The 64,426-nt window shown below is 44.0% G+C and overlaps 1 protein-coding gene across 1 annotated transcript; it reads left to right on the forward strand.

Moving 5' to 3' along the window:
* Positions 1–28,546: 28,546 nt before the first annotated feature.
* LOC306960549 (NACHT, LRR and PYD domains-containing protein 12-like) lies at positions 28,547–60,569 on the forward strand (the record flags this gene model as incomplete). Its single annotated transcript, XM_079552982.1, has 19 exons — positions 28,547–28,599; positions 28,690–28,775; positions 28,868–29,364; positions 29,957–31,278; positions 31,355–31,528; positions 39,935–40,108; positions 51,053–51,126; positions 51,184–51,865; positions 51,942–52,115; positions 52,149–52,182; positions 52,343–52,389; positions 52,461–52,637; positions 54,078–54,251; positions 57,295–57,471; positions 57,892–58,065; positions 58,489–58,665; positions 59,072–59,248; positions 60,089–60,262; positions 60,563–60,569. The coding sequence occupies 19 exons, from the start codon at positions 28,547–28,549 to the stop codon at positions 60,567–60,569; spliced, it is 4,554 nt and encodes a 1,517-aa protein (XP_079409108.1).
* Between the last annotated feature and the right edge of the window lie 3,857 nt (positions 60,570–64,426).

Consider the following 64,426-nt stretch of genomic DNA (forward strand, 5'->3'; position numbering starts at 1 on the left):
CGTTTGGCCTGCACCGTGGTGTAAGGCAGGGCGACTGTCTCTCACCTCTGGTTTATGTACTGTGTATAGAGCCTTTAGCAGAGAGCATAAGACAAAATAGGAACATACGTGGGATTAGTCTGGGGGGTTATGAATACAAGTTAGCGATGTATGCAGACGATGTGATGGTGACAATGTCGGAGGTTGGGAAATCCTTGGATAACCTAATGGAAGAAATACAAAAGTCAACACTCGGGTATAAGCTAAACACACATAAAACAGAGGCTATGATGAAAGGAGAGGTGGATAACGAAATCAAGAGTCAATTTAATTTTAGATGGGACTGTGAGCATGTGAGGTACCTGGGGGTAAATATACCAAAAAGCATGGGAAAACTTTTTGAAATGAATTATGATAAATTAATCAATCAGGTTAAAACAGAGTTTAGTAGATGGAAGATTTTGCATTTATCAATGCTTGAGAAAATTCAGTCTATCAAAATGATTACTTTACCCAGATTTTTATTTATGTTTCAAACTTTGCCGAGCAACAAACCACCCAGGTACTTTAAAGAATGGGACAACCTGATGAGAACATTTATCTGGGACGACAAAAAACAACGGGTGAAACTTAAAAATGTAAAACTGCCAAAATCAGGGGGAGGGTTAGCATTACCAGATCTAGAGACATATTTCAAAGTAGCCCAGGTAAAGTCAATAATAACCTGGATGAGTGACTCTAATAATCCAAGATGGAAAGAAATGGAGACACACAAGGTACATTTAATCAAATCTGCTACATTCCTAACTAAAGATAAAGAACTCAAAGAAGAAATAAAGAATAACTACTGTATAGAGAACACCATTAGTGTGGAAAAGAATCATTAGATGTATGAAGACAAAAGATGAAGAAATGGTTTATCTGAGGAAAATATCTAGAGATCCTGAATTTAAGGCAAATACAACGGATTATTTATTCAATAACTGGGCAGAAAATGGACTAAGATTCCATCAACTGTTTAAAAATGGCGAAATGAAATCTTTTTGAAATGTGTCCAAACAAAATAACATACCAAGAACCGTATTTTCTAAATATTTACAAGTCAGAAGCTATTTTAATAGTACATTGGGAAAGATTAAATATGACCTAAACCCCCTGATAATCTATATGGCAAATAATTGTAATAGGAAACAAAGAAATGCTATGAGCTATACCAAATTTTACTGCCGCAAAAAGAGAAAATAGCAACCAATGTTAAAGTGAAATGGGAAGAAGAGTTTCATATACAAATAACTGAAAATGAATGGGAACAGATTTGTGCAGGTCCATAAAACTGTGGGTTCCTTATTTTGGAGAGACTTCGCTTGGAAAATAATTTTGAGATACTTCTTGACTCCAGAAAGTATGAGCAAATATAAAGGGACAAATTGTAAATGTTGGAGGAATTGTGGAGAGGAAAAGGCAAACTACACACAGATTTTCTATACTTGTAAAATGATACAACCTTACTGGAAAGAAGTATTTCAAATTATTGAGGCGATACTGGGAAAGAAACTTGACTTAAAGGTCCTATATCATGCAAAATCGACTTTTTAGAGCTTTTAGCCATGTTGTTTTGCTATTTCCTCATCAAAAACACCCCCAGAGTGGTTTGTGGCTCCATTCACACAGCTCTCAGTAATCCTCCTGAATCCTGCTCTCTGAGGCTCCGCCCTCTCCTGGTGAACGACTGACCTGCTCAGTTGTGTCGTAACAGCGGAACTGAAGTGCTCGACGTCTGTAATGTAATGTCTTACAGCCTGATTTTAATTTGTAAAACAGCTTTTTCATTATTTCTGTCGTAAGAGAGATGAAAGAGAAAAAAAAAGGACAAAAAAAGAAAAAAAAGGATGTGCCCGAGGTGCTTCCAGGTCAGCTGAGGCCAAAACAAACACATCCCCTGAGCGTCAGAACAGATCAGTCATGTTTGCGCTGCAGCTGAAGATGGAGCTCGTTCTAACTGGACACACCTGTTCTTTATTCTTAACTAACGATCATGTCACGGAGAAAAAGAAGCGCGTTTGGCTACGAGGACGAGGAGTTTATTCAACCTTTTTCAGGAAGAGGCCACTCAGCTGTTTTTTTCTCCGGGATTCAGCGACTTTCACCAAAATATTGTTTTTCTGTGACTGTCTCTGATGGATGTTTGTGAACCTTCACCAGAACCAAAGTGGATGTAAACAGTGATGGACCAGAGGGTGAGTCAGTCCAAATGCGTGTTGGCATATTAGCATGTGTGTTAGCATATTAGCATGTGTGTTAGCATATTAGCATGTGTGTTAGCTGTTTATGAAGCTGTGTTGCAGATGTCAACTCCGTATAACTGCATCGTGAAGTAACTTCACTTATTGCTGTTTATTTATATTACGGTAAAGTATGTGCGGAGAGAGGGGGCGGAGTTAACTGAATCGAAGCGCTGTGTCTTCCAGAAAACACTTATATTTATCACAAAAATGAGTGCTCCATAGTGGTAGATGTACAATATATCATATACGTCCCTATACTTAACTTTGGAATGGCTAAAGTTGTAAGTTCTAATGTCGTTGAGTCAGAAGAAGATCTTTATTTATACAACGCCTTTCACAGACATAGTCACAAAGCGCTTTACATGAGACAATTGTACATTCACTCCATACTCAGTGTAAACTACGTTTGTAGCTTCAGTTTCCCCTGGGGGAGACTGTCAGAGGCGCTTTCGCGACTACACACGTCTGCGCCAAGTGCCGACCTTCTAGCTGTGAAGCGAGAGCACTAACCGCTGCGCTACCGTGCCGCCCAGGAAGGAAGGAACAGACGAGTCAGTCTGTATCTTTAGTTACGTTTCGTAATGAAGTGGACCTGCTGCAGTGTGTCTGCAGTGAACTGATTTTATAATGAACTGATTTTACTATGTACATTGCTGGGCAAATGTATTGGAACGTATGAGCAAGCCAAAGACACATTTCTGCCATCATTGTGCATGGTGGACAATAAAGTTTTTCTATTCTATTCTATTCTATTCTATTCTATTCTAAAATAGCAGGATATAGATCCTTTAAAATCAGAAAATATTATATTAGGCAAAATCCCAATTAATATTGACCCAGATGAAAAATATCTTCCAAATTCTATGAATTGCGGCTCTAAAGATCAAAACAAAGGAGTGGGAAAAAAGTAATCAACTAGATATTAAAACATTGATTAATATTATTCAAGAAGTAAAACTGAATGAGAAGATAACTCACAAAATTAGGAACATGGGCCATGAGTTGGACAAACAATGGTTTATAAAAGAAATGGAAAGTACATGAAGACTGTGGATTGGCCTTGATTATGCGGCGGAGGTTGAAATTATTATTATTATTTTTTTTTTAATTAAAAATAAATAAGTAAGAAGAAGAGTAATAACCAAAATTGCTTTTTTATACAAGTGTACTACTTAAAGGATGCCTAAAAATAATCATTTAGTGTCCGGTGTAGTAAGTTTACATGCACGGGTTGCGTGCGTGTGTAGGCATGTGCCGTCCCAAATACAATAAACAAACATAATACGCCGCAAAATCAACGCTGACTGATGATTTATATTATATTGTTTATATCATGTACATTCTGCAAAAACAGCAAATGTAAACAACTGTATACAAGACAAACTAAACTCTCCCCTCCTCGTCATATATTTTATTATTGTTTTTTTTTTTTTTTTTTCCTCATTTTTGTACATTTGTTTGTCTCTTTTACATTTGTGTGTATGTTTTTTATATATTAGTTACAGTATATGGTTTATATTTCTTTTGGAAAAAAAATAAAGTAATAAAAAAAGAGTTCTATCAGTGATGTTCAGCAGAAGTTTCCTTGATGTCTCTGAATGTAATAGTTTCCCCGGTGCCTTAAGGGTTAACTGTGTGGCTGCGTGACAGAGGGCGGGGCCGGTCCTCAGGTATAGAGCGTGTGTTTCCACCGCAGTGTCACAAATGTGCAGCTGAAGGAGAGATTACAGGACGGTCCCGTAATATCCAAAGCAAACAGAAACCAGGGAGAGTCGGACAGAGGAGACGCTTCAGAGCCCACACTCAGGTGAGGCTTTGGAATCAGACAGAGCCACAGTTTACAGACTCTCATCACTTCATTATACAGGATCACACACACAAGAGCACATCTGGCCTTAGTCAGCGTTCAGTGGATCATAATGAGAGCATTATTAGTGCTGTATCAGTGTAACGTGTGTAAATGCTTATTTTAAACCGTCAGAGGAAATACGTGTCTGAACCTGTGAGGAGTCAAAGTGTGTGTGAAGGAGTGCGGTGAGGAATGCAGTCGAGCTGAGCCGCTCCCACTGTTTCCTGTTCGTCCAGTCACAGCTACAAATAAACACAGCGTTCACATGAGGAGGTTTATCTCTGTGTTTAACGGCTCTGACTCTCCCCCAGGACGAGACTCGGGGGAAATGGCAGATGGAAAAACAAAGCCTCCAGAGGGCAGCACTGAGCCACAGCTCTGTGGGACAAAGTGAGTTCAGTCGTTTCTTATCAACTTTAACCTCCTTCAAAGACACATGTGTTTTTAGACAAATGTATTATTTATTATTCTTCTCTCCACTAACAGATCCACAGCCTCAGTGTCGGGTCTGTCCATGAAGAGCGACATGTCTAAAGACACACCTCCATGTTTCAGTCCTGAACCTGCTCCAGACTCACGGTGAGAAACAAGCCTAATGTGGAGTGATCTCCTTATAAGTGACTTAGGGTTTTTTCCACAGTCTCATAGTGGATAAGGGCTTAAAGTGCAGACTCAGCTTTAATTTGTGGATATTCACATCCAAATGTTTAGCATTTTAGTGCCGCACTCTGAGTAACTGTAGTTTTCCTAAATGTGCCGTGAAGTGAAGTCGAAATGATTTGACAGAGCAGCATCAGTGGCGCAGATGGTAGAGCGGGTCATCTCATGACCGGAAGGTCGGGGGTTTGAATCCCACCTCCTGAAAGTGCACATTGTCGTTGTGTCCTTGGGCAAGACACTTCACCCACATTGCCCCCAGTGTCTGCGTACATTGGTGTATGAATGAGAGCATGAATGGGTGAGTGGATCCTTTCTGTAAAGCGCTTTGAGAGCCTAATGTAGGTGGAAAAGCGCTATATAAGTTGAGACCATTTACCAACCTCATGGATGTCATGGAACATGGAACGTCACTTCGCTGGGGGGGAAGGAGCCTGAGCTTGTGCGGGAGGTTGAGAGATACCGGCTAGATATAGTCGGACTCACCTCCACGCAAAGCTTGGGTTCCGGATCCCAACTCCTGGAGAGAGGCTGGACTCTCCATGTTTCTGGAGTTGCCCGCGGGGAGAGGCGGCGGGCTGGGGTGGGTTTGCTCATATCCCCCCAGCTCAGCCGTCACGTGTTGGAGTTCACCCCGGTGGACGAGAGGGTCGCGTCCCTACGCCTTCGGGTCGGGGACAGGTCTCTCACCGTTGTTTCGGCCTACGGGCCCAACATCGGTGCAGAGTACCCGGCCTTCTTGGAGTCCCTGGGAGGGGTACTAGATAGTGCTCCAACTGGGGACTCCATTGTTCTGCTGGGGGACTTCAACGCCCACGTGGGTAACGACAGTGAGACCTGGGAGGGAGTGATTCGGAGGAACGGCCTCCCCGATCTGAACCCGAGTGGTGTTCTGTTATTGGACTTCTGTGCTAGTCGCAGTTTGTCCATAACGAACACCATGTTCGAGCACAAGGGTGTCCATAAGTGCACGTGGCACCAGGACGCCCTAGGCAGGAGGTCGATGATCGACTTTGTAGTTGTGTCGTCTGACCTCCGGCCGCGTGTCTCGGACACTCGGGTGAAGAGAGGGGCGGAGCTGTCAACCGATCACCACCTGGTGGTGAGCTGGATCCACTGGCAGGGGAGGAAGCCGGTCAGACCTGGCAGGCCCAAGTGTGTTGTGAGGGTCTGCTGGGAACGTCTGGCGGATCCCTCTGTCAGTGGGGTCTTCAACTCCCACCTCCGGAAGAGCTTCACCCAGATTCCGGGGGAGGCGGGGGACATGGAGTCCGAGGGGACCATGTTCTCCTCCTCCATTGTCGATGCGGCTGCTCGTAGTTGTGGCCGTAAGGTCTCTGGTGCCTGTCGCGGCGGCAATCCCCGAACCCGGTGGTGGCGCCCGGAAGTAAGGGATGCCGTCAAGCTGAAGAAGGAGTCCTACCTGGCCTTGTTGGCTTGTGGGACTCCTGAGGCAGCTGAGAGGTACCGGCAGGCCAAGCGTGCTGCAGCTCATGCGGTCGCGGAGGCTAAAACTCGGGTCTGGGAGGAGTTCGGAGAAGCCATGGAGGAGGACGATCGGTCTGCCTCGAGGAGATTCTGGCAAACCATCCGGCGCCTCAGGAGGGGGAAGCAGTGCTTCACCAACACTGTTTACAGTGCGGGTGGGGGGCTGCTGACCTCGACTGGGGATGTCGTCGGGCGGTGGAAGGAGTACTTCGAGGACCTCCTCAATCCCGTCGTCACGTCTTCCGATGGGGAAGCAGAGGCTGAGGACTCGGAGGTGGGCTCGCCCATCACCGGGGCTGAAGTCACCGAGGTGGTGAGAAAGCTCCTCGGTGGCAAGGCTCCGGGGGTGGATGAGATTCGCCCTGAGAACCTTAAGTCTCTGGATGTTGTAGGACTGTCTTGGCTGACACGTCTCTGCAACATCGCGTGGCAGTCGGGGACAGCGCCCCTGGATTGGCAGACCGGGGTGGTGGTCCCTGTCTTTAAGAAGGGGGATCGGAGGGTGTGTTCCAATTACAGAGGAGTCACCCTCCTTAGCCTCCCCGGTAAGGTCTACTCCAGGGTGCTGGAGAGGAGGATCCGGCCGATAGTTGAACCTCGGATCCAGGAGGAACAATGCGGTTTTTGTCCTGGTCGTGGCACACTGGACCAGCTCTATACCCTCCGTCGGGTGCTCGAGGGTTCATGGGAGTTCGCCCAACCAGTCCACATGTGTTTTGTGGACCTGGAGAAGGCGTTCGACCGCGTCCCTCGTGGTGCCCTGTGGGGGGGTGCTCCGGGAGTATGGGGTCCGGGGCCCTCTGTTAAGGGCTGTCCGTTCCCTGTATGACCGCAGCAGGAGCTTGGTTCATTGCCGGCAGTAAGTCAGACGTGTTCCCGGTGCGTGTTGGTCTCCGCCAGGGCTGCCCTTTGTCACCGGTTCTGTTCATTACTTTTATGGACAGAATTTCAAGGCGCAGCCAGGGGCCAGAGGGCGTCCGGTTTGGGAGCCTCAGGATCTCGTCTCTGCTGTTTGCAGATGATGTTGTTCTGTTGGACCTTCAGCTGCTCTGGTTTGCAGCCGAGTGTGTAGCGGCCGGAATGAGGATCAGCTCCTCCAAATCTGAGGCCATGGTTCTCCTTCCCCTCTACAGGTCGGTGGGGAGTCCTTGCCTCAAGTGGAGGAGGTCAAGTATCTCGGGGTCTTGTTCACAAGTGAGGGACGGATGGAGCGTGAGATGGACAGACGGATCGGTGCAGCATCAGCAGTGATGCGGTCTGTCGTGGTGAAGAGGGAGCTGAGTCGGGGCAAAGCTCTCGATTTACCGATCGATCTACGTTCCCACCCTCACCTATGGTCATGAGATTTGGGTCATGACCGAAAGGACGAGATCGTGAATACAAGCGGTCGAAATTACTTTCCTTCGCAGGGTGGCTGGGCGCACCCTCCGAGATCGGGTGAGGAGCTCAGTTACCCGGGAGGAGCTCGGAGTAGAGTCGCTGCTCCTTCACGTCGAAAGGAGCTCGGGCATCTGTTCCGGATGCCTCCTGGTCGCCTCCCGCGGGAGGTGTTCCAGGCATGTCCTAGTGGGACAAGGCCTCGTGGAAGGCCCAGGACACGGTGGTGGGACTATGTCTCCGAGCTGGCCTGGTGTCGCCTCGGGGTCCCATAAAATGTTTGTTCAGTGACTCTCGTCTGCAGCCCGTGGTCTGCTCCTCAGAGCTGCTGGGCCAGGTCTTCACTGTCGTTCTACCTGATCTCTGTGGAACATTTAAAACTACAGCTGACTAAAGCTCAGCTCACCCTGTGAGATTTTTCATGCCCCATTTTGCTCTAATTCTCAGTTGCTCGACTGGGACTGGCTCTAAAACATATGAATTCAGGCATAAGTGTTGCTTGTTTCAGACGTCAGTAAAAGAATGTTGGTCTCTCGCTCTGCTCTTTGATCAGCCTCAGACGTCTCCATCACCTGCATCACACACGAGCTGCTGATACTTTGTTCTGACTCAGGCTCCTGAAGCTCAGTGTAGATCCAGCTTCACTTCTCAGGATGAAAAACCCGATCTTCTCTCCACAGAAGCAGATCTACAGCCTCAGTGTCGGCTCTGTCCATGAAGAGCGACAGGTCTAAATATCTCCCACTAAACTTCAGTGGTGAACCTGCTCCAGACTCACAGTAAGACCTGACCTAAACTGTGCTTTATATTTGTGATTGTAACTTGTGAGATGTTAAAGACGTGCTCAGTGCTGTGTGTTTGTGTCACAGAGAAACAGAGTCAGAGCAGGACGCCTGGCCTCAGTGTGGAGACACAGGCAACAGTCCTGATCAGGGGGTTCAAGGCCCTGCACCAGGTGAGTCTGCTCAGTCTGAGACTCATCAACTACAGCAGGGAATAAGAGACCTGTTCATCAACATTAACAGGTGTCTCCTCCTCTGTGTCCAGGTGAAGGTCTCCACAAGGTTCTGAAGGACCATAAGCAGAGCCTGAGCAGCAGATGTGAGAGTGTGACAGAGGGAAGTGAAGAATCAGGAGATAGAACTCTTCTGAACAGCATCTTCACTGAGCTGTACATCACAGAGGGCCTCAGTGAAGAGGCCAGAGCCCAACCTGAAGAGAGGAGTCTGGAGACACAGTCCAAGAAGAAGGAGGTCCAGGAGATCACCATCAGGTGCCAGGACATCTTTAAAGCTCTGCCCCATGAGCAGCAGCAGGGGGCGCTGCAGCAGGGCTCCATCAGAGCCGTGCTGACTGTGGGCGTGGCTGGAGTGGGGAAGACCTTCTCAGTCCTGAAGTTCTGTCTGGACTGGGCCCAGGGCTCAGAGAACCAGGAGCTGCAGCTGGTGGTGCCACTGTCCTTCAGAGAGATGAACCTGGTCAGAAGGGGGCGCTACAGTCTGATGGAGCTGATCCAAGTGTTCCATCCAGCGCTGGATCCACAGGTCACTCTCATTTATAGAAAGCTTTACCTTTCACATCATATATTTCAAAGTCTCAAACACTTTTGAAATGACTCCTGGCTCTCAGGGCGTTTGTTAGTTCAGTCTGTGTTCACATTCACTGCACCAAACGCTTCAAACTATTGTTCATGGTCAAAGCAGCGGCTCACACGCGCTTCCTAGAGCTAATCCTCTCACTCTCTTGTGGCCAAAAAGGAAGCAGGTGAAAGAAATGCACTTGATTAAACAGATGGAGATGAAAGCTTTACAGCACAGACTGAGGCAGAGACACATCGCGGTTATAAAGATGAACATCCATCAGACCAATGTTCCAAACGCCCAGCGCCGTGTATTCAGTAGGAAATGCTCCAGTCCTTTCTTCACTTCAAAATGAAACATGACACTGAAAGTGGGCCATCAGCCTTCACACCCGTCAGGAGACTGACGCCACAAACCCGTTAGAGAAATGCTAAATCCATTGTAAACCCTGCAGTCCCTCACACTGGAGCTCCACCACTCACTGGTTTAAAGTGAGGGTTGAAGGAAAGTGGTGTAAAGTCATGGATGTTAAATGTTGTGTTTCTCTGCCCCACAGACGCTCACAGCCCACACTCTGTCCGTCTGCAAACTCCTGTTCATCTTTGACGGCCTCGACGAGAGCAGACTGTCTCTGGACTTCAGCTGTGAGCTCATCTCTGAGGTCACACAGAGGTCAGAGGTGGGCGTACTGTTGGTGAACCTCATCAGAGGCGCTCTGCCTCCTCACGCCCTTATATGGATCACCTCCCGCCCAGCGGCGGCCCATCAGATCCCAGCGCGGTGGGTGCACAGGGTCACGGAGGTCAGGGGCTTCATCACTGACCCACAGAAGGAGCAGTACTTCAGGAAGAGGTTCTCAGATGAAGAGCAGCTTCAAACAGTCCTGTCCCACCTCAGAACCTCCCGCAGCCTCCACAACATGAGCCAGATCCCAGTCTTCTGCTGGATCAGCTCCACAGTCCTGGACCACGTGTTGAGAAGCCATCAGAGCGGACCACTGCCCCAGACCCTCACAGACATGTACGCACACTTCCTGTTGGTGCAGACGCACAGGAAGAGGAAGTACAAACAGACACAAACAGAGGTCAGGTCTGAGACCTGGGGGCTGATAGAGGCCGACACAGAGCTGCTCCTGAAGCTGGGGAGACTGGCCTTTGAGCATCTGCAGACAGGAAACATCATGTTCTACATAGAAGACCTGGAGCAGGTGGGTCTGGACCTGAGCGAGGCCTCGGTCTACTCCGGACTCTGCACTGAGATCTTCAAACGAGAGAGTGTCTTCAACCAGTCAGTCTACTGCTTCATCCACCTGAGCGTGCAGGAGTTTCTGGCAGCCGTTTACCTTCACCACTGCTTTAAGAACAACCAGGAGGTGGTCACGGAGTTTCTTTATGGAAGAGAAGGAACCGTCTCAGGGTTAAGTCCAAATGAGTTCCTCAGTAAAGCTCTTGAAAAGTCCCTGCAGAGTCCAAACGGCCACCTGGACCTGTTTGTGCGGTTCCTTCATGGCCTCAGTCTGGAGTCCAACCACAGACTTTTAGGAGCTCTGCTGAGTCCAATAAAGGAATCAGAAATCACAGAAGTCATAAAAAACCTTAAAGAGGTGAACACATGGGAAGTCTCTCCCGACAGAAGCATCAACATCTTCCAGTGTCTGATGGAGCTGAAGGACCAGTCTGTGCAGCAGCAGATCCAGGACTTCCTGAAGTCTGGAGGTGGATCTGCACTGTCTGAGATCCAGTGCTCGGCTCTGGCCTACATGCTGCAGATGTCAGAGCAGGTCCTGGAGGAGCTGAATCTATTCAAGTACAGCACATCTCCTCAGGGTAAACAGAGACTGGTTCCAGCGGTGAGGAACTGCAGGAAGGCTGTGTGAGTCCTCAGTCACAGACAGAAGCTTCAGAGACATGCTAGAATCACTCACATGTCGCTCTAACATCTGTTACAGGTTTTTAGGCTGTGGACTCTCAAAAGTTCACTGTGAAGTGGTGGCGTCAGCGCTGATCTCCAGCCATTCCCATCTCAGAGAGTTGAATCTGAGTTCTAATAAACTGAGTGACTCCTCAGTGTCTGTGCTGTGTGACGCTCTGAAGAGTCCTCACTGTCAGCTCTCCTCTCTCAGGTCAGTGCAGGTTTGAGGACATCAGTGCAGGTCTGTGACGGCTCTCGCTCGTCCACTCTCCTCATCCTTTAATCACTGAGTGATGGGACGTAACCGTTCTCTGACAGTGAAGTAAAGTGTAGGAGATGAAAAACTGCAGCATTTACCCCTGACCTCTGAGTCCTGCTCCAAACCAGAGCCTCAGATGTTCAGCTGTAGCTACAGAAACTCCTCTGACTTTACTCTGGACTTAATCACTTCATTTATTCTTTATTCAGATTGAGTGGCTGTGGTTTGTCAGAGATCAGCTGTTCCTCTCTGGCCTCAGCTCTGAAGTCCAACCCCTCACATCTCACTGAGCTGGACCTGGATCATAACACAAACATGTCTGACTCAGGAGTGTCTCATCTTTGTGGTTTTCTGCAATTAATAGACTGTCGCTTGAAGACTCTCAGGTCAGTTCATTGTCTCTTTGTCAGGGCTCAAGTTTTAACATAAGCTATGAACAAAACAGTTATAGTGATTTGTTTTGTTCATGACAAAAATAAATTAATTTCCAGAAGGATTAAAGTCTAAAAGTCTTATCCTCCAGACTTTTTGAACACTGTAAATGTTTTAATAAGAGACACAACAAAATGAATGAATGTGTTTATTTATTCATGCTTTTTATACATTAAGATTTCCATATGGTTCAAACTATACTTTATAAAGTTTTAGGAAAGAATTAAACTTAAAGCCTTTTTTTTCACTTTGTTTTTATTTGTATTATCAACTATTCAATTTGAACTATTTTTTTTTTCATCAATCAAAATTTCTGTCGTTGTGCTTGTTTTGTCTGTATTAACTCTGGACTTTAGTCACTTTGTTTATTCTTCATTCAGATTGAGTGGATGTGGTTTGTCAGGGATCAGTTGTTCCTCTCTGATCTCAGCTCTGAAGTCCAACCCCTCACATCTCACTGAGCTGAGCCTGTATCTGAATAGTCTCTTTGACTCAGGAGTGTCTCATCTGTGTGGTTTTCTTCAAATAACAGACTGTCGCCTGCAGATTCTCAGGTCAGTTCACTGTCTCTGTGTCAGGGCTCAGGTTTTAACACAAACTATGAACATAACCGTTTCAGTGATTTGTTTTTGTTGTGTTCTGTTTTGCACAAATAAATTAAAAATTAAAAACTCTTCCTCACCCTCCGCGGGCGGTCTCTTCTTCCTCCTGCTCGGGTCCTTTACCAAAGGCCTGGGAGCTTGAAGGTTCTGCGCAGCATCTTTGCTGTTCCTAGAACTGCACTTTTCTGGACCGAGATGTCTGATGTATTTCCTGGGATCTGCTGGAGCCACTCCTCCAGTTTGGGGGTCACTGCCCCGAGTGCCCCAACGACCACGGGCACCACTGATGCCTTCACCCTCCAGGTTTTCTCCAGCTCTTCTCTGAGCCCCTGGTATTTCTCTAGTTTCTCATGTTCCTTTTTCCTGATGTTGAAGTCGTTGCTATGTTTCCTCTGCTCTTTGTCCACCACCACAATGTCCGGTTGGTTCATTACCATCTGTCCGTCTGTATCTGGAAGTCCCACAGGATCTTGGCTCGGTCATTCTCCACCACCTTTGGAGGTGTTTCCCACTTTGACCTTGGGGTTTCCAGCCCATACTCTGCACAGATGTTCCTGTACACGATACCAGCCACTTGGTTATGGCGCTCCATGTAAGCTTTCCCTGCAGCATCTTACACCCTGCAGTTATGTTCTTACACCCTGCAGTTATGTTCTTACACCCTGCAGTTATGTTCTTACACCTGCAGTTATGTTCTTACACCTGCAGTTATGTTCTTACACCTGCAGTTATGTTCTTACACCCTGCAGTTATGTTCTTACACCTTGCAGCATCTTACACCCTGCAGTTATGTTCTTACACCTGCAGTTATGTTCTTACACCCTGCAGTTCTGTAAAGCTGGATTGTCTCATTGGCCTCTTTGCACAGTCTACACCTGGGGTCTTGTCTGGTGTGGTAGATCTGGGCCTCTATTGCTCTGGTGCTCAAGGCTCCTGTGCAGCCATGATGAGCCTCTGTGCTGTCCTTTAGTCCGGCCCTGTCCAGCCATTGGTAGGATTTCTGTATATCCGCCACTTCAGTTATGTTTGGGTGGTACATCCCATGTAGGGGCTTGTCCTCCCATGACGGGACCTCCAGCACTTCATCTTCTGTTCCCCATTGTCTGAGACCTACCTTTCTCTGAGTCATCATCCGACCACACTTCTCTAGTCCCAATGACATCCCAATGTCTGCACTGTATATCCGGGTGGTATAGATCAGTGAGTCGATGTCTCGCTCATTCTTAGCTACAGCTTGATGTCATCCATGTATAGGAGGTGACTGATGGTGGCCCCGTTCCTGAGTCGGTATCCATAGCCAGTCTTGTTGATTATTTGGCTGAGGGGGTTCAGACCTATGCAGAACAGCATTGGGGACAGGGCGTCTCCTTGGAATATGCCACATTTGATGGAGACTTGTCCAAGTGGCCAAGTTGTCCTTGAAGCCAATGGCAAGCCACTGGCTTCAAGGGTGGTTTTCCACAACTTCATCGAGTTTGCAATGAAGGCTCTTAGAGTCCTGTTGATGTTGTATAGCTCCAGGCATTCAATGATCCAAGTATGTGGCATTGAGTCGTAGGCTTTCTTGTAATCAATCCAGGCAGTGCTCAGGTTAGGGTGTCGGGTTCTGCAGTCTCGAGCGACTGTTGTGTCTACCAGGAGCTGGTGTTTGGCAACTTTTGGTATATATATATATATATATATATATATATATATATATATATATTTATATATATATATATATATGAAGACATAACATTTATTTATTTATCTGTTTTAGCTTGTTATACTTTAAGATTTGTATATATATAAGATGTTATATATGTTCAAACTATTTCACCCTGATGAAGGTGCAAGCCAACATGAGTTGGTGTGCTTTTTAATGTTTCTGGCCTATTCATAAAGCCTTTTCTACTTTTGCTAAATATGCAAGTGCCTTGACCTGATCTTTCTCTGCACATCCCATTGCCTCCTTCCATGAGCACCATTTTTGCTGGACCAGAAGCTCCTTGTTCTAATTTCTGTTATTGTTTAAACTATATTAAAACAATGAAACTTTAAACAGTTTGTGGAAAATTCTATTTTTTTAGTTATTTACTAATTTTTGTTCTCTGTCTTTGTGCTTTTTTTCTGTATTAACTCTGGACTTTAATCACTTTATTTATTCTTTATTCAGATTGGGGACCTGTAATTTGTCAAAGATCAGCTGTTCCTCTCTGGCCTCAGCTCTGAAGTCCAACCCCTCACATCTCACTGAGCTGGACCTGGGGTTTAACATAAACTTGTCTGACTCAGGAGTGTCTCATCTGTGTGGTTTTCTGCAAAGCACAGACTGTCGCCTGCAAATTCTCCGGTCAGTTCACTGTCTCTGTGTCAGGGCTCAGGTTTTAACACAAACGGTGAACAAAACAGTTTTAGTGATTTGTTTTTGTTTTTTCCAAACAAAAATAAATACATTTATATTTGCAGAAGAATGATACTCTAGAGGTTTCATCCTACAGATTTTTTTTAACTCTTTATGAAGAGATATAACAACATGTATGTATTTATTCATTTATTATTTTTATACATTAAGATTTATTCATTATTAAAACTATATTTTATAAAGTTTAAGGAAACAATTCGACTCTAAACAGTTAGTGGAAAATTATATTGTTTTAGTTACTCACTAATTTATTTATCTGTCTTTGTGCTTTTTTCTACATCAACTCTGAACTTTAATCACTTAATTTATTCTTTATTCAGATTGAGTGGCTGTGGTTTGTCAGAGATCAGCTCGCTGGCCTCAGCTCTGAAGTCCAACCCCTCACATCTCACTGAGCTGGACTTGAGTAGTAACGAAGACCTGTCTGACTCAGGAGTGTCTGATCTTTGTGGTTTTCTGCAAAACACAGACTGTCGCCTGCAGACTCTCAGGTCAGTTCACTGTCTCTGTGTCAGGGCTCAGGTTTCAACACAAACTGTGAACAAAAAAGTTTTAGTGATTTGTTTGTGTTTTGTTCCTGACAAAAGCTCCTCCCCTCTATTACCAGCTACTCTCACCTGTGACTTAAAGCGTCTTCAACGACCTGCTGACCCCAGAGTTTTAAGTTTTGGTCTGCACTAACATAATCTACGATGTTCACTGCTAATTACCTGCCTATTGATCTGTCGTTGGCTGAGAGGCTGCATTAGCATAGCCCAAGCCCTGTCTGCTGGCTGCAAATGAGATTAGCATAAAGTGGAGAAAGACTAAATCTGAGTCCACTATTCTAATTCAAGGAAGGATTTTCTTTCTTTCTTTTTTTTGGCTTTTTATTTTTTAATTACTAAAGGAATTTCTTTCTTGACAAAAATTGCTTCTTTGACTCCTCTTTCAAACCAGTGTTTTTCTTTAGCTAAAATGTTAACCTCTCTGTCCTTAAGGGACTGGTTGGTGGATTTAGGTGCAGGTGAGCACAAGACTGAAGGCCGCTTGTGCTTCTTCGTAGGTGTTGATTAAACCTCTTTTGTAAAAATCGTTTAGTTTCTCCAAAATAATGATCTTTGCATCAAATAGAATAAACCACATTTCTTTGTTGGTGGTTCAGGGTTTTGTCTTTGGGATGAACTCATTTTTGTGTCAGTGTGTTCATTGGTTTGTTGTAAACTGGAATCCTGTGTTGTCTAAACTAGGGTAGGGCGATGTCCTCTTTTTTGGCCGTTGACAATGTTTACAGTGAACAAAGAATTTTTAAAGACATTTACATACCCATTTATATGCTGCATATTATTCATGTTAGGATAAATGTGAGATTGCAGGATAAATGGATCTAAACTGAACATGATCTGAACAGAGTCATGGAAACAGTTTTGCAAAACACAAGTTTTGCAAAAAAAATGTGTTAAAACTCGTGCGTAAAGTCTGGGAGGAGAACGACTTATTCAACTCCTCCTCAATACCCCTGGTCTTTTCACACTAATACAAATGTAAATCGGAACTTATTATTTGCATTTGCTCAGTATTAACGTAATGTTTATGAAACAGTGGGTGAACGGGACAATATTTACAAGTTTGCGTCATAGCGTATACGTTTTTGAAGCAAGAATGCAATTTATCTTTTGTGCTAATTCCAGCATATTTACATGGAAGCCGTTGGCCAACACATTGAATAATATGTACGGCCCAAATTCAAATAACACAGCTCCCTGTGGTCTTTGTCTGGGCTGTAGGCTGAGCTAAAAAGTTAGTTGGCTGACGAAGCCTTTTGGATGAAGAGGCAAAACGTTCAACACTCCTATTACAGAGAACAGAGGATGACTCAAGAACCTTTATCGGAAATGTATAAATCTATTTATGATTTTTATACATTAAGATTTGTATAATGTTCAAACAATATTTGAAAACGTTTTAGGAAAGAATTCCAATTAACCGGTTTGTGGATAATTCTATATATATATATTTTTTTTTTATGTTTATCTGTTCAGTTTGAATTTGTGTTGTTTGTTAATCACAGTTTTTTCTGACTTTACTCTGGACTTTAATCATTTCATTTATACTTTATTCAGATTGAGTCGCTGTGGTTTGTCAGAGATCCGCTGTTCCTCTCTGGCCTCAGCTCTGAAGTCCAACCCCTCACATCTCACTGAGCTGGACCTGGGATATAACAAAGACCTGTCTGACTCAGGAGTTTCTCATCTGTGTGGTTTTCTGCAAAATATAGACTGTCGCCTGAAGACTCTCAGGTCAGTGTCTCTGTGTCTCTGGGCCAGATCTTGTGAGCGGCGCAGTCCGTGTGCAACTCTAAACACAACGTGGTGCACGTGCGATTTTGCATGTGGCGCAGGTTTTGCGCTAAAGGCTGCACAGCTAGGGAGAGGGAGTTATTTTAAAAAAAAGAGGCCGACTGAGGCGTGGTTCATTACAAGCAGCACTCACGCTACTCTTCTATGGCAACTTTCACATTATGTTCCTCTTTAAACGCGCTGCCTTGTCTTCCTTAGAATCGACGTCAAATTGAAAACAAAAGCAAAATTGCCTTGACAAGTCTGTTTGAGTGTCGGTTACGCACGGGTTTACTTTGATACAGTAGATCAACATGCACACCCCCAACACCAAAACAACAACAGTTTTCCATAAAAAGGCAAGGCAAGGCAAGTTTATTTGTAGAGCACAATTCATACACAAGGCAATTCAAAGTGCTTCACAGTTGCATAAATATAAGAAAACAAATACAATCAATAAAAACATCAACATTTAACTAATTCAACAATTAATTACCACACATGCATTCAAGTGCCACAACACCAGGTCTGATCTGAGTTTTAAGGAGACATTTCCATCGTGTGTCAGTCTTTACCTCCTGATGATTCTCCTTGTGGAGCCACAGCTCAGTCCAAAAGAAAGAAGCCGCTCCAAGAATCCTGCAGCTGTAGCGCAAATGTTCCAATACGCTACAGTTTTCTTGCAACTGCTGCATAACTCTGTAACTCCTCCGCAACCGATCTGACAGTTTCTGATCAGTTAAATCCTGTACATTTCGTAACTTTGTGCATTCGAGCGGTGTCCAGGCGAGGCTGCCTCTCTGTCCCGCCCGCTCATCCTGGATCTGCAGCGAGTGGCTGCAGCAGCGGAGGGACAGTTTTATTTTTTTTAAATATTTATTAAACATTGAGCAGTCGTCTGCTCTACAGTCTGCGCTAAGAACCACAAGATCTGGCCCTCTGTGTCAGGGCTCAAGTTTAAACACACACTAGGAACAAAACAGTTTTAGTGATCTGCTTTTGTTTTGTTTACGACAAAAAATAATATACATATATTTGCAGAAGAATGAAAGTCTAGAAGTCTTATCCTACAGAATTTTTTGAATGGTTAATAAAGAGACATAACAAAATTAATGTGATGGAGTGGGACACCCTGGGGGGGATTATAGTGGTCTGAGAGTTTCCTTTAAAAGGGCTCTGGTCTGAGAGAAGGGCATGGAGAGGTTACAGTTGGGAAGTTGGGTACAGGCAGGGATGATGGTGTGGGTACAAATGTTGTGTGTTTGTGGTCTATAAAAGAAAATAATATATGACACGTCATGGATTCCAGGGACACAAGTCCGCAGCCCAAGTTTTGAGAAAAACGCAAAAGAAGTTTTTTTTTAGAAACTGGTTTACATACTGGGTAAACACTGCGGAGGAGGAGGCGCCGATGCTTTGGTTTGCGTTGTTGACACATGCTTTAGCAAACAAATACCAGCAAAAATGGCAGTTTTACACATACACCTATTGTCGATCAGTTTTTGAGGTTGAAAAAGTCCTGTTTTGTTGCACACGCCCTGGAGGTGGGTCATTGTGCACGTGTGGCTTCATGACTACACTTCCCCGGCTGTCTCACGAAGGCCGGCTGCTGTTGCTAACGCTCTGCATAGCCGCTGGAATACTACGACATGGAATACTGCGACATGGAGTACTGCGACATGGAATACTACGACATGGAATACTACGACATGGAATACTGCGACATGGAATACTACTACATGGAATACTACGACATGGAATACTATGACATGGAATACTACGACATGGAATACTACGACATGGAATACTGCGACATGGAATACTACGACATGGAATACTACGACATGGAATACTACGACATGGAATACTACGACATGGAATACTACGACATGGAATACTACGACATGGAATACTACGACATGGAATACTACGACATGGAATACTACGACATGGAATACTATGACATGGAATACTACGACATGGAATACTACGACATGGAATACCACGACATGGAATACTATGACATGGAATATTACGACATGGAATACTATGACATGGAATACTACTACATGGAATACTACGACATGGAATACTACGACTTATACCATGATCTGGGTGAATACTCGATTCTGATTGGCTGGTGCATTATTTTGGTATAACCCCACACGTAGTCCGGTAGTTAAATCACTGGGATATCACTCCGCTGTGGCGTCGCCATAGCAACGCCTGACACAGCTGAATCAGATAAAGGCGTAATTAGTGACTGACAGGAACGTATGAGATGGATTTAGTGTTTGCTAAATGTTTGTAGAGGAGAGTGAGCAGCTAGGTTAGCTACTGTTAATAACATATGAGCTTTACATTTCTATAGAAAACGGTTAAGGCTATTCATCATTTTCAGGCATACATAAAATGATCCTGCATTTAAACATATTTGTCTGGATTAGTAAAGTCAAACATAAAAGTTTCAGTTGGGGGGCCCAGGTGTGAGCGACTCCACCGCAGCTGTTTCCATAAACAGTTGAGCTGGTTGAGCTAGCTAGCTAGCTTCAGGTTAAACAGCGTAAAAGTGAAATAACTCCTGCCCACGAGTGCCGCACATCGGTGTTTACTTCCACGGAAAAGTGCCGGGTTAGTCCTGTTGTGTTGTGATTCTGGCGATGCAGCGTGTGCTGTTTGGTTGAGCCAGACTGAGATCCTCGTAATAGCTGCGGAGAATGACTCGCTCTGAGACGAGCCTTCAGTGACCGACTAATAACCCACATATTAGTGGACGCTGCGCGTCGTGGTGTTCTTGACTCCGCGTCGTGCATTATAACTGTCTAATGCACGGCTCCTCGTTGTTTAATCCTTACATATTAATAATAAATAATAATTTAACAGGTCTGATAGACATATTTACAGCTTAAAGCAAAACAAGACTTACTTTCACTTAGTTACGCACATGAGGAGACAATGAGGATGGGATGCACTCAGAAAGGAAATGACTTCACTACAGACTAGGGATGGGACAAAAAAACGATTTGCATCAATACACGGATTTGCACACGAGAGATGCGAGTGCATCGGCAGAGAAGCCACAGATCGATGCAGTTCAGAGGATAAAAACAAGATGCATCGGATTTTACGCGCTCATATCGGTTTAATCTAGATACGTTACGGATGTAAAGCTCCTCGGGCCACTGCGCGCCTCATCTGCGCGCGTGCACATGAGGAGCGCGTGTGTCTTACCGGTAAACTTCAGGCTGAGAGCGGCAGAAGTTCAGAAACACATGAGACTGCGCTGAGGCAGAGGGAGCCCCGCCCATTAATTAGCATAACCACGTGAGCTTTTCTGTGTGCGCTATTAATGTGGAAATAATTCACACAATCGCCTTTTTAACACTTGTCCCCCAAAAAACAATCTTAAGGTGGACAAATCCATAGAATACATAGGATGAAAAACATTTAAAAAAAAAGTTAAATGTGCAGTCTACTAAAAAAAAAAAACGTAATTAACTTGAAAGTTGTCTAATATCAATTAATGGCCTCAGTAATTGTGAATATTTGTCAAATCTTAATTTATTTATGCTGGTTCTGTTGAATCATTGCATCAAGCAAAGCGTGGATCACGAAACATCCAGATGGATCGTGATAATTGGACTAAATCAAATTGTGTGGATCGAGATGCATCGTGGTCGCAGTGATGATCGGATCGTGGCAGGTGCATCGAGATGCAAATCGGATCGGACAGAGGCCTAAGATTCCCAGAATAACACTTCAGGAAATATAAAATACTATAATTAATGTATTTGTCTACTTGTGCTTTTTATACATTAAGATGTGTATGTTGTTCAAACTATATTTTATAAAGTTTTAGGAAAAAATTCGACTTTAAACAGTTTGTGGAAAATTCTATTGTTTTAGTTACTAATTTATGTATGTCTTTGTGCTTTTTTCTGTATTAACTCTGCACTTTAATCAATTCATTTATTCTTTATTCAGATTGAGGAGCTGTGGTTTGTCAGAGATCAGCTGTTCCTCTCTGGCCTCAGCTCTGAAGTCCAACCCCTCACATCTCACTGAGCTGGACCTGGATAAGAACACAAACCTGTCTGACTCAGGAGTGTCTCATCTGTGTGGTTTTCTGCAAAGGACAGACTGTCGCCTGCAGACTCTCAGGTCAGTTCACTGTCTCTGTGTCAGGGCTCAGGTTTTAACACAAACAAACCAGAAAAAGCTCCTCCCCTCTATTACCAGCTACTCTCACCTGTGACTAAATAACCCTAAATTAAAGCGTCTTTAACGACCTGCTGACCCCAGAGTTTTGATCTGCACTAACATAATCTACGATGTTCACTGCTTACTTGCCTACTGATCTGTCGTTGGCTGAGGCTGCATTAGCATAGCCCAAGCCCGGTCTGCTGGCTGCAAATGAGATTAGCATGAAGTGGAAAGACTAAATCTGAGTCCACTATTCCAATTCAAGGAAGGATTTTCTGTGTTTCTTTTTTTTGGCTTTTTATTTTTTAATTACTAAAGGAATTTCTTTCTTGACAAAAAAATGCTTCTTTGACTCCTCTTTCAAACCAGTGTTTTTCTTTTGCTGAAATGTTAACCTCTCTGTCCATAAGGGACTGGTTGGTGGAAGTTTTACAAACCTCTTTTGTAAAACTTGTTTAGTTTCTCCAATATAATGTTCTTTGCATTCCTCTTCTTTGCATCAAATAGAATAAACCACATTTCTTTGTTGGTGGTTCAGGGTTTTGTCTTTGGGATGAACTCATTTTTTTGTCAGTGTGTTCATTGGTTTGTTGTAAACTGGAATCCTGTGTTATCTAAACATTTTCTGAAGTTTCTCTGAGACCCCAGCCACATACGGCCCCTTCCTTCAGGGCTCTGTTGTCTCTGTCTGTCCTGTTCTTTAGGTCTCTCCATTGTGCTTTAGTCAAAGACCAGTTAGGATAACCCCAACATGAGATGTATAAAGAAAACTTTTTAGGAAAGAATTAGAATTTCAACGGCTTGTGGAAAATTCTATAGTTTTTTTTTCTATTGTGATGATCTGTTCAGTTTTATGTATTAACTCTGGACTTTAATCACTTAATTTATTCTTCCTTCAGATTGTGGAGCTGTGGTTTGTCAGGGATCAGCTGTTCCTCTCTGGCCTCAGCTCTGAAGTCCAACCCCTCACATCTCACTGAGCTGAACCTGGGGAAGAATGATCTGAGAGAGTCAGACGTGAAGGAGCTCCTCGACCTTAAACAGAGCCCTCACTGTCGACTGGAGACACTGAGGTGAGTCTTGACTTTATGAAACTGTTCTGAACCTGGAGCCGCATTTTCCGTCTGTTTTTCTCTCTTTGAATAACATCACTGAGGCTGTTGGAGTTTGTTTTAAAGAGTTTTCTTTGTTCAGATCCATTCTTCATTTAACGTTTAAGTTTAAGTTTAATGGTTTTGTATAGCCCAATATCACAACAGAAGTCCACTCCCATGGACGGACAGGCTATAGAGACCCAGGGCCGAAGGATCCCTCAGCAGACGGGCCAAGATCACAGACCGTCCAGTCCTCAGATTCCAGCATGTAGGCTTCCTCCGTTTGATCTAGACATACCTTTTTTTTAAATTATAACCAGGTTATGTTTTATCCTCATTAAAAACCGACCTGGAGACTTTATCCTTTCATATAGTTCAGTGTCAGTGAACGTCATATTTCTTGTGAAAAAAAACTTGTAATTAATTATTTGGAATTTGAAGCTAGTCTGATCTTTGCTTCTCCACAGCTGGGAATATTAATAATGATGAGCAGCAGCTCTAGATCAGACGCCTCAGCCCAGGAGAATAAACACAAGGATCAGCATCACGGCTCAGAGGAACAGGTCTGAGCTCCATCAAGAACAGGTCTGAGCTCCATCAAGAACAGGTCTGAGCTCCATCAGGAACAGGTCTGAGCTCCATCAAGAACAGGTCTGAGCTCCATCAAGAACAGGTCTGAGCTCCATCAAGAACAGGTCTGAGCTCCATCAGGAACAGGTCTGAGCTCCATCAAGAACAGGTCTGAGCTCCATCAAGAACAGGTCTGAGCTCCATCAAGAACAGGTCTGAGCTCCATCAAGAACAGGTCTGAGCTCCATCAAGAACAGGTCTGAGCTCCATCAAGAACAGGTCTGAGCTCCATCAAGAACAGGTCTGAGCTCCATCAAGAACAGGTCTGAGCTCCATCAAGGACAGGTCTGAGACAAAAAGTCTCCTCCAAAGAAAGAACGACGAGGACGAGAGAAGAAAGTGAAGTCCTTCAAGCCTCGCGGGTCACAGACTCTCCAGGCGTCTGATCCTGGAGCTTTTATCTGTCCTGCTTAATGATATTATTACATTGATCTGATATTACAGATGACATTTTATGTTTTCTATCGTCTTGGTCCTTGGATATTGTGTTTGATTGTTGTAAGATTGGAGATGTTGGTCCTGCAGTTTGAGACGTGTCATTTTAATCATGATGGGGCCACTGTGATCTTCAGGATCTTCACCAGATCTGAGCCTCGATACAAACCTGTCTCAGAGCTCCTTCTGCTCTGACGTCACTGTCGGCTGTGGGACCTTATAGAGAGCTGTGTGTCTTTCCAAATCAAGTCCAGTACATTTAAGTTAGCACAGGTGGACGGCTGGAGCCTCCAAAACCCAGACTTCACTCTGTATAAAACCCTCCATGAGACTCACTGATTCCACCTGGAGCAGAAATGTGCACATGACCTCCTCAGGCCACGCCCTCTGCACTTGTGCCTCAGACCATCCCTCAGTGCGGCCTCTGCACCAGCTGCTCTCACTCTCCTTATCATCACAGAGCGGCTGGAATCCTGTGAAGGTTTGGGCCTCATTTAGTCCATATGTACGTGAGCTTTATAAATGAGACCCCTGGAGAGTTCCTGCTGGGTTTCAGGTCACGTCACAGCGCTCTAAAGGCCTGTAATATTATTAGAGCTCAGATTATTTAGTGTTTGAGGAAATGTCTGGTCTTGTACAGAGAGATCATGGACCCAGTGACTGATATTAAAGATAGTTTTGGTTTTTAATGAATTTTGTGTTGATGCTGTAAAATAATGAAATGTGTGAAAAGTTTAGAGGTTTGTTGCCTTTCACTTCCCACTGGTATATTTAGAATAGAATAGTCTGGATAGTAAAACTTTATTGTCGACCACAGCATAATGATGAATGAATTTGACTCACACGTTCAATACATTTGCCCAACAATGAAATAAAAACACATAATAAACCAGTTCATTGCTTGTGCTTCATGTTCCGGACTTTTGTGCATCATTTCAGAACCTTTGTCTTTCAAACGAGCTCCCTCTGAAGACCTGGCATGAGTAAACAGCGCCCCCTGCTGTCACAGTTCAACACTGACACGTTTAGAAGCTTCAAACACAGGATTATAGACCAGACGTTTTTTACCTTTGGCCAAAACAATGGATGCAGATCGTCCTCGTCCTCCATTAGACATAGTTCTATATGTTTCTATGATCGAAACCTTTACTATAATAATAAATATTTAACTATAGGCAAAAAAAAAACTACTATAGTCCCTCTGTAGAAGAACCACAGTGATGGTCAGGATGCTCTCTATAGTCCCTCTGTAGAAGAACTTCACTGCGACTCAGCTAAAACATGTGTCTGAGTTCACTTCCTGACAGGACTGAGCTGTGTTTATGGTCAGAGATTAAATGAATTCAGGAAAACGAACTCCATAAAAGGACTGCACTGCAAAAAGTGGATTCTAAGCAAGTAAAAAAATTCTTGCTTTAAGAAATAAGTTCGTATTTTTTCCCTAAAAAGTAATTATGTCTTACAGAGCAAAGTTTTCTTGAAAAAAAAAAAACCTTATTTTAGTAAATAACATCTAGCCATTTCTTGTTCAGATATATATTAAAAAAAACATGCTAAATTTTCTTGTAACAAGAAAGAAAAACTTTTTGAATCTTCTTCAGTTTTAGACAAAGAATATTTGTTCTTATTTTAAGAAAAACTAAGATCAACAACTCTTAATGTAAAAACTGCTTCTCACAGAGAGAAAATACATTCCATTCTTTCAGCCTGGCTCCACATCATGGAGACGGGTCTCCGGGAAATACTTTCCTTAAATATTAGTATTTATTAAGAACATTTTACTTAAATCAAGCAACATTTAATTAAAATATCCCACCATTTTTCACTAAATAAGAATGTTTTCCTTACATTATTCCATTTTCTGAGCACATTTTGCTTAATTCTAGCTTTTTATTTGCTCAAATTTAGTGTTTCTTTCTTGTTTTATGATGAGAAAAATATTATAGAAATAAGAATTCTTAGCAAGAAAAAAACACTGACCCCATTGGCAGAATTTTTTCCTTGTTTTTAGGAGGATACTTTTTGCAGTGTGTGAAGTCACGTGACTCTGAGCGGAGCCGTCCCTGTGTCAACAACACACACACAGAGCTGGGTGAGCTGCTCTGTGATTGGCTGAAGCAGGTCACATGCTTTCCTGTAAACCTCCTGCTCCCTTTGCAGCTCAGACTCAGGGAAACTCTCCTCAGGCTGAACAACACTGCTGTAAAGGAACATCTCCACTGCTGATCCAGGTGAGGCTTTAGGATTCATTTATTTTCCATCAGGGCCTCGTCTGTTTCAAAGCTTCTGAACAGAGATTCAGTGGAAACATGATCACACTGATCTTTTCCTCACACATTTCACACAGACTCACTTTTGGCTTGTGTGAGTGTTTCTTTCATGTTGAGACTGAGTCACAGAGAGTTCTCACGCTGGTGTCGTGGGGAAATGGAAATACTTCAGATTAATGTGAGACTCACTGACAGACCATGCTGGATTTTTGTCATTTTTTTGCTGGATTTTTGTCACTTTTTTTCTGGATTTTTGTCATTTTTTTTGTCAAAACATAATATATGGAAAATTATACAAAAAGAAACATATTTGAAAATCCTGTATCTAATAAAACATTTTTTATTTATTTATTTACTCTCATTCTAAAAAAAAAGAAAACCCAAACAAACAAACCCTAACATCTGTATCTGCTGTAAAGTCATGTTTGTCCCAGTTCCTCTGAGTCATGGTGGGTAATGGTGGACCATGAGAGATGTGGACCAGGACAGATGTGGGCAGGACTGTGGTAGATCTACTTTTACTTTGGAGAAAATAGTTACTATAGTAACTGTTGAAGAAATGAACCTCATGAGCTTCTTCTGTAACATCTGTCCACATCAGTCCTGCTGCACCACGACTCAGAGGAACTGGGACAAACATGACCTGCAGCCGAAACACATGACCTGGCTTTGTTTTTTTTGTTTTTTTTAGAATGAGAGTAAATAAAAAAAAAAAAAAATGTTTTATTAGATACAGCATCAAATATTTTTCTTTTTGTAAAATTTTCCATATATGTTTTTACTACATGTTTGAGTTTCAGAATGTGATATGACTCTTACATGCAGCAGAGTCTGAAGTTCTGTCTAAAGCAGAAGCTCCATGACTTCCTTCTTCACTTCTCAGTCTGTGACTGAAGAGCAATGAGGCCTCAGCCTTTTTACTGGAAACAAAGAGCTCACTGTGTTTAGCCTCATGTTACTGTCACTCATGTCTGACCTAAAGTCTCTCTGAAGAAAGTCAACTCACAGTTACACTGAGAAGGTTGGAAGTAGTGTTCATGTCGTCGACTAAAATATTTAGTCTTCATTTTCGTCAAAGTGATATTTTTGTGACTAAAATTGGACTAAAACTAAATTAAAAGTTTCTAATGAGACTAAAACTATGACTAAAATGTCCAGATATTTGAGTCGACTAAAATCAGACTAAATAAAAATGAAAAGGAGAGACTAAAATCATCCAAACTTGTGTTGAGCGTCTGAAAGAGCCTCAGATCATGTTTAAAGGATCAGATCTGAGCTTTGTTCATGTGGAGCAGAAACATGAAGCAGAGGAACAACATTAAATATGATTAGAATCAATATTATCAATGCAAAGTCCACTCAATTTGTCTTAATTTTAGTCGACTAAATTTACTTGCAATTTTAGTCGACTGAAACAAGACTAAAATTTAAGATATTTTCGTCAAAAGACTAAAACTAAATTAAAATATGTTTTCAAAATTAACACTGGTTGTGTCACCTTGCATCCAAATTAACCGAGCGTAACAGCGAAGGCCACACAAGGGATATTCTAACATCCTGCAAATAAATCCAAGCAGAAACTGTTCAAAAACACACAAGTTTAATGGATTTAAGATTTTTGAAGCTGCTCAAAGAAGCTCCTCTGGTAAAATATAACTTGACCTGTTCAGATGTTTTTGATTGAAATAGTTTTTGATTTCAGTAAATATGACCTCCTAATGCTACAAATACAACAAATGACCATTTTCAGTTAATTACAAGCTTTAAAATGTATTGAAAAGATGAGTTGCAGAATAATTTGGAACAGTGGATTTAGAGGTTTTTACTATATTTATTTAAAAAAAAAATACTGTTTTCACTGGGAGATTTTTTCCACCACATTTAAATGATCCTCGACCAGTTACAGACTTGAAAATGAGGCTGACTCTCATTTGAGTCGACAGTTTAGGAAATCAGAGAAAAATGTCATTTGCATAATAATTTGGAACACGGTGTCACATTTCTCTCTGTATAATGTATACACTAAGAGCAGAGTTCTCAGCGTTGTCTCAGATACCGAGAGGGGACATTAGCAAATTCCAAAAATCCTAAAACTAAGACCCTCGGGAAAAACTTAAAAAACAAACAACATAAAGGCAGTAACAATACCGTAAATTTACATTGAGGGAGACAAAAGAGGGCGGGGCGGTCGGCGAGGGCCGATAATCGCCGCTTGGGGCTATATTTGTTTATCATTTCACAGGTGCATCATTTATATTCTACAGTAACGTCGCCTTCATGTGAATAATAAACATGTGTTTGGATCAGGAGAGTTTCTGTAACTCCTCCCTCTCAGTTTTCTCTGATTGGTTTGGACTCGGCTCTCGCGCTTCACGCTCCGTTTACAGAAACTATGGTCAGTGTGAAGCGCAGCACTGCTGTGATTATATCGGCTCGTTGGTTTTAGCCAATAAGACGTTATAAAGCTTTATGTTATGGCCGGACAGATGAGAATGTGCTGTGTTGCACTGAATGAGGAGGTTTATCTCTGTGTTTAACGGCTCTGACTCTCCCCCAGGACGAGACTCCGGGAAATGGCAGAAGGAAAAGCAAAGCCTCCAGAGGGCAGCACTGAGCCACAGCTCTGTGGGACAAAGTGAGTTCAGTCGTTTCTTATCGACTTTAACCTCCTTCAAAGACAAATGTGCTTTTAGACAAAGCAAAAGCAGATTATTGTTCTCTCCACAGACGCAGATCCACAAGCTCAGTGTCGGCTCAGTCCATGAAGAGTGACATGTCTAAAGCTCTTCCTCTAAACTTCAGTGGTGAACCTGCTCCAGACTCACAGTAAGAACTGACCTAAACTGTGCTTTATATTTGTGATTGTAACTTGTGAGATGTTAAAGACGTGCTCAGTGCTGTGTGTTTGTGTCACAGAGAAACAGAGTCAGAGCAGGACGCCTGGCCTCAGTGTGGAGACACAGGCAACAGTCCTGATCAGGGGGTTCAAGGCCCTGCACCAGGTGAGTCTGCTCAGTCTGAGACTCATCAACTACAGCAGGGAATAAGAGACCTGTTCATCAACATTAACAGGTGTCTCCTCCTCTGTGTCCAGGTGAAGGTCTCCACAAGGTTCTGAAGGAGCATAAGCAGAGCCTGAGCAGCAGATGTGAGAGTGTGACAGAGGGAAGTGAAGAATCAGGAGATAGAACTCTTCTGAACAGCATCTTCACTGAGCTGTACATCACAGAGGGCCTCAGTGAAGAGGCCAGAGCCCAACCTGAGGAGAGGAGTCTGGAGACACAGTCCAAGAAGAAGCAGGTCCAGGAGATCACCATCAGGTGCCAGGACATCTTTAAAGCTCTGCCCCATGAGCAGCAGCAGGGGGCGCTGCAGCAGGGCTCCATCAGAGCCGTGCTGACTGTGGGCGTGGCTGGAGTGGGGAAGACCTTCTCAGTCCTGAAGTTCTGTCTGGACTGGGCCCAGGGCTCAGAGAACCAGGAGCTGCAGCTGGTGGTGCCACTGTCCTTCAGAGAGATGAACCTGGTCAGAAGGGGGCGCTACAGTCTGATGGAGCTGATCCAAGTGTTCCATCCAGCGCTGGATCCACAGGTCACTCTCATTTAGAGAAAGCTTTACCTTTCACATCATATATTTCAAAGTCTCAAACACTTTTGAAATGACTCCTGGCTCTCAGGGCGTTTGTTAGTTCAGTCTGTGTTCACATTCACTGCACCAAACGCTTCAAACTATTGTTCATGGTCAAAGCAGCGGCTCACACGCGCTTCCTAGAGCTAATCCTCTCACTCTCTTGTGGCCAAAAAGGAAGCAGGTGAAAGAAATGCACTTGATTAAACAGATGGAGATGAAAGCTTTACAGCACAGACTGAGGCAGAGACACATCGTGGTTATAAAGATGAACATCCATCAGACCAATGTTCCAAACGCCCAGCGCCGTGTATTCAGTAGGAAATGCTCCAGTCCTTTCTTCACTTCAAAATGAAACATGACACTGAAAGTGGGCCGTCAGCCTTCACACCCGTCAGGAGACTGACGCCACAAACCCGTTAGAGAAATGCTAAATCCATTGTAAACCCTGCAGTCCCTCACACTGGAGCTCCACCACTCACTGGTTTAAAGTGAGGGTTGAAGGAAAGTGGTGTAAAGTCATGGATGTTAAATGTTGTGTTTCTCTGCCCCACAGACGCTCACAGCCCACAGTCTGACCGTCTGTAAACTCCTGTTCATCTTTGACGGCCTCGACGAGAGCAGACTGTCTCTGGACTTCAGCTGTGAGCTCATCTCTGAGGTCACACAGAGGTCAGAGGTGGGCGTACTGTTGGTGAACCTCATCAGAGGCGCTCTGCTTCCTCACGCCCTTATATGGATCACCTCCCGCCCAGCGGCGGCCCATCAGATCCCAGCGCGGTGCGTGCACAGGGTCACGGAGGTCAGGGGCTTCATCACTGACCCACAGAAGGAGCAGTACTTCAGGAAGAGGTTCTCAGATGAAGAGCAGCTTCAAACAGTCCTGTCCCACCTCAGAACCTCCCGCAGCCTCCACAACATGAGCCAGATCCCAGTCTTCTGCTGGATCACCTCCACAGTCCTGGACCACGTGTTGAGAAGCCATCAGAGCGGACCACTGCCCCAGACCCTCACAGACATGTACGCACACTTCCTGTTGGTGCAGACGCACAGGAAGAGGAAGTACAAACAGACACAAACAGAGGTCAGGTCTGAGACCTGGGGGCTGACAGAGGCCGACACAGAGCTGCTCCTGAAGCTGGGGAGACTGGCCTTTGAGCATCTGCAGACAGGAAACATCATGTTCTACCAAGAAGACCTGGAGCAGGTGGGTCTGGACCTGAGCGAGGCCTCGGTCTACTCCGGACTCTGCACTGAGATCTTCAAACGAGAGAGTGTCTTCAACCAGTCAGTCTACTGCTTCATCCACCTGAGCGTGCAGGAGTTTCTGGCAGCCGTTTACCTTCACCACTGCTTTCAGAACAACCAGGAGATGGTCATGAAGTTTCTTTATGGAAGTGAAGGAACCGTCTCAGGGTTAAGTCCAAATGAGTTCCTCAGAAAATCTGTAGAAAAGTCCCTGCAGAGTCCAAACGGCCACCTGGACCTGTTTGTGCGGTTCCTTCATGGCCTCAGTCTGGAGTCCAACCACAGACTTTTAGGAGCTCTGCTGAGTCCAATGAAGGAATCAGAAATCACAGAAGTCATACAAAACCTCAAAAAGATGAGCTCATGGAACGTCTCTCCCGACAGAAGCATCAACATCTTCCACTGTCTGATGGAGCTGAAGGACCAGTCTGTGCAGCAGCAGATCCAGGACTTCCTGAAGTCTGGAGGTGGATCTGAGGAGGAACTGTCTGAGATCCAGTGCTCGGCTCTGGCCTACATGCTGCAGATGTCAGAGCAGGTCCTGGAGGAGCTGGACCTATGGAAGTACAACACGTCTCCTCAGGGTAAACTGAGACTGGTCCCAGCGGTGAGGAACTGCAGGAAGGCTGTGTGAGTCCTCAGTCACAGACAGAAGCTTCACAGACCTGTTAGAATCACTCACATGTCGCTCTAACGTCTGTTACAGGTTTGGTTGCTGTGGACTCTCAGATCTTCACTGTGAAGTGGTGGCGTCAGCGCTGAGCCCCAGCCCCTCCCATCTCAGAGAGTTGGATCTTAGTCATAATAAACTGAGAGTCTCCTCAGTGTCTGCGCTGTGTGTTGGTCTGAAGAGTCCTCACTGTCAGCTCTCCTCTCTCAGGTCAGTGTCAGGTCTGAGACGGCTCTCACTTGTCCATCCCCCACTCTCCTCATCCTTTAATCACTGAAACTGAGTGATGGGACGTAACCGTTCTCTGAGAGTGAAGTAAAGTGTAGGAGGTCATGTCTGAAAATCTACAGCATTTACCCCTGACCTTTGAGTCCTGCTCCAAACCAGAGTCTCAGATGTTCAGCTGTAGCTACAGAAACTCCTCTGACTTTACTCTGGACTTAATGCTGCGTTTACACATAGGCATGATGCGTTACGAATGGCACTTTTTCGTCATTCGTGACGTTCGTAACATGACTTAACGCGTCTTAATGGGATTCTTAACAGAGCGCATCAGTTTGTGACATTCGTGATGTTCGTGGAGAAAGTTTTTGTCAGTCAAAAAATCTTCCACGAATGTCACGAATCACCCTCTGTTCGTGGAGTTCACAGCGGAGCGTGTCCTTTCGTGATGAGTCGTGGCGCTTCGTAATTCAACGTGAGGGCATTCGTACAGCATTCGTAGAGCAGAATCACTGTTTTCACGCACAAAATTGATGGAAACACAAGCTACGCCGAAAAGTACATTTTCGGACCTGCAGCAGCCAAAGAAAAGTCACACAAACTCGGCCAGTCCGCGCTCCAGGCCCAGGACAGCATCTGCCGCCGCCGCTCCTCAGGTGCTTTTACTCCTCCTGCGGTCGTTCCTCCTGATGTTTTGGAGCCAGTCCCTGCCTCCCCTATTGCCCCCCCGCTGGAGAACCCCACTGTTATATATTTGTCACGATTTTCCCCGCGTTTGTGGGGAAAAAGGGACGGTAAGAAGTGCGCCTTTCCCACTGTCCCTGAATGCATCTTCCACGCTGCCTCGCACCAAAACAACAGCGCGTGGTTCCAGCAGCTACACCACAGACAAGTTAAGGCTTATTTACAACCTTAGACACCAAAAACAAGAAGCGATGGGCGCGGGGCAGGTGAAGACACGCCTGTGTTTGTGGATTATAAAGTTTTTCCAGCAGGAGCTGAGGACTGACCAGACGAGTGAGAATCATGGATAAAGAGGTTTAAGAGCAGCAAGTTCTACGACGGATCCTCAGAAGATCGAGTGCACAGTGAGTGTAGTGTTTTTATGCTTCTTCTGTGGAGCAAAGTCGGCCCTTAATGTGCGGCTGTTGCACGGACTTATCTGACATGAAGCGCGTGCGTTTGTTGATGCGTTTGCCTGTGTTACGCATTGACAGGAGCGGGGTTGAACTGGTGTGACTGTCCCATAGACTGTGAAAAACTATTGCTATTCTCCAGTATATGGACAGGCCTGAGCTGGTCTATTTGCTTTTTGTTTAACCCGATTTGGCGAGAGCCCAACGAGTCAGGGGCGCACGGCGGAGCGAGATCTCTCTGCTCCGCCTCCAGCCCGGTGTGCGCGGCAGGTGATCTTGTCCACATTCGCCCAATTCTTGACAGATTTTTGACAGAACCCGACTATTCCCAATAACTCGCAGCAGCTCACAGCAGAACGCAACAGCGCGCAGCACTGCGAGACGCATATTCGTGACCGTGCGTAATAATTCGTGCCATTAATCGTAACACGCAGTAACAGGTCGCAACAGTTCGTGGCGGCGCGTGAAACCACTACCCCGAATCACCCACATTCGTGATCCTCGGCCACGAATGTGGATTCGTGGCATTCGTGACTTGTCGTCGTTATGTGTAAACGCAGCATAATCACTACATTTATTCTTTATTCAGATTGAGTCTCTGTGGTTTGTCAGAGATCAGCTGTTCCTCTCTGGCCTCAGCTCTGAAGTCCAACCCCTCACATCTCACTGAGCTGGACCTGGATCTGAACACAATCCTGTCTGACTCAGGAGTGTCTCATCTGTGTGGTTTTCTTCAAGACAAAGACTGTCGCCTGCAGACTCTCAGGTCAGTTCACTGTCTCTGTGTCGGGGCTCAAGTTTTAACACAAACTGTGAACAAAACAGTTTTAGTGATTTGTTTGTGTTGAAAGTCTAGAGGTCTTTTCCTACAGGCTTTTAGAACTCTGTAAATGATTTAAAAAGAGACATAGCAAAACAAATGAAATGTATTTATCAATTTATGCTTTTTATATATTAAGATTTGTATATTGTTTAAACTGTATTTTATTAAGTTTTAGGAAAGAAATAGACTTTAAACTGTGTGTGGAAAAATGTATTATGTTTTTATTATCAACTATTCAGTTTTAATTAATGTTGTTTATTAATGGAGACGTCTGTCTTTGGCTGTATCTGAATGTCCACACTATTCCCTATATAGTCACAATTAGTCACTATATAGTGATTATATAGTGACTATATAGTGCTCACGCCATTTTGTAGGGGTGTCCTAATGTCCAGAGAGAAAATAGTAGTCCACTCGAAATTTCCCACAATGCATCTCAAAAAGTAGTGAGCATCGATGGTCAGTAAATGGGTCAATATAGACCACAATGCACTGGGAGAGTCGGAGAAGAGCCTGACAGAGACAGGTCTTTGAACTAAACAACACGACTGAAGTAAATCAGCTGTTTCAGTCGTGTGTTGCATAATTTTTTTTCAAGAATAAACGACCTAAATGTAAACGGTTACGGTGAAAAGATGCTAACGTTAGCTGCTAACCTTTAGCTTGAGCTGTTAAATGACCGATTGCTTCTTCTCGAATAATCCAAGCCATTCATGTAAAATCCATGTGAAGTAAAAGCGTATCTGACTCGTATTTATCCATAAATATTCCACTGACTCTTGAGTTTGGCTGGTCTTTATCACAGAAATAGATTATTCCCGGAATGTTGTGAACTTTTAGCAGATGTAGTCACTCAATCTGCTGGTGTTCGGACACCTGCCTGTGACCGACTTTCGGCAAGTCTTTTGAGCTCAAGCTGGAGTGACATTTTTTTTTCCCTTTTTTTGTGATGATAGTAAAGCCTATAAAAGTGCCAAAACAGTCGTTCTGTTTCATAAAATAAACGTTTATAACAATAAATAAATTCAGATAAAAAAAAAAAAACCTATCTGCAGCCACAGCCCGCGGGACGTCAAGCAGTGCGGAGAAAGTATTGGCTTGTGTCCGAATCTCCAACAGAATCAGTGACTATATAGTCGACTATATTGCGCGGGCCTATGTAGTGAATGAGGGGTTAGGGAATAGTGTGGACATTCGGATAAAGCCTTTGTGTTTTTTCTGCATGTTTTCCGTATTAACTCTGCACTTTAATCACTTCATTTATTCTTATTTAGATTGAGGAGGTGTGGTTTGTCAGAGATCAGCTGTTCCTCTCTGGCCTCAGCTCTGGAGTCCAACCCCTCACATCTCACTGAGTTGGACCTGGGTAGGAACGAAGACCTGTCTGACTCAGGAGTGTCTCATCTGTGTGGTTTTCTACAAAGCACAGACTGTCGCCTGCAGACTCTCAGGTCAGTTCACTGTCTCTGTGTCAGAGCTCAAACTTTAACACAAACTATGAACAACACAGTTTGAAGGATTTGTTTGTGATTTGTTCACAATAAAAATAAATTCATTTCCAGAAGAGTGAAACTCTAGAGGTCTTCTCCAACAGACTTTTAGAACACTGTAAATGGTTGAAAGGACAAAACAAAATGAATTAAATGCATTTATCAGTTTATGCTTTTTATACATGAAGATTTGTATATTGGCGGCACGGTGGCGCAGCGGTTAGTTCTCTCGCTTCACAGCTAGAAGGTCCGGGTTCGATTCCCACCTGGACGGGGCCTTTCTGTGTGGAGTTTGCATGTTCTCCCCGTGTCTGCGTAGGTTTCCTCCGGGCACTCCGGTTTCCCCTACCACTAAAAACATGCACAATAGGCCAGGATGAATGATGTGTGTGAGTGAATGTATGGTGGTGTCAGAGGGTCCTTTGGCGCAGACGTGTGTAGTCGCGAAAGCGCTTCTGTCAGTCTCCCCCAGGGGAAACTGAAGCTACAAAAGTAGCTTTCCACCACCGAGTGTGGAGTGAATGTACATTTGTCTCATGTAAAGTGCTTTGTTACCATGTCTGTGAAAGGCGCTGTATACATAAAGATCTTCTTCTTCTTCTTCTTCTTCTTCTTCTTCTTCTTATATTGTTCAAGCTACATTTCATCAAGTTTTAAGAAAGAATTAGACTTTAATGAGTTTTTTCTTTTATTCTATTGGTTTTAATTATTAACCATTCAACGACATCGAACCTATAGCCCCCGCCCTCGGGGGCTAGCCCCCTGGTGGTACAATGTAACGCTCGTATCTTGCTACCGCTTCCACCCACACACGCTTATCATACGCCAAAATGTCGAGCAGAGACGCCTCTACAAAAGTATCCACTTCAAACTCAAATCAATCTAACACCGCTCAAACCCCAGGCAATAAAGCACACACATGGCTAGAACGCACCTTTTGACCAAGTACTAATATCTGAGGGCTGACATCCCACAATACGAACAGCAGCACACAAAGCTATACAGCAAACGAAAGCTAACAACTCACTGAATCGATAGGTGTAAAGCTTGTTAGCACAGCACTAAACGTTTTCAGCAGAGCCCACATCAAACTGCAGAAAATCCACCAGCAAAAGAAAATAAAACATGCAATTGCTGACTTACTTTGGCTGTTTTTCGTCCGCGGTAAAACTTTTACTCCCAAGCCTGTGCTCCGGGTGCTCTCCGTGAAAACGCTGTTTCATGGACGCCATGTTGGGTCTGCTAGCCCCCGTCAAAATGGCACAGCGAGCCAACGCGCTAAAACTGTGACTCACACTAGCTCTCGCTGTGTCTATGTTTGCTCACCTGTAATTCGCCAAAGCTGCTGTCCGTCACAGCATGGGTGATCTCATTGGATGCAGACGAACGTCTGCTTTCAGGGGACATATCGAGGTCCGTGATTGGTTGAAATTTCGCAGACTTAGCAGGCTGCGTAAAGAGGCCAGTTCAGTCCACTCTTTACGCGCAGAGCGCATGACGCACGGGGAAGCAGCAGAAGAGTATTTTCGAACAGATTTTTTTACATTTTATCACCACACCATGGCTTCTAGAGGGAAAAAGAGGGTGTACACGGCTGAGGAGACACGGGCTATTGTTCTTGGTGAGATGGAGTTTGAACATGCTTTTGATGATTCGTCTTCTGACGAGTCCGACCTGTTGGAGCCAACCAGCGGTTCAAATTACGAGTATCCACCAGATGAGAGGTAATTGTTTTCTTCTTTTAGTATAAATTTTACTGATAGTCACAAAATGCACAGACAAGTGTATTGCTATTTTGTGGGAGTACTAGTTTGTCATGCATGATTTGTAAAGTGCTATTTGTGTTATTATTTATATTTATATTTATATTTTATTATTTATTATTATTATTTATTATATATCTGAACATATATTTTTGTATTATTTATTCCTCAGCAGTGATGATGATGGCAAACAAGAGTCTGGTGTGCCAAGCGGACCTTTATCACCACAGCCAGGTCCATCTGGAGTGCAGATGTCACCAGCTGCTTCGACAAGGTGAGGGTCTAATTTGTTTTGTAGTACTTAGCATAAACTCACACATTGCAAATGAGTCATTGTCTATAACGTGTGCATTTTGCAGTGCTGGAAAAGAAAGTCTGCCATCTCTACAGTCAACACCTCAGGAAGGAGCAGTGCACAAAAGGGCGAGACGTGTATTGTCCAAAAGGCAGAGGTGATTATTGACATTGTTGTTGTTACAGTATACAATAGACTGTTTGCAAATTAGTGACTGTCTGTCTTCCTGCTGCAGTATGGCTCCAGACACATTCACACCTTCAACTGGGCAAGGTGTGAGTTCCTCTCACAGCAGTGGTGGTGGGGAGGAGGAGGAGGAGGAGGAAGAAGAGGAAGAAGAGGAAGATGAAGATGAGGATGAGGAGTACCAGCCGCCCTCTGCCCCAGTGTCAAGAAAGTCCAAAAGGCTGTCGTCCGCAGAGCAGAGGTAAGCGTTGGAAAAGCTGCCTGCAACTGATTGCATACAGATGCAAATTAGTGACTGTCTGCCTTTTGTTTTTCAGTGCTCCTTCAAATACACAAAGTGTGTCTGCCCCCCCCTCCAAGGAAGCCACTGTCAGGCCCCGAAAGGCACTCTCCAAGAGCAAGACGGGGAGGAAGAGAACAGGTCCTGCTGCCACAGTATCTGCTCCTAGTGATCGGTGGAAAAATCGTGATGAGGAGGACACTGCACCCAATCCACGCCGTTTTGTTCCAGCGAGAGACACAGGGCCTGTTTTGGACAAAGACGCTTCATGGACAGTCCTGCAGCTATTCCAGCTGTTTTTTGCCAGTGCCACGGGGAAAACAATTATTGGAAACACAAACATTCAGGCTGAAAGGCAAAAGGAGGCAGGAAAAAAATACAAATGGACTCCATTGACTTTGAGGGAATTTTACATTGTCCTGTCTATACTGCTGTTCACTGGACTTGTCAGCGCACCCGCAAGACACGATTATTGGAGGACAGATTTCCCATATGGTTTCCCATTCCCAAGGAACAAAATGTCCCGGGACCGGTTTTTAGCCATCATGTGGTCACTGCACCTCAGCAACCCCCTGGAAGACGAGGACAATGAGCGCAAGAAGGGCACACCGCAGTACGACAGGCTTTTCAAAATCAAGCCACTTTACACGGACATTGTAACAGCTTGTCAGTCATTTTATCATCCGCACAAGTGCATTTCAATAGATGAGCGTATGGTTGCATCCAAAGCGCGAATTGGAATGAAACAGTACCACAAGGACAAACCGACCAAATGGGGTTATAAATTGTACGTTCTGGCAGACTCCACAAACGGATATACTTGGAACTTTTTTGTATACACCGGCAAGAGCAACACTGTTTCCGAACATGGACTAAGTTACACCTCAGTCATGGATCTGATGTTACTCCCCGTACTTGGCTCAGGCTACACCGTTTTTGTGGACAATTTTTACACTAGTCCAGCCCTGTTCAAAGACTTGTCAAAGAAGAAAACGGGTGCCTGTGGCACAATAAGAAAAACTCGTTCTGGTTTCCCCAAAACTACATTGAATGACCTCCCAAAGAAAGCAGCGAGGGGTGAAATAAGATGGATTCGAGAGGGCCCACTGCTATTTGTGAAGTGGATGGACAAACGGGAGGTCACGATGTGCACCTCTGTTCATGGTGCATACAGTGGGAAATCGGTCAAGCGAAAGGTCAAGGAGCAAGGCCAATGGAAGACCGCACAAGTGCCCTGTCCCGATGCTGTGGTGGATTACAACAAGTCGATGGGCGGTGTTGATTTATCTGACGCCCTTATTGGCTACTACTCTGTCCTCCACAAGACAATGAAGTGGTATAAAACATTCTTTTACCACTTCCTGGACATCGCAGTGGTAAATGCCCATATAATACACACGGACCTGGTTGAACTCAAGGCTGATGGGACAAAACCACTCACACAAAAGAAGTTCCGGGAGAAACTGCTTGTGGAAATGGTCCAATTTGCAGATGCTGAGGAGACCCCTGAGGAGACCCCTGAGGAAAGGCCAAATACCTGCATGCCAGTGTATTATGGGGAGGATGCCACGGCCCAGAGAAAGTACTGCAAGAGATGCTTTGATGCAGGGGACAAACGAGTAAAGACCCCTGTGTACTGCAGGAAGTGTCAGGTACCTCTGTGTCTGACAGCCAAAAAAAACTGTTATGTCGCCTGGCATGATGCTCGGTGAACTTTTTGTTTTATTTTACTTTTTATTACATTTGTGTGTGTTTTTGCTATATATAGTTTTTATAAATAAAGTGTGCTGAAATATATAAATTTTGTCTTTACTTTTTTGGAAAAAAAATAGCATTTTTATGACCAAATATGTAAAAGCATCCTAAATTTTCATTTTCATTGAGATATTCCATATTTCAAATTTTGTGCCAAACTGTGCCAAACTGTGCCAAAATGGCACAGTTGGTCTCCGCCTGGATTTTTTTACATTCTAAGCCTGTAAAACTGTAAAATTCTTTGTTGAATAGGCACCAACTTTGCTCCAAATGTTCATGACAGGATTTACTTACAATTTAGGTTGCAACTTTGCTTGTTTACTGTAAAAATAAGATGTTTTGCTCCTTTTTTTCTGTTTTTATTAGGCGGAAATCAAATTTGTTGAGAATGGACCACAATTTTCCTTGCCCACAATTATTTTCTTCCAAAACTTCACATCCACAACATCCACAAGCCCCAACAGCCCAGCTGTGAACAAAATTTGCATTTTAAACCTTGTACAAGGCTTTTAATTATGAAAAGTATGGGAATACTATTTTCGGAAAAGTGAGATAAATAGAGGGTATGAGGTTAATAAATGTCGTTTATTAATCACGATGTCAGTCCTTGTGTTTGTTTTATCTGTTTTAACTCTGAATTTTAATCATTTAATTTATTTTATTCAGATTGAGGAGCTGTGGTTTGTCAGAGATCAGCTGTTCCTCTCTGGCCTCAGCTCTGAAGTCCAACCCCTCACATCTCACTGAGCTGGACCTGGAGCATAACAGTCTGAGAGAGTCAGACCTGAAGGAGCTCCTCGACCTTAAACAGAGCCCTCACTGTCGACTGGAGACACTGCGGTGAGTCCTGACTTTATGAAACTGTTCTGAACCTGGAGCTGCATTTTCTGTCTGTTTTTGTCTCTTTGAATAAAATCACTGAGGCTGTTGGAGTTTGTTTTAAAGAGTTTTCTTTGTTCAAATCCATTCTTCATTTAAAGGTCCCACATCAGCAAAGACTCTTTTTAAATTATAACCAGGTTATGATTTATTAAAAACAGACCTGGAGACTTTATCCTTTCATTTATTCCAGTGTCAGTTAATAAAATATTTCTTGTGAAAATAAGTTGCAATTAATGATTTGGAATATAAAGCTAATCTGATCTCTGCTTCTCCACAGCTGGTAACAGACTAATGTGTCCTGAAGATGTTTAGCTCCAGATCAGACGCCTCAGACTGAGCCCAGGAGAATAAACAGAAGGATCAGCATCACGGCTCAGAGGAACAGGTCTGAGCTCCATCAAGAACAGGTCTGAGCTCCACCAAGAACAGGTCTGAGCTCCATCAAGAACAGGTCTGAGCTCCATCAAGAACAGGTCTGAGCTCCATCAAGAACAGGTCTGAGACAAAAAGTCTCCTCCAAAGAAAGAACGACGAGGACGAGAGAAGAAAGTGAAGTCCTTCAGGCCTCGCGGGTCACAGACTCTCCAGGCGTCTGATCCTGGAGCTTTTATCTGTCCTACTTAATGATATTATTACATTGATCTGATATTACATATTGTGTTTGATTGTTGTGAGATTGGAGATGTTGGTCCTGCAGCTTGAGACGTGTCATTTTAATCATGATGGGGCCACTGTGATCTTCAGGATCTTCACCAGATCTGAGCCTCGATACAAACCTGTCTCAGAGTTCCTTCTGCTCTGACGTCACTGTCGGCTGTGGGACCTTATAGAGAGCTGTGTGTCTTTCCAAATCAAAGCACAGATATTCATGATCGTTTTTGTTTTTAACGAATTTTGTGTTGATGCTGTAAAATAATGAAATGTGGGAAAAGTTTAGAGGTTTTTTGCCTTTCACTTCCCACTTGTATATTTAGAATAGAATAGTCTGGATTGTAAAGCTTTATTGTCGACCACAGCATAATGATGAATGAATTTGACTCACACGTTCAATACATTTGCCCAACAATGAAATAAAAACACATAATAAACCAGTTCATTGCTTGTGCTTCATGTTCCGGACTTTTGTGCATCGTTTCAGAACCTTTGTCTTTCAAACGAGCTCCCTCTGAAGACCTGGCCTGAGTAAACAGCGCCCCCTGCTGTCCCAATTCAACACTGACACGTTTAGAAGCTTCAAACACAGGATTATAGACCAGACGTTTTTTACCTTTGGCCAAAACAATGGATGCAGATCGGCCTCGTCCTCCATTAGACATAGTTCTATATGTTTCTATGAGTGAAACCTTTACTATAATAATAAATATTTAATTATAGGCAAAAAAACGACTATACTTCAAATCAGTGATGGGAGGGAGGGAGGGCAGGTAGTTCAGCTTCCCGACGGTCTTGTGTATGAATCTGTTCGTCAGTCGACTGGAACTGGCCTGTAGATTCCGCAGTTCTGTCTAAGTTCACTTTCTGACAGGACTGAGCTGTGTTTATGGTCAGAGGTTAAACAAGTTCAGGAAAAGGAACTCCATAAAAGGACTGTGAAGTGACTGCACTCTGAGCGGAGCCCGTCCCTGTGTCAACAACACAAAGACACACAAAGACACACCTGGGTGAGCTGCTCTGTGATTGGCTGAAGCAGGTCACATGCTTTCCTATAGACCTCCTGCTCCCTTTGCAGCTCAGACTCACGGAAACTCTCCTCAGGCTGAACAACACTGCTGTAAAGGAACATCTCCACTGCTGATCCAGGTGAGGCTTTAGGATTCATTTATTTTCCATCAGTGCCTCGTCTGTTTCAAAGGTTCTGAACAGAGATTCAGTGGAAACATGATCACACTGATCTTTTCCTCACACATTTCACACAGACTCACTTTTGGGTTGTGTGAGTGTTTCTTTCATGTTGAGACTGAGTCACAGAGAGTTCTCACGCTGGTGGTACAGTTCCTAAAAAATAATTTTAAAAGAAAAAAGAAAAACATGCTCAAGACACGGCAAATGGTCTAAACTTACAGAGCTTTTTTTCCACCAACATAAGGCACTCAAAACGCTTTACAGCAGGTCATATTAGTGGTTATCACCGTTTATTTATCATTTTTTATAGATAGTAGTCATATTGAGTAGAACAGTTTGAGAAGCATTGACTTAATAATAATAATAGTTAAGAGCAGTCTATTTCCTTTAGTTGATCAGTTTCTTCCGTAGTTCATTCTTTACTTCTTGTAGTGTCATTTCATTTGTTTGGCTTTTGCCGGGATCGCTAAGGAGCGCTGTTACATTCTCCATCGATAACAAGTTCATAAAGTCTTTCACCCAGTTATGTAGGTCAAAACAGTCTTCTTTACGTACTTTCCAGTTTTTTAAGTATGATTCTTTTTACTGACATGAACCCTAAAGCTGCAATCCTCTGTGTTGTTTTAGGCAGGGTGCCAATCCTATTTCTAAGGACGGAAAAATCAAATTGATTAGGTATTTCTACGTTCAAAAGGTCTTGCATAAAGCCAGTTACAGCCGCCCAGAATTGTCTTACATTAGGGCAAGCCCACAGCAGGTGATTAAGTGTGCCAATCCGGCCACATCCATGCCAGCACAAATCCCAGATATTTGAATTCATTTTTTTCAAAGTTACGGGGGTAACATACGCTCTATGAATAATTTTCATTTGGATACTTTTATAATGAACACATTTTGAAACGCAACTGGATTTTTTTTAAATTGTGTCCCATTGTTCAACAGTTAATGGAGAGCCAATGTCTTTCTCCCATTGCAACTTTGTGGATGTGGTGCTGTCAGGAAGTGACTGGATCAGCAACTTGTATATAACAGAGACTGTTCCTCGTTTATTGACAGCGGTTTTTAATTTTTCTTCTAGAATATTTTTTGAAGCAGGTATGATTCCTTTTGCTAGATAACTTTTCATGATTGATTTTAACTGAAGGTATTGGAATAGTTTAGACTCTTTAAGGTTGTATTGAGATTGTAAGACTGAAAATGGTGTAATTGGTCCATCCTTTACCAGTTGATCCATCCGGTTGATGTCCTCTGACAAAAAAGTGCTATGGAGTGTGTTACCACCAACAGTTATTAGAGAATTATTTGATATTGGACATGATGGTAATGATATACCAGTTGTTTTGAAATGCTTTTGTATAGCTTTTGTAATTTCACAAGAAAATTCAATTAATTGATTTTTTTTGCTTAGCTTGGTATTTGGGGTTGTACCATAGAGATTTAAGACAAGTTGTTGCATTGTGTTTGTATAAAACACTTTTCTCTAACCACTCCCAGCTCCCGGGTGTAAAATGATTTTTTTCATTGTAACCCAGTGTCAGAGGATATCTTGTTTTTACAAGTTTTAGTGAACTCCGGGTGCTCATCCAAGGAGCCGATAGGATGGACAAAATAATAAAAAAACGCTTTGATAATTTCCTCCGTGGAAACTCTACATGTCTCCCTCGAGCTCTGATATGTTATTATATGGTGTCCTATGTAAATGCTGCCATTCTCACTGTTTACTTTCACCAGTGCTCATGCAGTGTCAACATGTGCGGTCACACTGTGCTTCGAAATATTGTATATATTTTTTTCTTTTTTTTATTTATTTATAAAGCACTTTAAAAACTGTACAGTTGGCCAAAGTGCCGCACACAGAAACAGATACAAATATTTACAGTAAAAAAATATGAGGTAAGAAGTACAACAACAGCAGCAATCTCAATTTGCATTAAACGCCAGAGAAAAAAGGTGCGTTTTTAGGAGAGATTTAAAAACAGGAAGGGACTGGGCCTGTCTAATCTCTAATGGCAGCTGGTTCCACAGCCGCGGGCCGGCAACAGAGAAGGCCCGATCTCCCCGAAGTTTGCGCTTGGTTTTTGGGACAACCAGTTGCAGCTGATCCGCTGACCTGAGAGCACGAGAGGGGGCGTAAGGCTGAATCAGGTCAGACAGACAGGAGGGGGCGAGGCCATTCAGACTTTTAAAAGTAAAGAGAAGAATTTTGAAATCAAGTCTAAATCTGACTGGGAGCTAATGGAGAGAAGCTAAAACCGGTGAGATATGGTCGTGTTTCCGTGTCCCTGTTAAAAGCCGAGCTGCAGCGTTCTGAACGAGCTGCAGTCGAGAGAGCGCCCCCTGGCTCACACCGGCATAAAGGCCGTTACAGTAATCCAACCTGGTCGTTACAAAGGCAGGTATTACAGTCTCAAAATGCTGCCTTGATAAAATGGACTTCAATTTCGCCAGTTTTCTCAGGTGGAAAAAACTGGACTTAACGACTGCGTTGATTTGTTTCTCAAATTTGAGTTCGGGATCCACTCTTACGCCCAAATTGGAAACAACCGGCTTGACAAAATCAGACAAAAAGCCAAGGTCAGGAGGGGGGCAATTAGGGCCACTAGGGTCAAAAACCATGACTTCAGTTTTGTCCTGATTTAGGCATAAAAAGTTAAGGGCCATCCATGCTTTGATATCGCTGATGCAGTCGAAAAGGGGCCTAGCAGCATGTGGGTCACCCTTCTTTAAAGGCAGATAGATTTGACTGTCATCGGCATAACAGTGAAAAGTCATGCCATGTTTTCTCAGAATGGAACCAAGTGGGAGCATGTACAAGGAAAACAATAAAGGGCCAAGTATTGATCCTTGTGGTACCCCACATGACAAAGGGGCCTGAGAGGAAACGCATGCACCAATATTTACACGGAAGCATCTGTCAGTCAAATATGACTGGAACCACTGCAAGGCTGAGCCACGAATTCCCACCCAGTGTTCAAGCCGTGAGAGGAGAATCGCGTGGTCCACTGTATCAAATGCAGCCGTCAGATCTAACAGCACCAGGACAACTGAGTAGCCAGCATCAGTTGAGATAAAAATGTCATTAAAAACACGAAGAAGTGCCGACTCAGTGCTGTGAAGATTTTTAAAACCAGACTGAAAAGTTTCAAAAATGCTGTGTTCATCTAAAAATGACTTCAGCTGAACAAAAAACACTTTCTCCAGTATTTTCGAGAGAAAGGGAAGTTTAGAAATGGGCCTGTAACTAGACAGCGCAGATGAGTCGAGGCCAGGTTTTTTGAGTAAAGGTTGAACTACAGCATGTTTAAAATAAGCAGTAACAACACCAGTTGATAAACTCCATCCATCCATCCATTTTCTTCCGCTTTATCCGGGGCCGGGTCGCGGGGGCAGCAGTCTCAGCAGAGATGCCCAAACTTCCCGATCCACACACACTTCCTCCAGCTGTTCTGGGGGGACCCCGAGGCGACACCAGGCCAGCTCGGAGACATAGTCCCACCACCGTGTCCTGGGTCTTCCACGAGGCCTTGTCCCACTAGGACATGCCTGGAACACCTCCCGCGGGAGGCGACCAGGAGGCATCCGAAACAGATGCCCGAGCCACCTCAGCTGCTCCTTTCGACGTGGAGGAGCAGCGACTCTACTCCGAGCTCCTCCCGGGTAGCTGAGCTCCTCACCCGATTTCGGAGGGTGCGCCCAGCCACCCTGCGAAGGAAACTCATTTCGGCCGCTTGTATTCGCGATCTTGTCCTTTCGGTCATTACCCAAATCTCATGACCATAGGTGAGGGTGGGAACGTAGATCGATCGGTAAATCGAGAGCTTTGCCCTCCGACTCAGCTCCCTCTTCACCACGACAGACCGATACAGCGACCGCATCACTGCTGACGCCGCACCGATCCGTCTATCGATCTCACGCTCCATCCGTCCCTCACTCGTGAACAAGACCCCGAGATACTTGAACTCCTCCACTTGAGGCAAGGACTCCCCACCGACCTGAAGAGGGGAAGCCACCTTTTTCCGGTGGAGAACCATGGCCTCGGATTTGGAAGTGCTGATCCTCATCCCGGCCGCTACACACTCGGCTGCAAACCGCCCCAGTGCGTGCTGAAAGTCCTGGTTTGTTGAAGCCAACAGAACAACATCATCTGCAAACAGCAGAGATGAGACTCTGAGGCTCCCAAACCGGACACCCTCCGGCCCCTGGCTGCGCCGAGAAATTCTGTCCATAAAAGTAATGAACAGAACCGGTGACAAAGGGCAGCCCTGGCGGAGACCAACACGCACCGGGAACAGGTCTGACTTACTGCCGGCAATGCGAACCAAGCTCCTGCTGCGGTCATACAGGGAACGGACAGCCCTTAGCAGAGGGCCCCGGACCCCATACTCCCGGAGCACCTCCCACAGGGCACCACGAGGGACGTGGTCGAACGCTTTCTCCAAGTCCACAAAACACATGTGGACTGGTTGGGCGAACTCCCACGAACCCTCGAGCACCCGACGGAGGGTATAGAGCTGGTCCAGTGTGCCACGACCAGGACGAAAACCGCATTGTTCCTCCTGAATCCGAGGTTCAACTATCGGCCGGATCCTCCTCTCCAGCACCCTGGAGTAGACCTTACCGGGGAGGCTAAGGAGGGTGATTCCTCTGTAATTGGAACACACCCTCCGATCCCCCTTTTTAAAGAGAGGGACCACCACCCCGGTCTGCAAATCCAGGGGCACTGTCCCCGACCGCCACGCGATGTTGCAGAGACGTGTCAGCCAAGACAGTCCTACAACATCCAGAGACTTAAGGTACTCAGGGCGAATCTCATCCACCCCCGGAGCCTTGCCACCGAGGAGCTTTCTCACCACCTCGGTGACTTCAGCCCCGGTGATGGGCGAGCCCACCTCCAAGTCCCCAGCCTCTGCTTCCTCATCGGAAGACGTGACGGCGGGGTTGAGGAGGTCCTCGAAGTACTCCTTCCACCGTCCGACGACATCCCCAGTCGAGGTCAGCAGCCCCCCACCCGCACTGTACACAGTGTTGGTGAAGCACTGCTTCCCCCTCCTGAGGCGCCGGACGGTTTGCCAGAATTTCTTCGAGGCCGACCGATAGTCTTCCTCCATGGCCTCCCCGAACTCCTCCCAGACCCGAGTTTTTGCCTCTGCGACCGCACGAGCTGCAGCACGCTTGGCCTGCCGGTACCTCTCAGCTGCCTCAGGAGTCCCACAAGCCAACAAGGCCAGGTAGGACTCCTTCTTCAGCTTGACGGCATCCCTTACTTCCGGGCGCCACCACCGGGTTCGGGGATTGCCGCCGCGACAGGCACCAGAGACCTTACGGCCACAACTACGAGCAGCCGCATCAACAATGGAGGAGGAGAACAGAGTCCACTCGGACTCCATGTCCCCCGCCTCCCCCGGAATCTGGGTGAAGCTCTTCCGGAGGTGGGAGTTGAAGACCCCACTGACAGAGGGATCCGCCAGTCGTTCCCAGCAGACCCTCACAACACGCTTGGGCCTGCCAGGTCTGACCGGCTTCCTCCCCTGCCAGCGGATCCAGCTCACCACCAGGTGGTGATCGGTTGACAGCTCAGCCCCTCTCTTCACCCGAGTGTCCGAGACACGCGGCCAGAGGTCAGACGACACAACTACAAAGTCGATCATCGACCTCCTGCCTAGAGTGTCCTGGTGCCACGTGCACTTATGGACACCCTTGTGCTCGAACATGGTGTTCGTTATGGACAAACTGTGACTAGCACAGAAGTCCAATAACAGAACACCACTCGGGTTCAGATCGGGGAGGCCGTTCTTCCCAATCACCCCCTCCCAGGTCTCACTGTCGTTACCCATGTGGGCGTTGAAGTCCCCCAGCAGAACAATGGAGTCCCCAGTCGGAGCACTATCTAGTACCCCTCCCAGGGACTCCAAGAAGGCCGGGTACTCTGCACCGATGTTGGGCCCGTAGGCCGAGACAACGGTGAGAGACCTGTCCCCGACCCGAAGGCGTAGGGACGCGACCCTCTCGTCCACCGGGGTGAACTCCAACACGTGACGGCTGAGCTGGGGGGATATGAGCAAACCCACCCCAGCCCGCCGCCTCTCCCCGCGGGCAACTCCAGAAAAATGGAGAGTCCAGCCTCTCTCCAGGAGTTGGGATCCGGAACAAAAGCTGTGCGTGGAGGTGAGCCCGACTATATCTAGTCGGTATCTCTCAACCTCCCGCACAAGCTCAGGCTCCTTCCCCCCTAGCGAGGTGACGTTCCATGTCCCGAACGCCAGAAGCTGTGCATGCGGACCAGGTCGTCGAGGCACCTGCCTCTGACTGCCACCCAGTCCTCTCCGCACCCGACCCCTACGGATCCCTCTGCGGGTGGTCGTCCCTTCGGGCTGTGCCCGGCCGGGCCCCGTGGGCAGAGGCCCGGCCACCAGACGCTCGCGTTCGGGCCCCAACCCCAGGTCTGGCTCCAGGGTGGGGCCCCGGCTGCGCCATGCCGGGCGACGTCTCGGTCCTTGATTGGTGTACGTCCAGTTGATAAACTGCAGTTTAAAATGGATAAAACTGCAGGTGCGAGTGTCTCAAAAACCTCCTTAAAAAGGCGAGGGGGAAGCGGATCATCAGGAGAACCAGACGCTTTCATCTTGGCAACCATGGCCTTCGTTTGCAAGAGAGTCACATGCTCAAAGTGCTCAAAAACAGCAGAGCAGGGGGCATGCACAGAGGGGTCATGGGAGGGGGGTGCAATAAGTGCCCTTGAACTCTCTACCTTATTGACAAAGAAGGAAAGAAAATTTTCACAAATATCAGGTGAGGACTCAAGATCTGCAGGCTCAGGTACATTCAATGCAGAATCAATTGTCTTAAACAGTACCCGAGGGTTGTGACTATTATTAGCGACAATATCAGACAAATACATCGATCTGGATAGTTTCACAGCTTTCTGATAGTGACGCCAACTCTCTTTCAGAATTTGGAAAGACACCTCCAATTTGTCATTTTTCCACTTTCGCTCGGCCCGCCTGCACTCTCGCCTGGCAGCGCGAGTAGATTCATTTAACCAAGGCTCGTGATTACGTCGCACAGTCTTGCTCTTCACTGGTGCTACTGTCTCCAGTACCCTTTGGCAAACCGAATTAAAGCCGGAGGATAGCGTCTCGACCTCAGTGCATGCAGACTGGTCAAAACAGCCTTCAAAAACGGCAGTAAACCGAGCGGCAGTGGAGGGGTTAATTACCCGGCAAAGGCGCACAGGAGCGCAGCACGATTTGGCTGTTACGCACGGCATATTAAGGTTAAAAATGACAGGCATATGATCAGAAAACACGGCATCAAGAATTTCAAGGTTATCAACAGACAAACCGTGAGTTAACACTAGATCAAGCGTGTGCCCGCGCTCCTGTGTAGGACCAGAAACACACTGCACAAGATTAAAAGAGTCAATAAGGTCCAAGAAGTCTCTGGCAAGCGTTTTTTCCGGACAACAAACATCGACGTTAAAGTCCCCAACAATTACAATCTTGTCATGTTTCGGCATGATGTTAGCTAGGAACTCGGCAAAGTCAGTAATAAATTCCTTGTTGTATTTAGGAGGTCTATATACAACAGCAAACAAAACAGAGACGGGACGACATATTTCAAAGGTAGACAGTTCGAAACTACGATAACTGGCAGACATCGTTAGCTGCTTGCACTTAAACATGTCGGTATAAACTGTCACAATTCCTCCTCCCCGACCAGTCAACCTCGGGGTGTTGGAATAAGAGCAGTTAGCAGGTAGCAGTTCTGAGAGTGCACTGGACTCACCGACATTCAGCCAGGTTTCTGTCACGCACATGAAATCCAATCGATGGGACGTGAAGAAATCCTTGATGATAAAAGTTTTATTTCCCAAAGAGCGCGCATTCACCACGGCTATTCTGGGAGCCGGGACTGAAGAGTTAGCCACGGTGGGACTAGCCGTCCAGGATACCCGGCTCAGAGACCCCAGGTTGCGATGTTCCACACCCCGCAGCCGGACGCGCGGGGATAGATGAAGACGAGGCAGGAATCCCTCTCGAGGGATCGAGGGCACGCCACGAAACAAATCGACGATGCACAGCAAGCCTTTTGCGGACTGACGGGGGGCAGCGTTGCAAGCTAGCCTTTAGCTTTACCAGCTGGCCGCTGCGCCTTCCCCGACGCGCACGGCGCCGTCTGCGCGAAGGTGGAGCCGGCACCCGGAGCAGGTAAGCAGGGACTCCATGCAAGAGTGGGGGACCCGAAGTATTTTGCCCATTCCACTCAAAGTTTGCACTATTATAGGCCACAGGGCGCAGATCCAGGAGTGTCTGGCGGTCGTACACCAGAATGGAACATAAAGTTGAGATGACAGTTGACAGAAATAATAGTAGCACAAAAAATCCAGGCAGAGACAGACAGCGGGCCAAACACACTGGCGCCATCTTGCCTGAGTAATCTCCCTGCCTGTATTTTCCACATGTGAATGGTTTTAACATGTCCTGTTCACATATGTGAAGTTTTTTGACAAGCTACTGGCCCTAGAAGTGATCACTTCATGTCTATGTACATTGTATGTTTATTATTACAGAGTTTTTAAATGAAAAATGTTGAATTTGTTGCAAAGGCTGGAAATGAATAAAGATATTCTGATTCTGAACACATCTGTCGTAGATGAAGGTTTGTATTATGAACTAAGGATCATGAACATTAAAGCCTTTTTTGACAACAAATACTTCTCAAAATAACATATTCTTACTTCATACAATAAACAAGTAGCATAGAATAAAATAAAAGTACCTCTTACCACAGCATTGCCTTTGGGAATTCTCACTGTGGCTCCGGTCTGTCCTTTACATGAGGAGGTTTATCTCTGTGTTTAACGGCTCTGACTCTCCCCCAGGACGAGACTCCAGGAAATGTCAAAAAGGAAAAGAAAGTCCTCTGAGCCTCCAGAGGGCAGCACTGAGCCACAGCTCTGTGGGACAAAGTGAGTTCAGACGTTTCTTATCGACTTTAACCTCCTTCAAAGACAAATGTGTTTTTAGACAAAGCAAAAGCAGATTATTGTTCTCTCCACAGACGCAGATCCACAGGCTCAGTGTCGGCTCTGTCCATGAAGAGCGACTGGTCTAAAGACAAACCTCCAGACTTCAGTCCTGAACCTGCTCCAGACTCACGGTGAGAAATAAACCTGATGTTCTACCAAGAAGACCTGGAGCAGGTGGGTCTGGACCTGAGCGAGGCCTCGGTCTACTCCGGACTCTGCACTGAGATCTTCAAACGAGAGAGTGTCTTCAACCAGTCAGTCTACTGCTTCATCCACCTGAGCGTGCAGGAGTTTCTGGCAGCCGTTTACCTTCACCACTGCTTTCAGAACAACCAGGAGGTGGTCAGGAAGTTTCTTCAGGGAACCGAAGGAACCGTCTCAGGGTTAAGTCCAAACAAGGTCCTCAGAAAATCTGTAGAAAAGTCCCTGCAGAGTCCAAACGGCCACCTGGACCTGTTTGTGCGGTTCCTTCATGGCCTCAGTCTGGAGTCCAACCACAGACTTTTAGGAGCTCTGCTGAGTCCAATAAAGGAATCAGAAATCACAGAAGTCATTGAAAACCTTAAAGAGATGAACACAAGGGAAGTCTCTCCCGACAGAAGCATCAACATCTTCCACTGTCTGATGGAGCTGAAGGACCAGTCTGTGCAGCTGCAGATCCAGGACTTCCTGAAGTCTGGAGGTGGATCTAAGGAGGAACTGTCTGAGATTCAGTGCTCGGCCCTGGCCTACATGCTGCAGATGTCAGAGCAGGTCCTGGAGGAGCTGGACCTAAACAAGTACAACACGTCTGATCAGGGTAAACTGAGACTGATCCCAGCGGTGAGGAACTGCAGGAAGGCTGGGTGAGTCCTCAGTCACAGACAGAAGCTTCACAGACCTGTTAGAATCACTCACTTGTCGCTCTAACATCTGTTACAGGTTTAGCTTCTGTGGACTCTCAGATCTTCACTGTGAAGTGGTGGCGTCAGCGCTGAGCTCCAGCCCCTCCCATCTCAGAGAGTTGGATCTGAGTTATACTAACCTGGGTGACTCCTCAGTGTCTGCGCTGTGTGTTGGTCTGAAGAGTCCTCACTGTCAGCTCTCCTCTCTCAGGTCAGTGCAGGTCTGAAGAGTCCTCACTGTCAGCTCTCCTCTCTCAGGTCAGTGCAGGTCTGAAGAGTCCTCACTGTCAGCTCTCCTCTCTCAGGTCAGTGTCAGGTCTGTGACGGCTCTCGCTCGTCCATCCTCCGCTCTCCTCATCCTTTTATCACTGAAACTGAGTGATGGGACGTAACCGTTCTCTGAGAGTGAAGTAAAGTGTAGGAGATGAAAAACTACAGCATTTACCCCTGACCTCTGAGTCCTGCTCCAAACCAGAGTCTCAGATGTTAAGATGTAGCTACAGAAACTCCTCTGACTTTACTCTGGACTTAATCACTTCATTTATTCTTTATTCAGATTGAGGAGCTGGCGTTTGTCAGAGATCAGCTGTTCCTCTCTGGCCTCAGCTCTGAAGTCCAACCCCTCACATCTCACTGAGCTGGACCTGGGTTTTAACACAGACCTTTCTGACTCAGGAGTGTCTCATCTGTGTCGTCTTCTGCAAAGTACAAACTGTCGCCTGCAGACTCTCAGGTCAGTTCACTGTATCTGTGTCAGGGCTCAAGCTTTAACACAAACTACGAACAAAACATTTTTAGTGATTTGTTTGTGTTGAAAGTCTAGAAGTCTTATCCTAGAGACTTGTTGAACTCTGTAAATGATTTAAAAAGAGACATAACAAAACAAATGAAATTTATTTATCAGTTTATGCTTTTTATACATTAAGATTTGTATATTGTTCAAACTGTATTTTTTAAAGTTTTAGGAAAGAATTAGACTTTAAACTGTGTGTGGAAATTGTATTATGTTTGTATTATCAACCATTCAGTTTTAATTAATGTTGTTTATTAATGGAGGTGTCTGTTTTTGGCTGTATCTGAATGTCCACACTATTCCCTATATAGTCACTATATAGTGCTCACGCCATTTTGTAGGGGTGTCCGAATGTCCAGAGAAAAAAAAATAGTCCACTCGAAATTTCACACAATGCATCTGGAAAAGTAGTGAGCATCGATGGTCACTAAACGGGTCAATATAAACCACAATGCACTGGGAGAGTCGGAGAAGAGTCTGACAGAGACAGGTCTTTGAACTAAACACGACTGAAGTAAATCAGCTGTTTCAGTCGTGTGTTGCGTATTTGTCATGAATAAATGACCTAAATATAACCGGCTACGGTGAAAAGATGCTAACGTTAGCTGCTAACCTTTAGCTTGAGATGTTAAATGACCGATAGCTTCATGCTAACGTTAGCTGCTAACCTTTAGTTTGAGCTGTTAAATGACCGATAGCTTCATGCTAACATTAGCCGCTAACCTTTAGCTGGAGTTGTTAAATGACCGATAGCTTCATGCTAACATTAGCCGCTAACCTTTAGCTTGAGCTGTTAAATGACCGATTGCTTCTTCTCGAATAATCCAAGCCATTCATGTAAAATCCATGTGAAGAAAAGCGTATCTGACTCGTATTTATCCATAAATATTCCACTGTCTCATGAGTCTGTTGGTTTTTATCACAGAAATAGATTATTCCCAGAATGTTGCGAACTTTTAGCAGATGTAGTCACTCAATCTGCTGGTGTTCGGACACCTGCCTGTGACCGACTTTCGGCAAGTCTTTTGAGCTCACGCTGGAGTGATATTTTTTTTTTCCTTTTTTTGTGATGATGTAAAGCCTGTAAAAGTGCCAAAACAGTCGTTCTGTTTCATAAAATAAACATTTGTAACTATAAATAAATTCAGATAAAATAAAAAAATTAAAAACATATCTGCAGCCGCAGCGTGGAGAAAGTAGTGGCTTGTGTCTGAATCTCCAACAGAATCAGTGACTATATAGTCGACTATATAGTGCGGGCCTATGTAGTGAATGAGGGGTTAGGGAATAGTGTGGACATTTGGATACAGCCTTTGTGTTTTTTCTGCATGTTTGCTGTATTAACTCTGCACTTTAATCACTTCATTTATTCTTATTCAGATTGAGGTGTGGTTTGTCAGAGATCAGTTGTTCCTCTCTGGCCTCAGCTCTGAATTCCAACCCCTCACATCTCACTGAGCTGGACCTGAGTGACAACACAGACCTGTCTGACTCAGGAGTGTCTCATCTGTGTGGTTTTCTTCAAAGCACAGACTGTCGCCTGAAGACTCTTAGGTCAGTTCACTGTCTCTGTGTCAGGGCTCAAGTTTTAACACAAACTATGAACAAAACAGTTTTAAGGATTTGTTTGTGATTTGTTCACAATAAAAATTCATTTCCAGAACAGTGAAACTCTAGAAGTCAATGTCAATGTCAATATCAATTTTATTTATAAAGCACATTTAAAAACAACCATTGTCGACCAAAGTGCTGTACAAGAACAGTAACAATATGTACAATAAACACAATAAAAGTTAAACACAGGTAATATATAAAGGCACAAACTGTATCTGGTCTACATGGAACCGAAGGCCAAGGCAAAAAGATGAGTTATTAATTTGGTTTTAAACTCCTCTACAGACTGAGCCGAGCGCACATGTAGAGGAAGGCTGTTCCAAAGTTTAGGGGCCGCTGAGAAGGCTCGGTCACCTCTGGACACACGCTTGGATTTAGGAACAGACAAAAGGAGCTGGTCTGCAGACCTCAGAGCTCTGGAAGGACAGTAGAGCTGCAGCAGTTCTGACAGATACTGAGGTGCCAGCGAATTTAGGCATTTAAAAACAATCAGCAGAATTTTAAACTTGATGTGAAAGGGAACTGGAAGCCAATGTAAGGAGGACAGAATGGGAGTGATGTGCTCCCATTTTCTTGTGCCGGTCAGCAGGCAGGCTGCGGCATTTTGGACTCCTTGCAGGCGCTGGAGGGATTTAAGGTCCAGCCCTGTGTAAAGGGAGTTACAATAATCCAACCTTGAAGTGATGAAGGCGTGTATCACCTTTTCTAAGTCTTTTTTGGCAAGTAGGCCTTAATTTTCGCAAGAAGTCTTAGTTGGAAGTAGCTGGCTTTTACAACTGATCCAATGTGTTTTTCAAATTTGAAGCAAGTATCAAAAGTCACCCCAAGGTTTTTAACAGTGGGGCGGATAAAGGAAACAAGAGGCCCAATAACACTGTCGGTCTTCAGGTTTGACAGGGGGTTGCAACTTCCGAATACAGCTATCTCTGTTTTGGTTTTGTTCAGAGACAGGAAGTTTGAATTTAGCCAAGACTGGACGTCACTCAGGCAGTTTGTCAAGGTTGTTAAGGAGGTTTTACTGGTGTCGACTGTAATTGGCAAATATATTTGAATATCATCTGCAAAGCAGTGATAGGAAACATTATGCTTTTGGAAAATAGAACCCAGTGGCAACATATATAAGGCAAAGAGGATTGGACCCAAAATGGATCCCTGAGGGACCCCACAGCTAAGGGGGGACACAGTGGACGAGAACTCTCCCAAGTGCACAGAGAACATTCTGTCAGAAAGGTACGAGCGGAACCACTGGAGGACTGTACCCTTGATGCCTACGCACAACTCCAGACGAGATAAAAGTATTTGTGGTCAACAGTGTCAAATGCAGTGGTAAGGTCAAGAAGAACAAGAAGCGCTGATTTACCACTGTCCACAGCTAAAAGCAGATCATTAAAAACCTTTAAAAGGGCAGTTTCAGTGCTGTGTTTTGTTTTAAAACCGGACGGAAATTTCTCCCCAATCCCATTAAAATCAAGATATGACTGAAGTTGAATATAAACAACTTTCTCCAAGATCTTTGACAAATAGGAGAGTTTAGAAATAGGCTTAAAATTAGACAAAGCATTGGGGTCAAGATTATGTTTTTTGAGTAGCGGCTGAACGACTGCATGTTTGAAAACAGCAGGGATCGAACCGGTCATCAATGAAGAATTAATTATTTTCACAATACAAGGTCCAATTACTTCAATAACCTCCTTTAAAAGATGAGGTGGGATAGTGTCCATAGGACAGGAGGAAGGTCTCAGATGCTTCACAATTTCAGTCACGCACAAAGTGGACACTTGCTCAAAATTCTCAAGAACAGAACAGCACATAGGAACAACAGCAGGGTCACAATCGCTGGTAGATGGGGATGGCCTGACAGCTGACACTTTGTTATTAAAATAATTTAAAAAAATCTTCACAAAGTTCAACAGAAGGTACAACACTATTGGGCTCACATGGATTTAAAAGAGAATCAAGAGTGTTAAAAATGAACTGAGGTTTATGTCTGTTATTACGAACAAGATTGGAAAAGTAGTTGCTTTTTGCACATTTTATGGCTTTTTGATAGTCTCTCAGGCACTGTTTCAGAATTTGTAAAGAGACATGAAGACAGTCCTTTTTCCATTTTCTTTCAGCGCGTCTACAAGCGCGCCTAAGCTCACGGGTATTTTTATTTAGCCATGGATCAGTGGCAGGCTTTGCGCGTTTTAGCGTAAAAGGGGCCACAGCGTTCAAAATATCTGTACAAGCCACATTAAAGTGTGAAAGCAACTGGTCCGGGCCAACATCAAGACAATCATTTTGCGTTAACAGCTCAGAATCACTAAGAGCAGCTGAGAACAAAGACGCAGTCTGGGCATTTACTGTGCACTTTAAACGCACGGAGCTGCAGGGTTTAGCTTGACACGGGCGCAATGTCACACCAAACAGAACCGCATAATGATCAGAGAAGTGCGTATCACAAATGTCACCAATATCAACATCGAGTCCAAAGGAGAGCACAAGGTCCAGCGTGTGGCCTTTCTCGTGAGTAGATCTTGAGACTGACTGAGTCAAATTAAAAGAGTCGATAAGGTTTAAGAACTCTCTGGCTAGATGCTTAGACTCGCAGCAAACGTGGATATTGAAGTCTCCAACTATCAAAAACTTGTCATAATCCAGGGCTAGCCTCGTGACAAAGTCCGTAAAGTCTTCAATGAAATCCGTATTGATTTCATTGACTTAAGAACACTGTAAATGTTTGAAAGGACATAACTAAATTAATTAAATGCATTTATCAGTTTATGCTTTTTATACATGAAGATTTGTATATCGTTCAAGCTATATTTCATCAAGTTTTAAGAAAGAATTAGACTTTAAACAGTTTTTCTTTTATTCTATTGGTTTTAATTATTAACCATTCAGTTTAAATTCATGTCGTTTATTAATCAAGATGTCAGTCCTAGTGTTTGTTTTATCTGTTTTAACTCTGAATTATAATCATTTAATTTATTTTATTCAGATTAAGTGACTGTGGTTTGTCAGAGATCAGCTGTTCCTCTCTGGCCTCAGCTCTGAAGTCCAACCCCTCACATCTCACTGAGCTGGACCTGAGTGACAACACAGACCTGTCTGACTCAGGAGTGTCTCATCTATGTGGTTTTCTGCAAAATACAAACTGTCGCCTGCAGACTCTCAGGTCAGTTCACTGTCTCTGTGTCAGGGCTCAAGTTTTAACACAATCTATGAACAAAATAGTTTTAAGGATTTGTTTTTGTTTTGTTTACAATAAAAATAAATACATTTGCTGAAGAATTACAGTCTCGAGGTCTTATTTTGAGACTTTTTGAACACTATTTTTTTTAAAAGAGACATAACAAAATGAATAAAATGGATTTATTAATTAGTGCTTTTTATACATTAAGATTTTATATTGTTTAAACTACATTTTATAAACTTTTAGGAAAGAACTAGACTTTAAATGATTTGTCGAAAATTATTGTATTTTAATGAACTCTTCTGTTTGAATTCATGTCGTTTATTAATCAATATGTATGTCTGTGTTTGTTTTATCTGTTTTAACTCTTGACTTTAATCACTTCATTTATTCTTTATTGAGATTGTGGAAGTGTGGTTTGTCAGAGATCAGCTGTTCCTCTCTGGCCTCAGCTCTGAAGTCCAACCCCTCACATCTCACTGAGCTGGACTTGGGTAATAACAGACTGTCTGACTCAGGAGTGTCTCATCTGTGTGGTTTTCTGCAAAAAACAGACTGTCGCCTGCAGACTCTCAGGTCAGTTCACTGTCTCTGTGTCAGGGCTCAGGTTTCAACACAAACTATGAACAAAACAGTTTTAGTGATTTGTTTTTGTTTTGTTCACAATAAAAATAAATTCATTTCCAGAACAGTGAAACTCTAGAAGTCTTCTCCAACAGACATTTAGAACACTGTAAATGTTTGAAAGGACATAACAAAATAAATGGAATGCATTTATCAGTTTGTTTTTTATACATTAAGATTTGTATATTGTTCAATCTATATTTCATGACGTTTTCAAGAAAGAATTAGACTTTAAACAGTTTGTCTTTTATTCTAATGGTTTTAATTATTAACCATTCAGTTTAAATTAATGTTTTTTATTAATCAAGATCTCAGTCCTTTTGTTTGTTTTATGTTTTAACTCTGGATTTTAATCATTTAATTAATTTTATTCAGATTGAGTCACTGTGGTTTGTCAGAGATCAGCTGTTCCTCTCTGGCCTCAGCTCTGAAGTCCAACCCCTCACATCTCACTGAGCTGGAGTTGGGTAATAACTTCAGTCTGTCTGACACAGGAGTCTCTCATCTATGTGGTTTTCTGCAACTTAAAGACTGTCGCCTGCAGACTCTCAGGTCAGTCCACTTTTTCTGTGTCAGGGCTCAAGTTTTAACACAAACTATGAAGAAAATAGTTTTAAGGATTTGTTTTTCTTTTGTGTACAATAAATATAAATACATTTTCTGAAAAAATTAAAGTCTAAAAGTCTTTTCTTACAGACCTTTTTGAACACTATTTAACAAAATGAATGAAATGGATCTATCTATTTATGCTTTTTATACATTAAGATTTGTATATTGTTTAAACCACATTTTACAAAGTTTTAGGAAAGAACTAGACTAAACGATTTGTCGAAAATTCTATTGTATATTAATTAAGTCTTCTGTTTGAATTCATGTCGTTTATTAATCAATATGTCTTTGTGTTTGTTTTATCTGTATTAACTCTGGACTTTTATTACTTCATTTATTCTTTATTCAGATTGTGGAGCTGTGGTTTGTCAGAGATCAGCTGTTCCTCTCTGGCCTCAGCTCTGAAGTCCAACCCCTCACATCTCACTGAGCTGGACCTGAGTTATAACACAGACCTGTGTGACTCAGGAGTGTCTCATCTGTGTGGTTTTCTGCAAAGCACAGACTGTCGCCTGAAAACTCTCAGGTCAGTTCACTGTCTCTGTGTCAGGGCTCAGGTTTTAACACACACTATGAACAAAACAGTTTTAGTGATTTGTTTTTGTTTTGTTCACGATTCAAATAAATACAGTTCCAGAAGAATTACAGTCTCGAGGTCTTAACCTACAGATTTTGTGAACACTCTATTTAAAAAAAAAAAGAGACATAAAAAATTGAATGATATGTATTTATTTATTTGTGCTTTTTATACATTAAGATTTGTATATTGTTCAAGCTATATTTTATAAAGTTTTAGGAAAGAATTAGACTTTAAACGGTTTGTCGAAAGCTATATTGTTTTTTTTATTATTAACTGAAATCATTGGTGTGAAGGAAGATTCGAGGCCAGTAACGCGGAGTAAAGAATATTTACTGGGTGAAGAGAACAGAACATTTGAACAACGATAGACATGGGTTTTTATCCTAGTATGTAAATGAGGTACGTACAGGGCGTGTCCTTAAAAATGATCGGCTGAGTCCACATTCTAAGTAAAAGTTGTTTTTCTTGGTGAGTTTAGTTGAGACAGACTGTGTGTCTGTGAGGCCCCGTATCAATCACTGTGAGGCCTTAAGATAGAAAAACACACTTCTTGGCCTACAGGTTACCAATACCTCCAGGTAGTGTAGGAAGAATATATGTGTCATACTCATAACTCAACACAATGGCATATTTATTCATTTATAACATAATTTGAACATAGAAATGTTAAAATTATGATTTCATTAACTCTTCAGTTTGATTTCATGTTGTTTATTAATCAATGCATCTTTGTGTTTTATCCGTATTAACTCTGGACTTTAATCACTTCATTTATTCTTTTTTCAGATTGTATGACTGTGGTTTGTCAGAGATCAGCTGTTCCTCTCTGGCCTCAGCTCTGAAGTCCAACCCCTCACATCTCACTGAGCTGGACCTGAGGAGAAACAGTCTGAGAGAGTCAGACCTGAAGGAGCTCCACGTCCTTAAACAGAGCCCTCACTGTCAACTGGAGACACTGAGGTGAGTCCTGACTTTATGAAACTGTTCTGAACCTGGAGCCGCATTTTCTGTCTGTTTTTGTCTCTTTAAATAAAATCACTGAGGCTGTTGGAGTTTGTTTTAAAGAGTTTTCTTCATCCAAATCCATTCTTCATTTAAAGGTCCCACATCAGCAAAGACTCTTTTTAATAAAACATAACCAGGTCATGTTTAATTAAAAACAGACCTGGAGACTTTATCCTTTCATATATTCCATTGTCGGTTAATATTGTATACAATGATTTGGAATTTGAAACTAATCTGATCTCTGCTTTTCCACAGCTGTTAACAGACTAATGTGTCCTGAAGATGTTTAGCTCCAGATCAGATGCCTCAGACTGAGCCCAGGAGAATAAACAGAAGGATCAGCATCACGGCTAAGAGGAACAGGTCTGAGCTCCATCAAGAACAGGTCTGAGCTCCATCAAGAACAGGTCTGAGACACAAAGTCTCCTCCAAAGAAAGAACGACGAGGACGAGAGAAGAAAGTGAAGTCCTTCAGGCCTCGCGGGTCACAGACTCTCCAGGCGTCTGATCCTGGAGCTTTTATCAGTCCTGCTTAATGATATTATTACATTGATCTGATATTACAGATGACATTTTATGTTTTCTATCGTCTTGGTCCTTGGATATTGTGTTTGATTGTTGTAAGATTGGAGATGTTGGTCCTGCAGTTTGAGACGTGTCATTTTAATCATGATGGGGCCACTGTGATCTTCAGGATCTTCACCAGATCTGAGCCTCGATACAAACCTGTCTCAGAGTTCCTTCTGCTCTGACGTCACTGTCGGCTGCGGGACCTTATAGAGAGCTGTGTGTCTTTCCAAATCAAGTCCAGTACATTTAAGTTAGCACAGGTGGACTGCTGGAGCCTCCAAAACCCAGACTTCACTCTTTATAAAACCCTCCATGAGACTCACTGATTCCACCTGGAGCAGAAATGTGCGCATGACCTCCTCAGGCCACGCCCTCTGCACTTGTGCCTCAGACCATCCCTCAGTGCGGCCTCTGCACCAGCTGCTCTCACTCTCCTTATCATCACAGAGCGGCTGGAATCCTGTGAAGGTTTGGGCCTCATTTAGTCCATACGTACGTGAGCTTTATAAATGAGACCCCTGGAGATTTCCTGCTGGGTTTCAGGTCACGTCACAGCGCTCTAAAGGCCTGTAATATTACTAGAGCTCAGATTATTTAGTGTTTGAGGAAATGTCTGGTCTTGTACAAAGAGATCGTGGACCCAGTGACTGATATTAAAGATTGTTTTTGTTTTTAATAAATTTTGTGTTGATGCTGTAAAATAATGAAATGTGTGAAAAGTTTAGAGGTTTGTTGCCTTTCACTTCCCACTTGTATATTTAGAATAGAATAGTCTGGATAGTAAAACTTTATTGTCGACCACAGCATAATGATGAATGAATTTGACTCACACGTTCAATACATTTGCCCAACAATGAAATAAAAACACATAATAAACCAGTTCATTGCTTGTGCTTCATGTTCCGGACTTTTGTGCATCATTTCAGAACCTTTGTCTTTCAAACGAGCTCCCTCTGAAGACCTGGCATGAGTAAACAGCGCCCCCTGCTGTCCCAATTCAACACTGACACGTTTAGAAGCTTCAAACACAGGATTATAGACCAGACGTTTTTTACCTTTGGCCAAAACAATGGATGCAGATCGTCCTCATCCTCCATTAGACATAGTTCTATATGTTTCTATGAGTGAAACCTTTACTATAATAATAAATATTTAACTATAGGCAAAAAAAAACTACTATACTTCAAATCAGTGATGGGAGGGAGGGAGGGCAGGGAGTTCAGCTTCCCGACGGTCTTGTGTATGAATCTGTTCTTCAGTCGACTGGAACTGGCCTGTAGATTCCGCAGTTCTGTCTGAGTTCACTTTCTGACAGGACTGAGCTGTGTTTATGGTCAGAGGTTAAACGAGTTCAGGAAAAGGAACTCCATAAAAGGACTGTGAAGTGACTGGACTCTGAGCGGAGCCCGTCCCTGTGTCAACAACACAAAGACACACAAAGACACACCTGGGTGAACTGCTCTGTGATTGGCTGAAGCAGGTCACATGCTTTCCTGTAAACCTCCTGCTCCCTTTGCAGCTCAGACTCAGGGAAACTCTCCTCAGGCTGAACAACACTGCTGTAAAGGAACATCTCCACTGCTGATCCTGGTGAGGCTTTAGGATTCATTTATTTTCCATCAGTGCCTCGTCTGTTTCAAAGGTTCTGAACAGAGATTCAGTGGAAACATGATCACACTGATCTTTTCCTCACACATTTCACACAGACTCACTTTTGGGTTGTGTGAGTGTTTCTTTCATGTCGAGACTGAGTCACAGAGAGTTCTCACACTGGTGTCGTGGGGAAATGGAAATACTTCAGATTAATGTGAGACTCACTGACAGACACTCCTGTAAACTCCTCTGACCACCTCAGACCACCTCAGACCACCTCAGACCACCTCAGAACACCTCAGAACACCTCAGACCACCTCAGACCACCACAGACCACCTCAGGAAGAAACCGGAGGAGCAAACTCTCCACAGTGAACTGTGCTCCATTAACCTCTTACCACCCGCCAAAACCAAGTGCATTCTCTCCTCTTTGCCATTGTCGTCACTTTTTATTTCCCCTATGTGTTTCTGCCATTTTTTAAATTACTTTTCTGCTGGATTTTTGTCATTTTTTTGCTGGATTTTTGTCATTTTTTGTGCTGGATTTTTGTCACTTTTTTGCTGGATTTTTGTCATTTTTTTGCTGGATTTTTTGACATTTTTTTGCTGGATTTTTATCATTTTTTTGCTGGATTTTTATCATTTTTTTGCTGGATTTTTATCATTTTTTGCTGGATTTTTTGTCATTTTTTTGCTGGATTTTTGTCATTTTATTGCTGGATTTTTATCATTTTTTTGCTGGATTTTTATCATTTTTTTGCTGGATTTTTGTCTTTTTTTTGCTGGATTTTTATCATTTTTTGCTGGATTTTTATCTTTTTTTTGCTGGATTTTTGTCTTTTTTTTGCTGGATTTTTTTCACTTTTTATCGCTTTTTTGTTGTGTTCATCCTCATTTTCTTGTGTTCCTTTTTTATCTCTGCTTTGAAAAAGCTTTTAGATTTGGAGAATTTGGAGAACAGGAGAGGACATGTTCAGGTGGGAGTTAAGAGGTTAAAGGGAAGAGTCTGAGCTCCACCCACAGCAGAGTGAAGAGGAAGGAGCAGAACAGAGCCCGCCTCCGCACTTCCTGTTTAGATTAGGGGAAAACTGCAGAGGAGCCGCCTCAGCAGGGTTGCCAGGTCCATGCAGCCAAACCCGCCCAAAAAATCTGTAAACCCGTGGACAAACGGCCCATGTGCTGCTGCGATGATGAGAAACAGCGACTCTCGCGCTTCACCCTCTCTTTGTCTTAGTTTTAGTCAAAGTCATATTTTTTCTGCCTAAAATTGGACTAAAACTAAATTAAAGGTTTTTGATGAGACTAAAACTATGATTCAAATCCTCCGAACTCAGTGACAGTTTGAAAAAGATCCTTTAAATCCTGTGTTAAAGGAGCAGCTCTGAGCTTTGATCATGTGGGAGAAGCTCCAGAAACCAGAGGAGCTGATTATATATGATCAGAATCAATATTATTCATGCAAATCCACTAAATCTGTCTTTACCTTACTGTATATAAGGTAAACTTTATATAAAGAGATGTTACATAAAGAGTTGTTCCATGATCAAACAGCAGGTGGCGCTGTCTTAGATCTGCTGTGCTGAATCTGAGGCGGCTCCGGTCTGTCCTTTACATGAGGAGGTTTATCTCTGTGTTTAACGGCTCTGACTCTCCCCCAGGGCGAGACTCCAGGAAATGGCAGAAGGAAAAACAAAGCCTCCAGAGGGCAGCACTGAGCCACAGCTCTGTGGGACAAAGTGAGTTCAGTCGTTTCTTATCGACTTTAACCTCCTTCAAAGACAAATGTGTTTTTAGACAAAGCAAAGGACACGCCCCCTGCACGCCTCCATTACACCATATAAGGACATGCAAAGGAACTCAGGAATGAGATTTATCTAAACATGAGAGGGTTTAACCGAGACCCAGAGAGAGAGAGAGAGACATAAACTACATCCTCCTCATGACCAGGATGTAACT

The sequence above is a fragment of the Gobius niger genome, assembly GCF_951799975.1.
Source record: "Gobius niger genome assembly, chromosome: 3".
Lineage (NCBI taxonomy): Eukaryota > Metazoa > Chordata > Actinopteri > Gobiiformes > Gobiidae > Gobius > Gobius niger.